The sequence below is a fragment of the Carettochelys insculpta genome, chromosome 3 (assembly GCF_033958435.1).
Source record: "Carettochelys insculpta isolate YL-2023 chromosome 3, ASM3395843v1, whole genome shotgun sequence".
Classification (NCBI taxonomy): Eukaryota; Metazoa; Chordata; order Testudines; family Carettochelyidae; genus Carettochelys; species Carettochelys insculpta.
Genome location: NC_134139.1, coordinates 92,957,217 through 93,029,305, shown reverse-complemented (window position 1 = coordinate 93,029,305; position 72,089 = coordinate 92,957,217). Strand labels below are relative to the sequence as shown.

Sequence of the window (72,089 nt, the reverse complement as noted above, 5' to 3'; positions counted from 1 at the left end):
AATGTAATCAGCAGAACACAGTAGCAAGAGCCAGAAATGCCTGAGTTTTAATCCTAGCTCGGAACTGATTTGCAACCATTTGCCTTCATTTGTGAAATTGAAATACAAAGTGATTGTGAAGATTACCTAGCTAATGTTTATTTCAAGTACATTACAAATCATATCATGTTGTTTATTACTATTAAATCGTACTAGGCCAATTAAAGAATGTACCAGAAGAAGTCAATGTACTGACAGAAGGGCTAGGAAATACAATGCAGAACACACAGTTCTGTGGGAGATAGGACTTAATACGCCTGTGTGTCCTTCCAGTTCTGGGTGGCCAAAATGTCATTGTAACCTAACAATTACAATGCTGTAGTCTGACCCTCGCTTTGTGGTATGTGCCAAGTTTTTGACCCATAGTGAATTTTCACAGAAACATTATAACTTCCTGGCATTATGGGCTGACAACGAAAATAGTAGTCTATGACTAAATACTAATCTTGTCCCTTGCTTACAGAGTACTGTGGGAGGACTCCAGCAATCTTTCCTCCAGTCCCTTGTGTGTGCTGTCCAAGGGCAGAGACAGTGGCTGCCCAATGCGCACGTGTCATGAGTAATGCAAGCTGCCTCAAAAGGAGCACGATGGCTGGGAATAGGCTTGTGGCTGACACAAAATACTAGCCAGCTACAGAGGAGTGCACATACTGTGCCAACCCAAAGGAATGTGCAACATGAACAGCAACCCTGCTATTCCAAGAATCTGTGTGACAGGGCCAGAATCCCCACCAGAGCTCCCCGAGCATGGTACGTGGGCCAGGTCAGAGCCACCAGCCAGGGAAGGAAACTCGGAGTTCTAATTACAGATCTCCTTCCTCAGAGCTCCTTTACTTCCACCACCAAAGCCCCCCAAAATGACAGGAAAAAATAACTTGTTCTGCTGAGCAATACTTAGCTGAGGCCTTACCAACTTTCAGCCAACTGGAAACAGAGCAGACATGGTCTTTCCCTCCTTTGCAGCAGCTTTCCATTTCCTTTATTAACCTCTTCCAGATAAAGCCAGGTCTTCAATGTCAAATGCCTTTACAACTTGTCACAGTGTGGCTCCATACTGGTCCCACCAAAGACCAGGAATTAAGCACTGCAATTTGGCCTATACCAGGGTTATGCAACCTGCAGCTCCAGAGCCACATGTGGCTCTTAAGGACTCCTTTGTGTCTCCTGATACTCTCATTGCAAAGTAAATAAAACCCTCCTGATTATTTTTGATAAACCGTGAACACCTAAAAGCCCCCAAATGATCAATTCATATGTAAGTAGCAAACTGTACGTGATCTCAAAACATTGGATAACTCCCCCTAGGAGGGGAATCAACATGTAGAAAGGCACCATTCCAGACAAGGTCATGCTTCTATTTATAAAGGCGCCGTCAAAGGTACAGCATTTATTAGCCACAGGTGGGAACTGGCTAGGGAACTGAAGCAGAGGGATCAATTATTGCTAGTGACAGTGACAGCAAACCAGCAAAAATATCAGGCAATCGGGCATCACAGATGCGCCAACCCTAACAAAATGAAATGTGCAATAAAAGGCCAGAAATTCCCAGAATTGCTCCTGGACAGTAGTCGATCCTTCCAATCTCTCTGCACAGCAACTGTCTTGCTGCCTTTACTCCTACAGCCACCCTCGGGAGCTGCTAGTGTGAGGGAAGAGCTAGAGGAACACATGTTCTTGTCTCTCTTCCCCAGCTTTCTGTTGAGGAGAGGATGGTTAAAGCCTTTGCTGAATAATCCCCAGAATCTGAGAGGGATGCCTGAAGTACCGCAGCTGGTTTCAACATTTAGACAACAGTCAGCTCTGAGTCATCACTCACATTGATTATTTGCATTACGTCTTTAATGTGATACCACAGGGTGAGTTATCAGCAGTGGGGAGTTAACCTAGGACTTTTACATTTTAATGCCTGAGCCTCTACTGCCTGAAGATAACCCCCTGTTCTTTCAGCCAAAGCTGTAGCAGGTTTGTCACCAGTGGGAGACAGACTTCCGTCTATGTATTGTTTTTGACCTAAATTCAGAGTTTGATTTTGAATGATGGCAAGTCATATTGTATAAGCAGGTGCAAGTGTTCCCTTTCCTGAGATCTTTTCAATGAGGCCAACCAGGCAATTACTACTGAGTGAATTTGCTCCACAAGACTGGAACTTTTTAGAATTTTCCATGGAAGGGAAAGAGCCATCTGACTGTTGGTAGTCTTACAGAGGGCATTATATACTATCATACTGTAAAATCATTGTACCATGTAGGCAGATATAGCCACTCAAACTTTACTGGTGGTGAAATAAACATGTGACACTCATAACTAAACATGCCTGTTAGAAAGAATTTCCAGGGGTGACTAATAATGCTTAATAATCATGTCTTCAGTTTTGGATGCCTGACCAGAGACACCTTAAAAGGTCTGAACAAAAAAGCAGTCAAGTAGCACTTTAAAGACTAACAAAATAATTTATTAGGTGAGCTTTCGTGGGACAGACCCACTTCTTCAGACCATAGCCAGACCAGAACAGACTCAATATTTAAGGCACCAAGAACCAAAAACAGTAATCAAGGTGGACAAATCAGAAAAAAATGATCAAGGTGAGCAAATCAGAAAGTAGAGGGGTGGGGAGGGTAGGTCAAGAATTAGATTAATCCAAGTATGCAAATGAGCCCCTATAGTGACCCAGAAAATTCCCATTCCTTAAAACGTCTGATTTTTGATAGGGGGCACTCAGCATTTTCAGAAAATACCTGAGACACCTTGGTACGTGTATCAAGCTTGGCCCCCAAATCTGAGCCATCCAAAATCACTAGTCACTTGTAAAAATGTGGACCACGTGCAAATATTTAATTATACTCTAGAGACAGCTGTATGGACAATGATATAGCTCTGTCACGGAGCCAGGCCATCTTCCCCTGCTAGCTACTCACCAGATAGCTATGCAGGGATCCAAACCCTGAATCTCCTATGTGCTCTGAGCAACCCAGGACTTTAGCAGGCTGCACCTGTCTTTCCTCTGTTGGCCTCTCTGCCACATTTCCTGGACGCCACCTCTGAAATGGAGCTCCTCAACCCACCTGCCTTTGGTCCCCAGGACCAGAACTGACCTATAAGATAACCCACAAGACTTCTTGTTCTTGAAGCTACAGACCAACATGGCTACCTCTCCGATACTTGTCGCTAGCTTAATTTGCGCCTCGCCTCAAAACTAAGTAATTCATCTAGTTTTAAGTTGGACAGTCTGTTTTTAAATTGTTTTTTTCCCCTGTCATATTCTGAGACAAAACTGTATGTGATTTTGTCTCATATCACGGATAAGGGAATGCCATTTTAAAGAGTGTATCACTCTGCCACCCCACGCATGACCTTGTGTGTGCACCTGTGTGAGGTCCTCCTAGCCAAGGCACTCTTCAAAATTACACCCTCTGTGTGGTCTGACCATGCACAGCGTGTGTAAAATCATGTTATTGAGGGCGAGGTAATGCAGTCAGGGCTGGAGCCACGCCATCCTTGGAAATACCAGAATGTCTGGTATTTTGGGGATGTCAGAGTAAACACTCAGCACAGAACTCTGCCCAAAGGTATGAGCTGTCTGGTTTCCACTTCAAGGGTCCATACAGAAAACGTAATGGCTGTGTCTACATATGCCACTTCTTCCAGAAGCGGCATGGTAATGAACCATCCGGAAGATGCTGATGAGGTGTGGATGCAAATTTCCTGCACCTCATTAGCATATGGGCACATGGTTCGGAATCAGGAAGAAGCTCTTCCAGACTCCAAAATACATGTGCAGACTCGCGGCCCACAGGGATCTTCCGGAAGGAGGGTTTCCAGTCTCCAAACCATGTGCTATTATTCTAATGAGGCATGGGAAATTTACATCTGTGCCTCATTAGCGTCTTCGGGACAGCTCATTACCATGCAGCTTCCAGAAGAAGTGGCACATGTAGACACAACCAATATGTAACACACAGGCATTTTGAACAGAAGTTTAATACATTATTGTTCTTTACCACTCAAGATCACACAGATCTGTACAAAAATAATAAACCCACCACACATTTCCCTGTCTCAGTTTCCTTGCTACACTTTGGACTGGGAGCATAGTCTTTTGGGCCAATCCAGAGTCTTTCTGTTTGAGTGCATGGCTTGTGTTCTGAAACATTGAGCTTTCTCCACCTTGGCAATCCTCTTTCCCTGCCCCCACCTCCTGGCACATCTCCTTCACCAGTCCATACATTTTCTTCCTCTTCTCCAGACTTCCTGAGTGTCTCCTTGTCTTTTTGTGGACTCTGCTTTGTCACCTGGTTTCTTTGTCCTGTGTCTGAAAATTTCCACTCTCCCTCTGGCCCCTGCAGATGGAGAGGATAAAAATGGCTTTCCTGGGTTAAGCTCACCTATTATTCCAAGGTGTTTTCACCTGCATAGGTGGCCCATGCATTCTAACCACCCTCCACTGTATCTGGTCCAGAGGATGTGACACAGACCAGCACAGCCACGGTAGAATTTACATACACATGAGAAGTTCAAAAGTATAGTGATTTCATAGCAACTTCCCATTATCAACTAGAATTCATAAGATGTAAAATTCACCATACAGTATTATTAGCTGTTCAATGTTTTGAAGAAAAAAATGGTCTTTTGAGACACTACCAATCCTGTAAGAATTATTACAAAGGTATTCTCATTGTGTTCATTTGCAGCTCTGATAACAATTCTTTGCTGAATTATTCAAAGAGATACTGCCCTGGAATATTATACAGAATATTATACATGCTCCTTTGCATTTCTCTTCTGCCTGAAAAAGCCTGTCACTTTCAATATTTTTTTCCACACTTCAGCTTCACCAATTAATCTCAGCATTTGGTATTTTGCCAAGCAAAGGTATTAAATCAACAGGATCATCATCATATTTAAATACATTTTGATTCAGCTACAAATCCAGTGTGTGGGTAACACTACGATGGGCTAAACTTGAAATGACTGTCCAGTGCTTGAATCAGTAGTAGAGACTCACTATATTCTAAACCAAAAAGAGTCTGGGAAAAGAGTCTAGTAAAGTATGCCCCTGATTTACACGAATTTGACTTGTGCATTTCTTGTGTTAACACAAGTCAGATCCATTTCTGGGAGTTGGCCTGGCACACTGCTCCGCAGCTCCAGCCCCAGGGAATTGCTGGCCAGGGGAATTCCTGGAAGCAAAGGGGTTGTGCTTGGCTGGTTCTCAGCCCCTTTGCCGACAGGGATTCCCCCAGCCCAGCCTCAACAATTCCCTGGGGACTGGAGCCAGCACGCCTGGCTTCCCCCAGCTGGGACAGGCTGGACCATGCAGTGGTGCGGCTGCCACCCAGCTTCTCCCAGCTGGGGGTAATGGGGGGGTAGTGGACAGGCGCAGTGGTGCAGCTGCTCCCCAGCTTCCCCTGGAACTTGTGGTGGATCATTGCACCTCCCGGCCAGCTCACAGCCCCAGCAGCTCCCTGTGGCTGGAGCTGGCGGAGCACTGCACTTTGACCAGCTCCCAGCCCTTTTGCTGGTGCAGTTCCTCGGCTCCAAGAGCCCCCTGGGAGTGGAGCTGGCAACCCCCCCCCTCGATTTGTATGAAATTCGAACTACGCCTGGTTCCCCAGGAACGTAATTCATGCGCAAGTTGAGGTCTATTGTATCTAGATCTTCTCCTTGCACACACATCATGTGATGCCATTGCCTTAAGTGGGGTAACTCCAAATTGACACTGGCATAAGTGAGAGGAGAATCCGGCCCATATAGCTTAGTAATATAACAGAAATCACCTATACTCCGATTGGATTGGATTCTGGTGCAATTCAGGCAGCTATTCCAATTTATACCAGGCTGAGACTATGACCCACCACATGTAAGCCACACCTGAGAGAGAAATCCTTTACATTTAAGCCTCAGCTACCTGAGAAAAAATCTCTCTCTCTCTCTCTCTCGCTCGCTCTCTCTCTCTCTTTCTGTATAGTCCTATAGCAGAAGGGATCAAATGAATACATTCTCACCTTCAGTCCCTACATTTGAACATGTGGGTATTGCTGGAAGGACATTTTCTCCACAGTTGGCTAAAACGTTTTGATGGAAGAAGGTCCCATGCTAAAAATGGCGTTTCATCAGCAACTATGTTTTTAATTTTCAGTTGCAAATTGCACAAACAAAAGCCAAATCTCATTGTATACTGGGCCCTCACAGGTGCAGATGCGACATGAGGGAGATCAGTCTGGACACAGAATAAGAACGGGACAGACTAAGGTCAGCTGAGGGGTAGGACAGGTTGTTTTCATAGCATGCATATCCTGCCAAAGTTCTAGGTGCTCTGGACAGGAGAGCAGTCTGTAGGCAACCCTCATAAAAAGGCTGTAAATCAGAATACTCATGCCAAGGACCGTTTCAGTCCCTGAAGCACCCCAGCGGTCCTTCCCATTCCCCCAGATGTGTGCTAACTTCCTGGTTCACCTCTGACTGTCAGACCCCTGGAGTTTAGAACTGGACACTCAAAATTATAAGCAGCTTTTGAAAACATTGTAAGGGACTTGCCTGTACTCAGACAAGCAGCCAATGGCAGAGCTGGGAATATAACCTTGTGCCGGAGATCTTGTCCTTTGCTGTAAGTCAGATGGCTCCATTAACCCACAATAGACCCATTGCTAAACAAATTCTAAAATACTGCTGTGAACATGACTTCTATGTCTAGAGTCTTTGACAATTTAAGAATGTGTATAATTGTCATGAAAGAACAATCATAAACTGAAAAACTGTATTATACTAGTTGTTTGGGTGCAACATGTTTACCAGAGAGATTAGCATAAGGAACACACTTCTTCTTCCATTTGTGACTATATGAGCAGATTACTTAACATCTCTGGCAACTGCAACAATTATTTACAGTGAACAGTAATATAAGGGAAGTGTTGAATGTGTTTTTAACTTACTATAATGCTATTTAGCAACTGTAAACAAGGACAGGAAAGCTGCACCCTATGAGCAGCTAGTCATGGGATGTACTGTTCACTTCAGTTTGGGAATTTATATATTATAATATTGAAGTCCAAGACTACATCTACACTAGAGAGTTTTGTCAACAAAACCCCAGTTATGTCAACAAAACTCATGGAGCATCTGCACTAAAAATGTCAACAGTAATTTGATGGAAAACGCCACATCTGTCAACAGACTTCTGCCTCTCCCCCAGGAGGCAGAATGCCTTTCTCAACAGAATCTGTTGACAAAAAGGCCATGTAGATGCTCCAGAAGGGTCCTCTGTTGACTGACATGGCTTCTGGGTCACTGGGCAGCCCTGTCTGCTGTGCTTCTGGTTGGCCATTCTGTCAAGAGAGCTGCCAGGCAATCTGGCCACTCTCTGTCACTGCTCTCTGTCAACAGAGCAGATCAACAAAGTGATCCACTTTCATGTGTGGCCGTGATCTGTCAACAGAAATTTTGTCGGAAGATATCTTCTGAAAGTTACTTCTGTCGACAGATCACTCTGGTGTAGATGTAACCCAAACGATTGCTTTTAGCTTTCCAACCTTGGCTACACAACAGAATGTTCTTCACATTCACCTGATGCATTGTTTCGTTACCTAAATTGAATTAAGACTGCAGGTCACATTGGAAAATTGGCCTCTTAAACCTAGTCTCTATGATCCATGCTATGAAAAACCACTAGCATAATTCAACTATCAGAATTATCATTGTTCTTTCATGACAATCATAGTCAACGTTCCCATTATGACATCAACAGTGCTACAACAATTTACATCAGCTGGTGATCTGGCTGTGTAAGTACAGTCCGAAACAAAGTGTTTCTTTTTCAGATGGGTGAGTATGTGTGTGAGAGTCTGCAATCAGTATTAAGGCAACATTATCAAGGACAAGCACTTCAGTATCTCAAGCCACTCTCAAACTCTAGACTAATCCAGAGCTGTGGGACGAGAGGTCATTGCAGAATTGAGTATTTAAGATTAAGTGAAAGACTCCCTAATTTGGAATCCAGCCTGATGAGACCTGGGAGACTATTCTCAGCAATAACTTTAAATTCTTATTAAAATAGAAGTGAAACTAAAAGGACACTCTCTATTAACTTCAACATAATTCTATTTAAAACTAAACAATGATAAAAATACACAGAAACAACCAAAACATCATTCTCAGAAATGTACATCTTTCTTTAAAAAAAAACAAAAAACCTCTTTTGTTAATGTAACCAGACAAGCATTTAAATTCTGCTAAATTTTCTTATCTTGAGCTCTGCTGTCTTTCTCAAATGAGTTTTGGAAATGAATAATTATCGCTGACACAGAAGCTCTGTGCTGGAATGCAGCCCAACATGGAAACCGAATGATAATCTTTTTTGTTAAATTTCTGATGTAGCTGACATACAGTAGAAGTTCCTGTTTCTTGTTTTATTTAATAAAGACTTTTTTCCGCTCACTGCACCTTCAGCCTTGTGCTCAGGGGCACATTTGATTTGTGTGTACATCAGATTATTGACGTCTTTATTTTCTTTCCCACTCCCCGCCAAGTTGCCATGATTATTAAGATTAGGCCTGATTCACTAGCGCTCTACACACTCTGGAGTCATTTTTGTCACCTGTACAAACTGAGGGCCATGTTGGTGACTTTGGTAGTTTTTTACATCTATTTTGCACGAATGCAAAGGATGCCAGAGGGTGAACTGTAACCATGCCTTGAGGCCATGTGGTAAATGATTCTGCAAGCTCAAGTTTACATAAGGAGTTCTTACTGATTTAAGGGACCCCATTGGTTTCAGTGCAACCAGTCATAAAGGACAGACCACCATTAGTTAGCATTTGCAGAATTGAGGAAAACAATAAGCTTGTAACACTGATGGCCAAGTACTGCAATTTGGGTTTTTTTAAAGTAACTTTTATGCATTGAAGTGCAGTGCTTTTGCCCACCCGAGACAAAGGGTCTTTGAGAACCAGGAGGACATCTGTCCTAAGACGAAGCTCCTTGTATACTGGGCAGTGGTTGTTCCAGTGCTACTATACACATGTGAAACCTGGACAACATACAAGTATCAGCTGAAAGCACTTGAACAATATCATCAACTCTGCCTCAGAAGAATCCTAAATATCTTCTAGGAGCATAGGCACATGAACACTAGCATCCTGGAAGAGTCCAGCATTGAAGCCATTATCATGCACCAACAACTTCATTGGACTGGTCACATGGTTCGGATCAGTGCCTCTCGAAACAGATTCTGTTTTCCAAATTGGAGGAAGGTCAGAGAAGAGTTGGAGGCCAGTGGCAGCATTGTAAGGCCATGCTGAAGACACATAAAAAAGTGCAGAATTGGTGTCGACACTTGGGAGAACCTTGCCCGATACAGTCACCAGCGGAGAATGGTAATCTGTGAGGGTATGGCGCAATCAGAGATCCCACTGCAGTGCAGATGAGCAGAGGAAGAGAAGAAGAAAAGAGAATGAAAAACTGCCCCACGCCCCTCCAACAGCTGCCAACACCTGCCCCTTCTGCGATAAGATCTGCAGCTCCAGAATCAGGCTGATCAGCCATCCACAAACTCACGGAGAGGAGGGTGACATGACGACATCCTACTTGTTATCAAGTGACCACCAAGAGCTATTGTTTGTTACAATGGCCCTGAGGGCCATTTGCAGCTTCTGTAAGACAGAGGAGCCTTCATGCTGCTCTCACTTGCCCTGGGATATTAGTCTGGTGCAGAATGGCCAGCAGCAGGGGAATGCAAAGATATTTTGCATTTTCTTTTTATCCTCCCCCACACAATGCTCAGAACGCTCCTCAGCCAGAGCTGCATATCAGACTCTGCATATCCTAGCCATCTTTGATCTCTGTGTAAACTTCCAATAAGAGACCAGGGTCTTTGTTGCCTTGTACTTTGTGTGGTCATCTACCCCAGAGCAAAGTGGGTGTGAAATGCCACCAGATCAGAATGGTAGCCCTTCATATTCACACTGCCCAGGTGAAAATGGCTCTGCAAGCTGTAGAACCCATCTATATCAGCAACATTCTCCCTGGTGTAAGTACCTGGAGGCACTTACATTAGTGCAACCCCCTAAGACAGTGTTTCCCAAACCTAAAACATTCATGTACCCCCCACTCCCATTGCCATTCCAGTGCTGATCTCCTGATTTTTAGTGATTTATTTTCTGCCGTGCACCTCTTGAAAGCCTTTTATGTACCACCAGCGTTATGCGTACCACTCTTCAGGAAACACTGCCTTAAGGTAGGGGTGCTAGGCTAGTTCAAATGGGGACTTAAAATTGGGGAGCTTAATTCAGCAACTGTTCAGTCTTCACTTTTACAGTCCTTGTTTTCTATTCTTTTCCTTAATCCTGGAAGCACTAATCCATGTTCATTGTTTTTACTCATAGCTGCAAATTGGACAATGGGGCAACTTTAGTCAGAAATGACTATCTATGTGAATAATGGACTGCAGGACCTGCCTTTGGACAGTGACACTGTCTTGATGAGGACATAACAACTTACACTTAGACTGATTATAAGCAGTGCTCCCTGCAGGCTGAGTGTTTGGACAGCCGCCCAGGAGAGATTCAGGTGCCATTCATCTGATTTGCAGAGGCCCACAGCCGGCAGCCTGTGTTTTTCTAGTAGTGGTGCACATCCACATATGCCTTGTTTCACTTAATTTTTTCTACCCATAGATGAAAGATATTAGAGAAAATACTGGTTATAAGGCCCATTTTGTACCAGTTTATCATGTCTACATTAGCATTTTGCACTGGTGTAACTCCACTGACATATATACGCCAGTGTGAATTTTATTAATGTTGACAAACCCAGTGTTTTTTAACCAAACAAAAATATTATAGTCACATTTCTCACCTATCATATATATATATTTAATATCACTCGGAACAATGAAATGCTATCTGTTCTGTAGCTCATACATACACTTTTTTTAAAAACTCAAAGTCAGTCCTTAGAATTTAACCTGCAGGCTAAGATTATACACTAAATCGAATGAAGGCAGTATAGGTCTAATGGATACAGCATCGGTTCTAGTCTTAGTTCTGCCACTAATCTTGGGTTTGCAGAGATCTGGAAAAAAATTCCCAGCTCTCTGCTTCCTCTCCCACATTAAATCTATCTAGATCCTAAACTCTGTGGGGCAGGGAAAGTCCCTTGCTATACATATATACAGGGGCCTTAACTTTGGGGCTCATAAGTGGTCCCATATGTAAATAATAATCTAGACAAGGACAGTCCCAGGATAGACATACAAAGACACAAGCAAATAATGAACTAAACAAATGAAATTTATCCTGAGATCTCCATATACCTAGACTTAGCAACACCAAATGAACAGGTGTTTTATTAACTCTTCAGGTGCTGTGACTGACAACAAACTGCCCAGGTCGATCTTTTAGTTCTGCTTCATTCTCAGATTCTAAAGGAGTGAGAAACATGGAGCGTAGGAAGGTTCAGTAAACTCTTTTTCTAAAGTAGTCTGATTCTTTGTACTTGGTCTCCAGTGGCCACTGACTAAGAAGACCTTTTCAGAGGTCAAGTCTGCTGATTCAGAGAGTCTTAACTTGAAAGCTCATGGAAGGCCCTTCAAAGGGTTTAAAATTGCCATATTGGCACCATGATGGGAATAAAATTATGGGGATCAGGGATTAAAATGCAAACTGTTGCATTAAAGTTATACAAAGCCCTAAAATGACATCAAAATTTAAGTTTTTATACAGTTCACAACAAAGCAGAGCAAATTAGATAACATCATCCTCTATCAAGTCTTCCTTCTCTTAGCTAAACATCCAAATACGTCCATTCACATTTACTGTGAAAAATTTTTATGATCCTTTTTCTATTAGTTCAATTTAATCTTAAGCAAAAGTCCCTTTTTTACTTTGAATTCTGAATTAATTGATGCCATGTAAGGTGTAATGTGAAATGAAAGTGCTGCTTTCCTCTCACCCAGGCTGTGTCTACACAACAACCTAAGCACTAAATAGACACTTCAATTTGTGCTATGCATATTGTGTAGCTTATTTTGAGACGATTTTGAAATAGGATATTTTGGAATGTGGTGCTATCTAAACGGCACCAAATGCCAAAATAAAGTGCTATTTCAAGGCGTCCTTATACTCCTCCCAGGAAGTGCACAGGGATGCTGGAAGAGCATACCTATTATCTGAAAAACTGTTTTGAGACAATGGGAGCATTTCTTAGATGTGGGCAGCTATTCTGGGATACGGCCATATCACAAGATAATGCCCACCATGGAGACTGGTCTCAGAGAGCCAGTAATCACCAAATGGAAACAAGTGACTATCATGAAGAGGGTCTAAATAATGTGAATGCTAGAATCTGAGACTATGTCTACGCTGACAACTGATGACCAAACTTTTGTTGTTCATGGGTGCTTAAACACCTCTCCTACCTTTGCTTTGTCAGCTGGAACACTCTAATGCATCTGATGAAGTGGGCTCCTGTCCATTAAAGCTTATTCCCAAATAAATTGGTTGACCTTTAAGGTACCGCAGGACTCCTCATTTTTGCTGAAACAGACTAACATAGCTACCCTTCTGAAACTTAGTCCCTGGTATGGTGCTTGCTACCTGGAAATAATGAGATTTTTGATGTATGATAAGGAAATATCATGCTTTTAATTAAGCATACTTTTTGGTGATGCATATTTTTATCTGGAATGTGACATGCTGTATTTAGCACTTCTCTGATTATTCCATGAATTTCTGAAGAATATAAAGTGCAGTACTTACATTGCATCTATCATCTGTCTAATCACATTGTCTGTAGCAAATAGGCTTTCATTTTAACTGTATGATAATTTTACCTGAATTCAGACTTAGAAGTTCAAAGATGAAAGAAAGATCAAAGCTCTTTTGTCAAAAATGAATCCTGTTGCTCAAACTTGTCAATGTAATAGTAATTTTCTATTTGTTTAAATATTTTCTATGATTTTAAGCGACTATTTTACAATTATGTACATCAAAATCATGTTGTTTTGGCAAAAATGAAAACAACCTTGATAAAAATGAAGATGAAATATATGGGAAGTGTCACAAAATATGGCAAATGGATTCAGATTGAACACTGAAAAACAGAAAAAAACCTGCAAAATTTCAAAAAGAGTCTGCAAAGTATTTTCCACACATTTTGACTAGTTCTAATCATAACTTCCAGTGAAGGATTGTGACCAATTTAAAGTATGCATTAGCCCCAAGTTAGTGATCTTCAAAGGAACAAGAACAGTGGCAGATGTCTATATGGAAACTTCTGGAAAAGAACAAGTCTTTAAGCTGAAGTAATAAGTTGACTTGGCTGCACTATTTTTTAAAAAAGAGTGAAAATTTAATGAAAATTGAAAAGACAATGTCAAAACTGTCTTGCAAATTTTCTTTTCCTTGTTATGACCAGCTTTCTATGCAACTTTATTTCTCTGAAGTTTTTTGTCCTTCCATATGCCTGATTAATCTAAACAGTATGATAAATTTGAAATAGAAATCTGTTGAAGATGACTCTAGTTGTTTCTTAAATGGAAGATGAGAAAGGTCTTCCATACATTTGGAATTGAGACATTAATTCCCCAGGATTACACATGATAGTAACATGCACAGTAAAACACCTGCTATTCTTTTCCACCTATCTGAGGACTGATTCAAAGCTTTCTGTAGTCTAAATTAGTCCAGGTTTTCACACAAATAAAATAAGGTTATTTTAAAATGCTTTCTGTGGATAGGTTTCACAGCTTTCTGTGGTCTAGCTAAGCCTAGCAACGAGCACTCACTGAGCCTATGGTCCTCATAATCTCCCACAACAGCAAAAGACACAGACTTATTTTAAATTAGTCCTCCTATAATCTTCAAACTATTATCTGCACAGGATGAAGCTGTAATTTAAAGTGCTATCTCTACTACCAAACAATTTAATAGTACCAGAGTCTGTCATCATTTCAGTTAGCACTTCAGTACTTTTCACTGCTATTAATTAATATACAACAGCTGCTTGCTCCTTAAATGTTTTCTATGTTTGTCTGCAATAATAACTTAAAAATATGTTCCAAACTTATCTTTTATTTTAGTTACCTAGGTTTCTGGGTAGGGGCAAATAAATTAATTGCTAAAGTATTCTACTTTGCATCACACTCATGTACTGCTCCAAAGCACCTTAAAGTCAGCCTTGACCAAGTCTGATATATAAACATAAGCATGTTGACCTACCATAGATTAGAAGAATTGTGTGGAATCTGATTTTTTTGAAGGCAAAGTTCACTAGATACCCTGCAGTCTACACTCATTGCAAGTGGAGCAAACCGTTTATCAGTTGCTGTTTGCAAACACAAAAGGGGACTCTATACATCCAAAACAGAACATAAGGACAGCCTCACAGCAGCCAAACCTTTCAGTGTTTTTAATTCTAGAGGTATGATGGCACTCTGTCATTGGCAGCATTCTATATCCCCTTGATACCTGTTGCCATATCTGCACCATGAGCACTCATAGCTATCTGATACCTGTAATATGACTTTGTTAGCTTCACTGAGCACTGGGAAGTCTAGACAGATATTCACACCGATTCTTCGACGGATCAGATCCCCTCTATGCTGTATGAGGAAAACCTAAAATATAAGGTTTCCCACCCCCTCAACTCTGGTTTTTGCCTTAAAATGTCCTATATGTCAAGCCTGGTTTAGCTGCCACTCTCCAGTGTCTCACATCATGAATGATAGTAGACAGAGCACTGGACTGGGATTCAGGAAACCTGCATTCTAGCACTGAATTTGCAGCTGTGTGACTTAGGGCAAAGTAGACCTATCTCACAGAACTGGAAGAAACCTTCAGAGGTCCTCAAGTCCAGTCCCCTGCACTCACAGCAGGACTAAGTTCCATCCCTGACAGGCTTCTTTTTTTTGGTATTGTTTTGTTTTTTAAATAATCTATTTGCCTCAGATCCCTAAATGGCCCCCTCAAAGATTGAACTCACAACTCTGGGCTTATCAGGCCTGTCAATGCTCAGAATGTCAGTTCTCCTATCTACAAAATGGGAATAAAGGCATGGAGCAACTTTCTAGTGCTTGGAGATCCATTACCTGATTTCTCCTCCTTTAAATTTTCCTTTCTGTCTTATAAGAGTCCATTTGAGCAAGCCAAGATTGCATATTGTGCAGTGTTGCTCTAAGCCTAAGAGGAACAAATAACAGCAATGTCCTAAACAGCCAGATGCTAGTCCTCATGTGCTAAGTTTCAGAGTGGCTGATAAGACTGTGCCTTACCCATGTTTTGCCGACTGTGAGGTTGCCAGTGAAAGTCAACACCAGAGATAGAAAATTCAAATTCTACCTTTTCTCTCCTTTTAATTCCTCTTTGGTATGTATTTGTTTTATCTTCCTAGGCAATAGTGATGATAGGCCCAGCCCACCTCACCTGACTTCTTTTTTAACCCTCACAGAGGACACTTATTACCATCTAAGATTGTCAAACATTTTTTTCCTCCTAAACTCTCTCTCCAGCTAAAGGAAAAGGGATGTTATTTCAATGCTTGAGTACTTTGTATTTCAAATGCTGTAACTGATTGACCTTTATCTTGACCTGTAATAAAAAGTTAAAAGAAGATCCTCATTTGCCAACACCCAGAATGATGAACAGTGACTGGGCTATGTTACCACCTTTAGTCTCTATAGTCACTCTCTGACAGGGCACACCCTCATTTTGGTGTAGAGGAGACTCATGAGGGCTCCTGGTTACTAACGAAGCACACTTGTAAAGGGAGAAAGAGAGTGTATGGGGGAAGGAGCTAAAAGGGGGAAACTCTGCCATAGGAAGGCAGAAGTAAATAGGAAGATTATTGCTATACCATACAGACTGATTCCCTAAGAGGGAGATGACTGTAGACAACATTGCCCCTGAAAGTGCAGGGATCAGCTGTTAAGCAGAGTGCCCAAGAGGAGGGTCTGAAGGTATACCTATTTAAGGACAGTAGGCCAGCTGATAAACCAAGCTCCAAAAGGCTGGTCTGAGAAAGACTCCCTACAGAACAGCTGAGATGAGCTTTTAATATCTTTTACTCAAATTCCTGCCCACCCCTCACACACACACCAGAGAAAGAGATCTTTCTTTAGCTTGTTGCAGTACAGCCATTGGGGAAGAACCTTTTTAAATAACTTGAACTGGGCACTGGTGTGGCCTATAAGACACCCTCCCCCACATCATCTAAATTCACAGAACAATAGGAAAAGCATAAAGGAATAGGAAAAGAAAAATATTCTCAATAAAAGGAAATGCCATTTCTTGTAAAAGGAAACAAGGTAATAACCCAAGCTGTTACCATCAGCTGCCTGTTCAGTGATCTCAGAGAGCTAGGCTGGGAGGTCTCAGTACAGGTCTCCATGCAGTGGCTACTACCCAAAAGTCACTATCACAGCTGTTGACAGACTGAGCAGAAAAGCCAGTCCTGAAATGGTCTTTGGAATAATAATAATACTGACCACTAAGGGAGCACCTTTCAGCTGTAGCTTTCAAAGTACTTTATAACGGAGAGCGGTATAATTATCCCAGTTTTACAGGTCAGGGAACAGGGGCAGATAGCAAGAGAGTGACCTCAAGTTCTCTTAGCACACCAATGGCAGAGTCAAGAATAGAACTCAAGTTTCCTGGTTCAGTGTGCTAATGAACAGATCACACTCTTCCTGTGAGGTAATACACACTTCTTTCATGGAGCAGTAGCTCAATACTGAGGTGCACAAGCATGAAATCTTGTATGGCTGTTGCCCCTGCTGCAACTATATTAAGAGTGGACGTCAGACTCCAGGTCTGTAAATCAGGCAGCTGTTCCCTGCATTAAATTCACATTCACCAAATTAAAGTGAATGAAAAGCATTACCATAAATAATAAGGGGAGACTAGAATCATTAGCAATCAGCGGCTGTTCCAAATCGCTATCTAGAATCCATGCTATGACACAGGACACTTTGCTCTATTTTCATTGCTTTATTCTCCTTCAGCACATGTTAACAGCTCCACCAGCCATCAGATTGTTTCTCCCCTTCAGAGTGAGGTTTTTTTGCTATAATTTATGTAACGACCCATTACACAGTCATTAAGTGCAATAAGGAATGACAGAGATATCTGAGCCATAGGGGGACTTTCTCATTTTCATGTCAGCACCTGGGCAACCAAGTAAATATAGCACAGGGAGCTAATGCTACATTATTCCACGTCTTGATGTAAATATGTTTTGGTTTGGGCAATGCAAAACATTCTAATTTGAAATAATGTGTATGGACTTTTTCAGACAGCTAGTGTTTAAAATCTATTGGTAATCAAATTGCAACTGACATCTTCCCTAGTAATTTGGTGTCACGGGACAAGCTTGAAAAATGAGTTCTAAATAGAAATGAGGAAAAACTATAGTTTAATGCAGTTAGCTAAACCGAGGTAGATTTTCATAAACTTACATGAAATGTACAAGGTGTCTCTCACAGGCCTTGTACCACACTGTTTGCAGTATGATTCATGCACTAGTAAGCTGCAGAAAAGTTCCTTGAATGAGTTTATTACTCCTGTAAATTGTTGAAAAGGTGTTACGACGACCTCTAGTGGTAAGAAAAGAAACAACCACAAAAATCCAGACTTCCAACAGGTTATGATCATTATCAATTTTAGTATTTATATGTAACAGCAACGAAGGGTCCTGTGGCACCTTATAGACTAACAGGAAAGTTTTGAGTATGAGCTTTTGTGAGCACAGACTCACTTCATCAGATGCTAGTCTTGGAAATCTGCAGGGCCAGGTATAAATAAGCCAGAGCAAAGGTGGGGATAACAAGGTTAGCTCAGTCAGCAAGGGTGAGGCTTTATATGGAATGTTACAACATTCATTACTTTTACCATCCAATAATCTATTAACTAAAAACAACCTAAAGTAAAAGATAATGCTCAAATATTTGTCAATCCATGGAGCTGAGCACTTTTGTGATACTTAGTACAAAGGTAGATAGAAAATACAAATTACAATCTAAAATTGGTTAAGTGAATGCTATATCAATGTTTTGGGGGAAATTAGAAAATGACACAAAGGCAGTAAGTTAACTTCAGATGCTTACTTTTAGCATCTTTCTTAGTCCTGTTAAAAGGCAATTGTTTGTTCTTATACTCCAGTTGATGACTGAAATATGAGAAAATATGCAAAATTAACCCTAGTTAATAGTGTATGCTCACATAAAAATGATTAAGCTCTCAAAAATGGATTCTTTATTGCTTTTGTTGCAGGGGTGGGTGGTGGAGCCTTACAGAGTTTACAGGCCTGCAAACATCATACAGGGGACACCTCCTTAACATCAGCAAACATGACTGTCATGTCACTATCTGGTCATTCATAAAGCTGCTTTTCAAAGCCTCCCTGTTCTCTTTATTGCTCTGGTGTCTGGCTGCTCATAATCAGTGGCCAGATGATCTGCCTCAGCCTTTCAGACTGACACGAAATTTTCCCCCAGACTCTCACATGAGTTAGCATGAGGAGACTGTTGCTTTCACTGAGGTCCAACAGAGTCAGGAGCCTCCTGAACTTGCCTTTTAAACAGCCAAATACATAGTCTACTACCATTCTGCACTTGCTCACCCTGTAGTTGAACTGCTCCATACTGTGGTCCAGACTGCTAGCCAAGGGAACAAGGGGTAACATGGATCTCCCAGGATCACTATTGGTATCTCCAAGTCTCCAATGATAATTTTTAGATCTGTGAAGAAAGTGCCACTCAGCAGCTTTCTGAACAGACCAGAGTTCCTAAAGATGGGTATGTCACGCACCTTTCCTAACCACCCCACACCAATGTCAGTGAAACAGCCCTTGTGATCCACCAATGCCTCCAACACCATAGAGAAGTACCCCCTGCAGTTTATGTAATCTGTGGCAAGATGGTCTGGTGCCATGCTAGGAATGTGCATTCCATCTATTGCCTTGCCATGCTTATGGAACCATCCACTGTGCCTTGCACATTTCCCAGATTCATAGCAGAAGGGTATTGATTGCTTTAGCTACCAGGATGACAGCAACTGTTGATTTGCCCACTCCAAATTGGTAGCCCAATGACTAGTAGCTCTCTGGCATTGCAAGGTTCCACACAGCTATTGCCACTTACTTCTGAACTCTCAAAGCAGGTTTCATTCGGTGTCATTGTGCTTCAGGGCAGGGGAAAGGAATTTGCAAAGTGGCTTTACACGTACAAAAGTTTGCAGCCACTGCTGATCATCCCCTACCTGCAGAACAACGTAGTCTCACCAGTCTGAGCTTGTTTCATGGCACCAGAATGGACACTCCACTAGGTACAAAGCATCAAGTGTAGCCAGAATCACCCCATTCCTCCTCTCAAGCATTTACATTTGTGTATGTGTGTGTCCTCCTCAAAGTCTTCATCACTTTGAAGGCTTCGTATGCTGTGCACATACCACAGTACAATGCATAAGGTGTTCACAATACTTGCCATAACAATTTGAAGTTGTACAGGGTCCATGCTACCCAGTGAAAAAAGGGTGCAAAAGCACTTTTTGCCATTGCTTTCCAAAGGGAGGGGGAGGAGATAAGTGCACGGTGGGAGCCTGATGACACACGCACCCAGAACCACCCTTGGCATTTTTTTGTCCCCTCAGACACTGGGAACTTAACCCACCATGCAAAGGGGCGGCAGTAATGGAGAGAGAGGTACACACAGTGCGTTGCTGGCAAAGTCAAAGCTGCACACCCCAATGGGGGACACATTCAGGCAAACTTGATGTGCCAGTGTGAACATGCACCTTTGACGCTACAAAATGGTGTTCTAAAAAATTGACCTTAACAAATTCGACCTAATCGCCCAGTGTAGATTTACCCCAGGAGAGGCAAAAGTTCAACTCCTCCTCCCCTTCCATCAACTGCCCACCCTTAAAATGCCCCCACCTCACCCATTTTTAAATGCCTTGTGGGGGGCAAGGGAGAGCTTTGCATCATATCCTGAAGACCATTTGATTCACTATGGGTAGAGACTGATTTCCAAAACGGGGCATATCACAGAATATGTGCAATCCACAGCATCTTCTTGAATGTATCATTTGGTGTGTGATGGGAGCTTCGATTCAGGTGCCTCTTGTGATTTCCGCCACATCAGTGTGGTGCAATGAGAGAGGAATTCTCTCAGATAGATTAGGTCAGAGACAGCCAACCCTTGGCTCTTTGAGCCATTAAATGTGGCTCCTCCTCAGAGCTGCATGCTGGGAGCTCTGTCTGCTGCTCTGAGCACATGCCCCAGTGCTTGGTAGCAGAAGTGTGTGGCAGCAGTGATGACAGCTCCACTGAGTCACTGGAATTGTGTGTGTGTGGCTCTGTGGGGGGAGAAGGAGGGCACTGAGAGGTGTAGGGGCCTGACTCTGGGGGATTGGTGGGAGGCTGGTTCTGGAGCATGGGAGGGGGACTGTATTACAGTGGGAGGCTGAGCGTGCATGGTTCTGGGGAAGTGGAGGGCATTGAGCCACATATTATATATTTATTTTTAGCTATTTATACATAGATAAAAATAAATAATATGTGGCTTTTTGCACTCTATCCACATAGTTCTCTGCATTCTGTGGCTCTTAGTCCCTAACTGGTTAGCCATCCCAGATTAGGTCCTCCTGAGCCATTTGGAGCTTTTTAGGTCTAAACCAATACTTCCAATGTCACTCAAACAGTGAGTGTTCCATGTAATTATATACAGGTTACATGAATATCAAATGAGCAAAAACCTAGTAAGATAGAATATTCAGTTAGATCCCCTGCCTGGCCAAGCTGCACTTGCTTCAGGCCCTGAAATAGGAGGCAGGAAGGAGCCAATTTGGCATGTGCCACAATTTACAGAAGCCTAATGACCATTCCCTCTGCTGTTCCCAGAACACCCACTGCGCAAAAGATGGTACACACATCTGGGTGTTTTAGCCAGAATATGATCAAGCACAAATGCTAGAAAAACTGAAATGTTTCACATTGACATTTCCAGATGAAACATTATAATTTTTCTTTCCAAAATGGATTTTTATTTTTAAATTTGTCAGAATTATTTTAGGGATGTTTTAAAACCCTCAAAAGCAAAATGAGACGTTTCATTATGGGCTGCCCCCCACAATTTTTTTTTAATTTTTGGTTTACTGCAAAATCAGTTGTTTGCACAACTCTAGCTTGGACTCAGAGTCAGGCAAATTATTTATTAGCCCCACAACCTCGCAGCTTTTTTTTTAACCCCTTTATGTCCTCAGAATGATGCAAAAGGCAGGAGCTGGGGTCCAAGCTCTGGCCCATAACATTTGCTAACTTTCATGGTAACAATGAAGTCTCTCAAGAAATGTTATTTATTGAGTAAAGCAAGTCACTGCTTGAACAAGCTGCATGCAATGCCATAGGCCTTGTAAGTAGGTTCCCTGCACTTGATCAAGTAGAAATAAGAAAACAAAATTGCCTCTGCTGTGTACAGTTGAAAGTGAGCACTACTTTTGAAACCAAAGATTAAACTCAAGTTTGTTTGTTGTAGCTCTAGATGTGAACTAATACTCTGAACACTTTAATATTTTTGACTGCAAAATCCATAGCAAATTAATGATCAGTTTCAATTTGCATGCCCGGGAAATGGCTGAAGAAATTCCTGATGTCAAAAAAAGGAATTTATTGAAACTGATCTTGTGCAATGTTTCAAGAGCACCATCTTGTGGTTTTCCCTTTGCATAGCACATTTTAGTTTTAAGAACTTTAATCTACTATGCAGAGAGTTTGTCTGTTTATTACAGGACTCCTAAATGGTAAGAGCCAGGGCCACTCAACTTGGTACAGTAGAACCCTGAGATACATGCACACAAGTGGCACAAATCTTGGGTTTAGCGACTGAGTGGTGGGGAGCTGACATCTGACTTGGGCTGCCTGCCACTCAGAGGAGCCAGGAAACCAACCAAAGCAGCAGTACTCATCAGTTTCCCAACTCCTGTGAGTGGGGGGCAGCTGGGAGCCAGGAACCAGCTCCCCACCACTCACAGGAGCAGGGAAACCCACCAGAGCTGACCAGTTTTCCTGCTCCTGTCAGCAGTGGCAGCTGAGAGCCTTACTCTTGCCTGCTGCCACGGACAGGAGAGGCTGCTGCCACTGATGGGAGTGGGGAAACTGATCAGCGGAGAAACTGATGGGAGCAGGGAAATCGCTCCTGTCAGGAAAGGTAGCCTGACTCTCGCTGTCCCTTTCAGGAGTGGTTTCCCCACTCCTGTCAGGGCAGCAAGTCAGGCTGCCTCTCCTGTCAGGGGTGGCAGCTTGATTCTTGGCTGCTGCCACTGACAGGAGCTGGGAAATCAAACAGCACAGCAGCTCCTGCTGTGTTTCCGGCTCATAGCAGTGAGGAAACTGACCAGTGGTGCTGCGCTGGTCAGTTTCCCAGCTCCTGTCAGTGGCAGCAGCCAAGAGTCAAGCTGTCGCCCCTGACAGGAGTGGGGAAACCACTCCTGTCAGGGAGGGCAAGAGTCAGGCTGCTGCTCCTCACAGGAACGGTTTCTCTGCTCCCATCAGTTTCCCTAGGGTTGTCCAGGAATGCAACCTCCGCTTATATCAGGGGTCTACTGTATACAGCTTCCACATACAATCTACAGCAAGTCAAGGGTTTACTTGTGCTGGGAGGGGAGGAGGCTGAAAATCTCCCATTCCAGACTCATTGTTTTCTGTTCCTCTTCCTGACCATCAGGGAGCAAGGGAAAAGTGCATCATGTACTGTTCGGGATCTTCTTCGCACTCCTCCTGAAGCATGCCTTTGGATCTTCAACAGAGGGCATCTTGCTGCACACAAGATCTGATGGGAAACTGTTTAATCTTGCAAGGCTGAAAGCTAAGTCTAAGGTGCGGGAAGTCCTCATCAGAGACATGCTGTTTGCAGACGATGCTGCTGTAGTGTCTCACACAGAAGATCAGCTTCAAAAACTGCTGGATCAGTTCTCCAAAGCATGGAAGGACTTTGGGCTTACCATCAGCCTAAAGAAAACAAACGTACTCGGTCAGGATGTTGCTGAATCCCCATCAATCAGCATTGACAACTATACGTTAGAGGTCATCCACAAGTTCGTTTACCTCAGGTCCACCATCACTGACACCCTGTTGTTGGACACTGAGCTAAATAGGAGGATCGGAAAAGCAGCCACAACTCTGCCCAGACTCAGCAAGAGAGTGTGGAATAACAACAAGCTGTACACTCACACCAAAATGCAAGTCTACAGAGCCTGCATCCTCAGCACCCTCCTTTATGGCAGCGAGACTTGGACCCTGTATGCCCGCCAGGAAAAGAGGCTGAACATCTTCCACTTGCGCTGCCTCCGGCACATCCTTGGAATATCATGGAAGGAAAGAGTGACCAACACCACCACCCTCGAGCAAGCTGGAATCCCAACCATGCACACCCTCCTCAGGCAGCGTCGGCTCCGCTGGCTTGGCCACGTCCACAGGATGAATGATGGAAGGATTCCAAAAGACATCCTGTATGGTGAGCTAGCCTCTGGCAAAAGACCTCCCAGATGCCCCCAGTTGCACTACAAAGATGTCTGCAAGAGAGACCTCAGAGAGGTAGACATCGAGCTGGACAACCGGGAAGAACTAGCAGACAACCGCAGCAGATGGAGGCAGGGGTTACACAAGGGTCTTCAGAAGGGCGAGATGAGGATCAGACAGCTAGCAGAGGAGAAGCAAGTGCACAGAAAGCACACTAAGGACTTGCCAGACACCCACCACATCTGCAAGAGATGCAGCAAGGACTGTCACTCTCGTGTGGGTCTTCATAGTCACAGTAGACGCTGTAAATGAAGTCCTAAATTGAAACCATAAAGGGCGCAATCCATAGTCTATGCAGACTGAAGGATGCCTACTACTACTACTACTGTGTTCTTCACTCTGCCTGGGGAGGCAGGGGGTAGATGAGCTGTGAACTTTGCTTTCTCTCTCTCTGAGGGACAGGAAAGGAAATAGTAAGTGGCTGGGGTGAGAAGTGGCTCAGGGCAGGGGGTGAGTAGGTGTATAGGAGGAAGGAGTCAGGGTTGCAGGTGTAATGAGAAGCTCATGGCAGGGTGGAGGGATAGCTCAGTGGTTTGAGCATTGCCCTGCTAGACCTAGGCTGTGTCTACATTACCACCTTCCTTCGAAGGAAGGATGGTAATGAGGCTGTCTGGAGTTTACTAGTGAAGTGCTATCATGCATAAGCAGCACTTTATTAAGCAAATCCCCCCCCCCACCCCAGCAACTCCAAAGTTTTAAAGCGGCACAGGTCTAGCCGCGGCGCACCTGCCGCTACTTTGTGGTGCTGGGGCATCTTCGAAGTCCCCTTACTCCTCAGAATTTTGAGGAGTAAGGGGACTTCAAAGATGCCCCAGCACCTTGAAGCACCAGCGTGTGTGCCGCAGCTAGACATGTGCCCCTACTTCTAAGTTTAAAACTTCAGAGCTGCCATGGTCAGGAGTGCGGGGGGAGGAATTTGCTTAATGAAGTGCTGCCTATCCATGGCAGCACTTCATTAGTAAACTCCAAACAGCCTCATTATCATCCTTCCTTTGAAGGAAGATGGTAATGTAGACACAGCCCTAGGGTTGTAAGCTCAATCCTTGAGGGGGCCATTTAGGAATCTGGGGCAAATAGGTTTGTAAACAGTGTGCCCTTGTAGACAAGGACGCTAACAGCATACTAGGTTGCATTAGGAAGAGCATTTTGAGCAGATCTAGAAAGGTAGTTATTCTCCTCTATCCGGCACTGGTGAGGCCACGTCTTGAATAGTGTCCAATTTTGGGCCCCCCAGTATAAAAAGGATGTGGATTTGCTGGAGCAAGTTCAGCAGAGGGCAACAAAAATGATTAAGGGTCTGGAGCACAAGACCTATGAGGATAGGCTGAGGGATTTGGGCTTGTTTAGTTTACAGAAGAGAAGACTTAGGGGTGATTTAATAGCAGCCTTCAGCTTCCTGAAGGGGAGCTCTAGAGAGGAGGGTGAGAAACTGTTCTCAGTGGTGTCAGATGGCAGAACAAGGAGTAATGGTCAGAAGTCAAAGAGGGAAAGGTGTAGGTTAGATATTAGGAAAAATTACCTCACCAGGCGGGTGGTGAAGCATTGGAATGCGTTGCCTAGACAGGTGGTGGATTCTCCATCCCTTGAGGTTTTTAAATCCCAGCTGGACAAAGTCCTGGCTGGAATGACTTAGTGGGGGTTGATCTTGCTTGAAGCAGGTGGCTGGACTAGATGACCTCCCAAGGTCCCTTCCAGCCCTATGATTCTGTGATTCTGGGTGCTGATTTTGAAAAATGCAAGCTTGTAAGTAAAGCATGTACATTTTCCTTTTATTTGAAAAAAAAAAACAAAAACCCAACCTCACATTATTATTGAATTAAGGAGCTGAACAACACCAGGTACATTTGCTACCTTCTATTTTGCTCAGCTTCCACTATATATTTTAGAGTTTGTCTGTCTGTTCACAAACTCCTCCTAAAAAGTAAGAGCTAGGGCCACTAAATTTGGCATACCGCTTCTTATCATAACTTGAAGCAACATAAGGGTTTGGTTGTGCCAGGAAAATGGGATGCACCTGAAATGGGATTGCTTCTCATAAAGCCATACAGAAAAGAGAATCACCAGGCAGGTGAAAGGGGCTGCGCTGGGCACATTCCTCCCTCCATCCAGGACTGACCCCAGCCCCAAGCCTCCCACCCCCAAGGTGCACTTTAAGGAGTGTGGGAGGGGGCTGAAGCTCCCCCCACAGGTTTGTACGGGGACTTTGCCGGCCTCCCTTCATCACTTTCAGGGAGTGGGGGCAAAGTGCACAAATTTAATGGAGTGACGGACCTGAGCAACATGGACTGGAGCACACAGCCTTTGAACCTTTCCCAGAATGATCATTTCCAAAGCTATGAAAGTATTTTTTTATTAACCAAAATATTTCAGCATGTAAAACGTAAGCCATTTATAACTGAGTCTTCAGTTACTGCCCACAAATCTGAAATATATCTTAATTCTGAAATTTTTTAGAAATACTCTACCAAGTGATGATCAGAATAGATTGTGGAACATTGAAGGGTCAAAAATCAAACTGAGCAGGTAATATTTTCCCTGGTGTTTCCTTCATGTCAATGTGGAGTGGGAACTGTCCAGCAGAAAAGGACATTGTTCACATGTAGATTACGTTGATGGCTTAGATTTTGAGGGAGCATGCTCTTCTTTGGAGTTTTGTCATCCTTCACCACCTCAGGTTGCTGAGGTTGGGATCTTTAATATAACTATCTTCTTTGACTATCTGAAAATTCACAGGAGTATCTTCTTCTTCAACCTCACCAAGACAGTTCCCTCTTCTTTTCTTACTCTTCTTAGACTTGTCTCTCAAAACTAGACCTGTGAAAAAGTGCTTGTACCCCTGCTGGGGGACAAAGCAATGCCTCTCCTCACCTTTTGCTGTTGGAGGAAGGGAGGCTGATGTTTGCCACAATACTCTGACAGTGGATTGATTAATCTTCACGTGGTGTAATGCCACCTTGGATTGGTCCTCAGGAGAAAAAAGTCTCCTCTATAACATCAGCATCTTCCACTACCTCCTCCGTGGGGAAACTGATGCTGCAGACCACTCGCTGTAGAAAGTCCTGGTCTACGCTCATACCGGGGCAGGGAGGGAGGAAGACATGCATGCAACAGCCTTGTCAGGGCAGGAGCATTCCCTGGAATTACATTCCTCCTGATATTCAGGCTTCCTTGTAGCCCCAGAGAACTGGGATGAGACAGTAGTGGTTTAGCAGGGGTTGACAGATATTGAAAGGGCCCTTGCTCAAGAACAGGCTCAAGCTCCTTGGGGTGATCAGGAGCCATGGCAGTGGCCAAAGGTGCCTGGTGGGGTGAGGTCACTGAAGCTGCATGTGACACTGGGACCTGATCCTCATAGTAGGCACAATGTGTCCAAAATGGTTGCTATGTTGACTCCTGCCATTGTGGGGGCCAGGATGTCTGCGATGCCAGAGAAGCTTCCCAAAGGCAATGGCAGGAGCAGAAGTGGTACTGGCTGCTGCAAGATATCAAGGACTACCTCCAACATGTGTTTGGAGCTTGAACACGAAGGCACAGTACCCACTGGCATCGGGGAATGGCTCCAAGTGGACGGGAAGAGCCACTGCAGTGAAATCAGCTCGCCCTAATGCTGCACTGGAGCCAGTGTTGGCATGAACGTCAATGACGTTGTTGCTTGAGCTGACTGCCACACCATGGGTGGTGCTGGTGGAGAGGCATCAAATGGCACCCCACTGCCAGTGCCAGTGCCAGCATCGGAGCTAGTGCCACATATGCCATTATACAGATCAGTTCCTTTACAATCTCTAAAGTTACCAGTGTGGAGGAGAAGTTAAGGTCTTCTTACAGGACTTCGCATCCCAGGAGTCCAACAGCAGCAGACTCCAGAGCCCCCCCATCAGGGCTGGAGTCAACAGAACCAAGGGTGCTGCACTGTATTTAAGGTGCCCTGCTGAGGGCTGCATCAAGGAATGGTGGCTGCTGGCCTTCTCAGACAGAGACAGAGAACAGTGTCAGACAGAGGTGCTCCTTCAGGCCTTCTTTACGAGGCATCAACGTGTCCCTCACCAAACCTGGAGCACTCTGCCCTGAGAGCAGCACATTGCATACCAAAGAAGATGGTGCATGAAGTGCCAGGTCCATAAGCAGATATTTCAAGCACTGATCTTGCTCTTTGTCATAGGCTTGAAACTCCTGAATATCAGCTGTCCATCACCTAAGCACTTGAGACAGGCTGTATGCAGGTCCCCTCTGAGAATGGGCTTGTCATAAGTGATGCAGTTCTTAAACCCCTGATGCATGTCCCAGGGGGATACTTGAACAAGGCGACAAAAAAGAATGGAACTAAAAACTTACTGTAGATGAACTCACACAGGTAAGGAGTTGCATAGGAACAGCAGAGGAAACCAAGGCATAGCAGGTGCAGGGTGTCTAGCTGCAGTCATGAATCCAGGGCAGTGAGCTGATTGTATGACCCCCCCTTGTCAGCTTGCTCTCTTTTTAGTGTAGTATTCAGGGGCAGTCAGAACCATCTATTCTGGAGGGGAGGTGGGAAGGGAAGCCAGAGCCAGGGGCTTCCTACTACCTTGCCAGCCAGCCAAGACTAACTCCTGTAGTCGTGATGGCAAGACAAAATCCCTATAGCTTTGCACCATTTTTGCGTTTCAGTCCATAGCACTTGTCCTGTCCCACTGCCCCAGGACCTTGTATTACCACAAGTCATCTGCTAACAGCAGATGGGACCTCTTTCTCTTTCTTGGGTGGGTCATTTGCAAGGCTCAACTTTTATTCTCTGACCATCAAGTTACTGTTGGCAGGTGGCCATACAGACAGGCTGACTTGGGGAACTGATTCTATTGCACTCACACCCACATTCACACTTTCCTCATTCACACAAAGTAAAGCTCACTTCAGAGAAAGCAATTTCTTTTACAAAGGAACAGCCAGGATTTCTTACAGATGTGGGGTATCTATAAAGAATTTCTTACTAACTTACGATACTTAACATATTTAGCTTACTTAGGTGCAATACTTCAGCAGCTTTTACAAAACAAAGTTTACAGAAAGTTGTAGGACTTACATCTGCATTGTACTGGAGCGAGTAGAGGCTTTATACAGCAAGCACAAATCAGGCAATTCACACACTGAAAATGTCAGAATCACAGGGCTGGAAGGGACCTCAGGAGGTCACCTAGTCCAGCCACGTGCTTCAAGCAGGATCAACCCCATCTAAGTCATCCCAGCCAGGACCTTGTCCAGCCAGGACTTAAAAACCTCAAGGGATGGAGAATCCACCATCTCTCTAGGCAACGCATTCCAATGTGTCATCACCTGCCTGGTGAAGTAGTTTTTCCTCATATCCAACCTACATCTCTCCCTCTTCAACTTCAGACCATTACTCCATTGTTCTGCCATCTGACACCATTGAGAACAGTTTCTCACCCTCCTCTTTACAGCTCCCCTTCAGGAAGCTGAAGGCTGCTATTAAATCACCACTAAGTCTTCACTTCTGTAAACTAAACAAGCCTAAATCCCTCAGTCTATCCTCATAGGTCTTGTGCTCCAGACCTTTAATCATTTTTGTTGTCCTCTGCCGAACTTGCTCCAGCAAATCCACATGCTTTTTATACCGGGGGGCCCAAAACTGGACACAATATTCCAGATGTGGCCTCACCAGTGCCGAATAAAGAGGAATAATTACTTCTCTAGATCTGCTCAAACTGCTCCTCCTAATGCACCCTAGAATACCGTTAACCTTCTTGGCTACGAGGGCACACTGTTTACTCATATCCAGCCTTTCATCCACCATAACCCCTAGGTCCCTTTCCATCGTACTGCTGCTGAGCCAGTTGGTCCCCAGCCTGTAACAATGCTTGGGATTCTTCCGCCCCAGGTGCAGGACTCTACACATTTCCTTATTGAACCGCATCAGATTTCTTTTGGCCCATTCCTCCAATTTATCCAGGTCCCTCTGGATTCTCTCTCTACCCTCCAACGAATCTACCTCCCCCTAATTTTGTGTCATCTGCAAACTTGCTGAGGGTGCAATCCAGTCCCTCATCCAGGTCATTAATAAAGATGGTGAATAACACAGGCCCCAGAACCGAGCCTTGCGGCACTCTGCTTGAAACAGACCGCCATCCAGATATTGAGCCATTGACCACTACCCGTTGGGCCCGACCATCAAGCCAGCTTTCTATCCATCTTATAATCCAAGGATCCAATCCATATTTCCTTAACTTATGGACAAGAATGTTGTGGGAGACCGTATCAAAAGCCTTGCTGAATTCAAGGTATATCACATCCACTGACTTCCCCATATCCACAGAGCTTGTTACCTCGTCATAGAAGCTAATCAGATTAGTCAGGCAGGACTTGCCCCGGTGAATCCATGTTGGCTACTTTTGATCACTTTTCTCTCTTCCAAGTCCTCCAAAATAGATTCCTTGAGGATTCCTCCATTATTTTCCCAGGGATTGAGGTAAGGCTGACGGGTCTATAGTTCCCTGGATTGTCCTTCTTTCCTTTTTTAAAGATGGGCACTACGTTTGCCTTCTTCCAGTCATCTGGTACCTCCCCTGATCTCCAAGTCTTCAAGGATAATGGCCAAAGGCTCAGCAATGACCTCTGCCAATTCCCTCAGTACCCTGGGGTGCATCAAATCCAGACCCATGGACTTGTGCACATCTAGTTTTTCTAGATAGCTCAGAACTTGTGCCTTCCCCACAGATGGCTGCCCTCCACCTTCCCATACTGCATTGTCTAGGACCATCATGGGGAAGTTGACTTTGTCCGTGAAGACTGAGGCAAAAAAGCATTGAGTACTTCAGCTTTTCCTGCATCATCTGTCACTAGGTTACCTCCCTCATCCAGTAATGGCCCCACACCTTCTCTGATAACCTGTTCATTGTTCACATGCCTGTAGAAACCCTTCTTGTTACTCTTCACATCCCTTGCCAGCTGCAGTTCCAATTGTGCTTTCGCTTTCCTGATTACTGCCCAGCATTCTCCAGCCATATGTTTATACTCCTCCTTAGTCAATTGTCCACGTTTCCATTTCTTGCATGCATTCTTTTCGAATTTAAGCTAAGGATTTCCCTGTTAAGCCAAGCTGGTTGCCTACCATGTTTGCATTTCTTACTACGCAGCGGGATTGGTTGTTCCTGTGCCTTCAGTAAAACTTCTTTAAAATACTGACAGTTCTCCTGAACTCTTTTCCCCATTCACCTTCATTTCCCAAGGGATCCTGCTCATCCGGTCTCTCATGGAGTCAAAGTCTGCTCTTCTGAAATCAAGGGTCTGTATGTTACTGCTCACCTTTCTTACTTTTGTCCGGATCCTGAAATCTACAATCTCATGGTCGCTGAAGCCCAGGTTCCCTCCCACTTCTATTTCTTCTACTAGTTCTTCCCTGTTTGTGAGCAAGGAGGAAGAGGAAGGAGGAAATATGGGGATTTGCTGTCCCAATGCACAAGAGGCACATGGAACAGCCAAGGGGTCTACATACTAAAAGTGGAGCACTAGTGTTTGTGGCCAATGCCCACCACTGCTGTAAGCATCTGCTGTGGTTGCCAAAAATTGGGTATTTACATTTGGCAGCACAATTTGTCTGCTCTTCTGTTTCAGATTCTGCCTTTAAACACCACAGAAAAGCAGTGACAAGTTATCTGTGATCTGGAAAATTAGGACCATAAACTGTTCAGTCAACAGTAGATCTTCCACTGAGAAGGGCTTCTTGAAGTCATGAGCATTCACCTCCCAGTATCTTTCAGGGTTCAGAAATCCCCACAAATGTTAGACTTGAACTTATGTTACATATGATATCATGATGCAGCAGAAACAAGAACATCAGCATTAATTCTACTGAAAACTTTTTAATTTATTTTGACATTTCCAGTACAAAAAGGATACAGACAAATATTTAAAGTACTATTTACAATATATACAAAAGACCTAAACTTTAACATACAATTTAGAGAAAAGTGACAAATCATTTCTTTAGCTACTTTACCTTTTTTTCCCCCTTTTTGGAATGTCATCAGTATGGCAAGAGTCCTAGGTCAATTTGTAGCTCCTCAATCTTCCGAGCAAGGGGGATGGAAAAAAAACACCAGTCGAATCCAAGATTAGTTTCAGAAAAATCATCAGATCTGCTAGCGTTTTGAAAATTAAACCAAATTCAAGTTCCAATTTTAGATGGATGAGGAAAAAACCTATGTACCTGAAAAACAAGAGACCTGAAACTTTTCATAAACAAAAGGCCCTCATTAATATACAGATGCCAATTCAAATTTTTACTATAAAATCACGTGAAAGACTTGTTTTGAGCAACAATATCAAACGTTACTTAATTAAAACAAAATTCAATCCTTACTTTTTTTCCTGACCATCCCCCACCCATTAAAAAATGCCAGTTCCAGACACATGGGACTACATGCCAAAAATGACAGTTAACCTTGCTCTCTTTTTAAGTTAATAGTTAAGAACATTTTTAAAAATAAACTATAGAATTCATATTCAAAATTCTCTTTTAAATTTATAAATCAATAAACCTGTTTAGGAATGGACAACTTTTTAAAAATTTTCAAGAGTTTATAAAAAATTGTCCAGAACTTTAAAAAAAAATGGATCTAGGATATATTCAACTTATTTTCTTATTTTAAAAACAGAATATTTGCTGTTAACTTTCACATTCATTTTCCTTCTGGTCAACTTCCAGCTTTGAATTAACCTCTGTGATATAACAGCTGTTCCCAGCACAACAGATCACAATCTCCGCAAATTCTGTTTGCTTTTTTTGGTACCAGGAAGAAGTCCCAGCTTAGAGCTTGATTTCACAGGCTTGTCACTTGCACAGTCTCTGGAATTGTGGTAACAGCACAGGCACTTGGTGCAAAAGTCAAAGCTGCAACTTTCACGGCTGCACGTCGCCCTCTGTAGATAGGAGTCATATTTTGCAGGTGAGCTGCAGCGACTGCAAACCTTAAGGCTCTCAGTGTTTTTCAAGGTCTTGGCAGCCTATTGGGAAAATTAAAATTGTTATTAAAATAATCTCTGGATTAAGTCAAAACACAAACACCAAATCTTCCCCTTGTTCTGTAAGAACCCAAGTTTGTTAGTCTTGAGAGCATGTAGCAAGACCCACGTTCCTTCCTTCTCCCTAGGGCTCAGTGAAAAAGCTGGAGTGCAAAGTTCCCTCTAGGCTGCCCAGCTGCCTAATAAGCCTCTTGCAGGGGCTCAGGGCTACCATGCAGAGCTGCCACAGCCGTGGGAAAGGCACCTTCTCAAAGCTTTGCACTCACCATCCCCAGCAGCACAGACTTGTTGTAGCTGGGAGGTGCCCCTCCCCCACTCAAACCCAGCCTCACCAGATCTACCACTGGTGGCAGAGACATGTTGTTGCTCGCCTTACCCAGGGCTGCTGAGATGAGAGAGAAAGGGGGTGGGTGGGTGGGTGTCTCTCTCTCTCTCCCTCCCTTTCAGGTGAGCCTGTACCTAAAATCACACATCCACATTCACAGCCCCATCCCGGATCCCACATCTCCAGCCTTCACCACTGCACCTCAATCCTCTGCCCTGGCCCTGAGCCCCCTCACCCCAAGCCCCGCCACAGCCACTGTCCTCATCTCTCCCCTCCCACCCTCTCTGCTCCACCCATGCCAGATTATCCATGGGCAGAATTATTTCGATATGTTCACCAATATGGAGATGATGTGTCATACATCTCCATATTGATGCACATCACAAAATTCATTCTGCACATGGAGATAAAAAATTAGAGTGAATATTGGTGGAAAGTGGTGTGCAAGTCTGAGAGCTTACTCAACTTAAGTATATTGTTAATGAGCTACTGGGTACATATGACTTTAAAGAAACAGATCTGAGATACTTTAAAAACATTTGTCAAGGGTAACCAGAATGTTGGACTAAGAGACTCTTTGCATAATAATAATAATAACAACAATAATAATAATAACAACAACAACAACAACATGCATAAATACAAATAATGGCTGGATCACTTAGGTACATTTGTTTTCATAAGAGACAACATCCAATTACATTCAGCTTAAAACATTGTAAGTAGGACTAATTTTCAGAAGTGGTGAGCACCCATCCTGTGATAATCAGTGCCCACTTTGACGCACCTTGGAAGGGGCCTCAAAAATGGAGGTGGTCAAAAATCACTAATTGATCTTCAAATATTTCAGGTTTAGTCTTATGGATTTCACGGACAAAATTAGACTAACGTGAAATGGAGCAGTCAAATGACAACAACATGGGAAGTTATGATTTTATTGTACAGGAACTTTATACTTGTTTGTCTTGGTGAAATCAGTGTCTGAATGTATTCTCAGATCAAGTATCGTATCAGCCTAACCTGAATATTTTGCTGTAGACATCAGTATTTGTAACTTATTCCCATTACAAAATACTTGGCTAACCTCAAACTCTTCTCTAAACATGTAAAAGGCTGAACTGCAGCTGTTATTAGCCAAGCAACAATCCCAGCTAAAATGAAGTCAGAAACTACCCTGATTTGAAAGACAGCAGGCAAATGAACTAAACTGAAAGATCTGGAGGTTAGTAAGTTGTTGAATAGCAAAAGTCACTGATCCTAAAGTACAGATTCAGCATATCAAGGACAAGAGTCCTGTAGTCCAAGTGGGAAAAACTATAAAGGCAAAAGAAGAAATACAATTTACCTCAAACCACAAAAATCTGTGCTGAATATTCCATAAAACCTCATAAGTGGAGGGACATTAAGCATATGTACTTGCACTTCAGCTTTAACGTGTGCAACACTTCTTAATATAAGCCTCATGACAGACAAACAATAAGCTGCAAACACAGAGCAATTAGAATTCTTTTTACCACTTATGCTCACTGGCAGACCGACTGATCTGTTTAATCAGTTTCACCATCTGGTTGTCAATGATGTGGTGTTCATGGAAACATAGATTCAGCATAGTAGAGGCATAGCCACGATCCCTTCTATACCATATAAACTGTGTTATGACAAGCTTCTTCAATGAAGGCAGTAGAGTAGGTGAGGTCTTACACTTGGGCAAGGAAAGACAATAAGAATGTGACAGGAAGCTTCAGAGTCTCATTCTGAGGCACACTAGTATGCATGAGCAAGACTAGGAAAACGAGCTTTATTTTTTTATTTCTATAGAACTCAAAGTAAGACGATTTCTTCCCACAGTTGTGCTGATATTCTGCAATAGTCATGTTATATTACAAACTGAGTCCATTCTTTGAGGTCAGGGAGGTCATAGAAGGCAACTGGGGGGAAGCCACAAATTACTTTTCACTTGCGGCCTGAGCTAAGATTTACACTCAAATATTCTTCTGATAACTTGATACAATGAAGAACAGCCTATTGTATTATATAACTCCCCACAGAGTTTTATACGTTCAGCAAAAATAGGTTTCATAATCTAAAATTGACAGTTATACTTGGAAAGCATTACAAGTGTTTAGATTTGTGGCGTTCATTTTAGAAATATGAAGTTACAAGCTGTTCATGTGCTTTTCCTGACAGCACACCAGCAGTTGAGACAGAATAAAAATATGAGCATTACCTCGGAAAACTCCGCATGTCGGCTGTAAGAACCATTCTGAGTGCTCTGGATGGAAGGTTTGGATCTGGATGCTTTTTTGGATGAGCTTTTTGGTAGGGCTGCTGTCTGAACAGAAGCTAAAGCTGCTCGGTACAGTACATATTCCCTGGTTATGGTATGTTCTGAGGGCTGTGCACTAGCATCCTGTTAAGAGATAAAATGCATTAAGATTTAAAAGAAGGCTTCTCCAAGTATTTTTCCATAGAAAAATTTACCTTTGATGTAAAATAACTTTGCGTTTGTCTTTAAGTATTGGATGTTTGCTTGGTAAACTTTTCTCTGGCTAACAAATTTATAGTAACTTTTTCAAACCTTGCTAGAAAAATAAGTGGCCATCATTTTACCTTAGTTTGTCATGTATGTAGCTTCCCTCATTCTTTTAAGTAAGGGCTGTCAAATGATCTTAATGACTTTAAAAAATCAGTTGTGATTATTTGCACTATTAAACAGTGATAGAATACCAATAGTTTCAAATCTACTCATTTCAATTGCAATGTGGAAGAAAAAGTGTAGAATTCTCACTTAATTTTTAATTACAAATATTTGCACTGGAAAATACATTATATCCCATAAATATAAACTTGTCTTAGCAATTGGGTAAACAGGAAGTAGGATTGTGTGGACTTGTAGGCTCTAGTATTACTTTGTTTTGTTTTTGAGTGCAGTTGCATAAAACTAATTCTATATTTGTAAACTGCACTTTCACAATAAAGAGATTGCATTATAGAGTTTGTATCAAGTGAAAAAACCTGAAAAATACTGATTTTTTTTTTTTTTTTACAGTGCCAAGTATTTGTATTAAAAAATAATAATATAAAGTGAGCATTCTTTACTTTGTATTCTGTGTTGTAATGGAAACTAAAATGTTTGAAAAAGCAGAAAAATCAAACTAATAATTAAATTATTTTATTATTAACGGTGCAATTAAAACAAATTAATTTTATCAAATTAATTTGTTTTGTATTAATCACTTGAGTTAACTGAGATTAATTAACTGCCCTATTTTGAATACTGAGGAGTCTGCAAGTGGACTTTTGGTTCAGATTTTCCAGGATTTCACATCAGAATAAAATGCCAACCTTAACAGAATATATGTAGAATATGTATTTAAATCAGTAGTGTCCCACCTTTCTAGCCTGTGAGCTAGAGTTAAAAAAGAAAAAAGGCCACAGTCTGTACTTGTGGGACAGATTCTCTGCCCTACTTCACTTGAGGTGGCACAAAGGGAGTAGAAATTCCTATAAGTCTCTTGACACAGTCTCTTCCATAAGCTGTCTCTATACTATGCAACATCTGCAGCAGACAGCACCTGGTCAAAACAGTTCTCACCATAGGGCAGAGGTGGAGAACCTATGGCCTGCAGTTTGCCTTGATCCAGCCTGCAAGGCTCAGGACCAGTGTTCTCTGTAAACTGAGTGCTTGGACAGCTACCTAAGAGAAATTCAGGTGCCACCCTGCTGATTAGCAGAGCGCCCACAAACCCCTACAATGGGCAGCAGGTGTTTCTATTGGTGGTGCACATCCACACATCTTGGTACACAACAAAATTTATTCTGTCCATGGATGGAAAAAATTAGAGGGAACACTGCTCAGGGTTCCCTACACCTTCCGCAGTGGGGAGCCAGCATTGGCACATGCCAGTTCCCTGCTGCAGCGGGACCACTGAGCAATGCAGGTCGAATTGAGCCTAGTCACAGACCAGCTTCAATGCACAGGCTCTGCATGGCAGGGGACAAGAAAGCATCTCTGTGTACAGCAGGAAAGTGACCCCTGCAGGCACCATCCCCCTATTGCTCCCACTGGCTGAAAATCACAGCCAATGGCAGCAATAGATGAGGGGGCAGTGCCTGAAGGGAATGCCTCCAACCTCCTCACAGAGCCAAGCAAGATACCTTCCCCACCACTCCTGACAGCTGTGTCAAGTAGGCACTCCAATCCTCTGCCTCTTTCTGCCCAGCACCCACATCCTTAGCCCACTCCTGCACCTCCCTCTCACTCAGACCATGCACTCCCCCAACTCCATCATCTGACCAGACTCCACACCCCCTCCCCACATGTGCACCCTCTTCTCTTCAAGCCTGCTCCTGAGCCTACCTCCAGCTCAGGCCTCACACCTTTATCCTCAGCCTACTTCCTGGCAGAAGCCTCCTACATACTGAACTCACTTTTGTCCCCATCTCAGAGCCTAGGGGACCCTCACAAAATCTACTAGAACCAGGATCCCTAAAGAGTTAATCCAACCCTGGGGTAAACTCTAATCCCTCCATGCCTCATCTATCCCCCAGGGGTCTGGATCCTGAGGGGAGCATTTCCTCTCTGGCTTCTCAGCTGCGGACCAAATCTGAGGGGGCTTTCCTCCTTCCCACTTGGGGGTCAGGTCACCGAGGGGTTGGATTTTGGGGATTTTTTGCATCTTATGTGGCCCTCAACTAATTTCTTTTGGGGCGGGGGCGGGGTGGCGCAAGGGCACTGACAAAAAATGTTCCCCAACCCTGCTCTAAGACTACAGGTAAAACAATGGGTCGCAGCAGGGAATATTTAAATATCTCAGTTTAAATATTACAGGTCACAGATGAGAGAAAACATTTTCAATATAAATCAATTTCTTTAAGGTCTTCACCCTCAAGAGCCACAGCCAGTCCTCAGACAACAAACTGGAGATCACCGATTCAGATTTAAAAAGTTGACAAATGCAGGAACTTACGGAAAGGCTTTTCACTGCTCTGCTGTACACTTGGAAAGCCCATTTGTCTTCTTTCAGAATTTTCTTCCATGTTTTGCTCACTTTTGCCACACTGCAGTGAAATCATAAAACACCTTAACAACTTATGAAGGTAAAAATAAACTTGTTGCTCAAATGAGTAGACCACATCTTGGACATAATGTTAAGTGTCCTCAAGAGACTGAGTCCACCCCTCCCCATTTCAAGAGGCAGGCTACTCAGACACCTCTATTAGTTATATTTGATAATACTCAAAATATGCTAGACTTCTGCAAAGATAAAATATAACAGGGTGCCTGTCCCAATGAGGTTATCAAATAGATAATTTTTTTTTTAAATTTTAACATGCAAATTAAACAGTTATAGTAAGGGCAGAAAAGCAAGTTCTGATGCATATTCATGGTGATTTGTAGACTTGGAGTATAATAAATTTTCTATCAATTATGTACATCATTCCTATACAGGAAAACGCATTATGTTGAGAACAATGCAACTTTTAGGATGTCTTTCTAATATTTTCCTAAGTATATTAAACAGCATGCACACATCAAGCTCATATGCACAGAGCAGCAGCATCTCTTCTGGCGCCAATTAGCAATAATATTTTTTCCAGTAAGAAACTCCCAGAAGATTAGTAAACTTACTTTATTAAGTCCATCTCATTGAGATGTCTTAAGATGTTTGCCAACAGATGTCTGAGATCCCTTTGGAAGAGTTCATAGAGAATGTCGATTCCATCTAATCCCATTTTCCTGCCAATTAGATTCTGCAGTCCAAAGTTTCCCTGGGAAACAATTCTGTCCACAATGGCCCATGATTTCAGATTTCTTTTACCACTTTTTTTCAAAGTTGAGCAAACTACTTCTTCCAAATGGCTAACTGGTAGCAATGTTTTCTTGGAAAGCTGTGCTTGGCTTTGGTTCTTCATGAGACAGTGGTTTGGTGTGCCATATATATTTCCTGCGATTAATATACTGTCCTCATGTTCTGCTGGATCATTGTAGTGGTTGCTCAACATAGAGGAGTAACCACTATCCTCATTAAATTTACTGTTTTCTAATGTCTCCATTTCACAGGCACCTTCACCAAACTTGCACAATATTTGCTGATTTTCTTTGTTATGTACAAGCCTTCTTTCAGCTTTGGTATTAATATTTATGGGGGTTGCATGTTGCAGTTCACTATGCAATAGCTTCTGATATTCTTTAGCACAGTCTTTACAAGACCCTTCCCCATAATTTGAGGTAGAAGATTCTTCTAGTTTTGTCTTCATTGCATCAGTCTTTGGGAGCCCAGAACAGACATGGTTACAATTAAAATCACACTTCATTTTCGTGCAGTTGTTAAGGTTTGCTTTCATTATTTTCTGGTTTGTACTCTGCAACAAAACAACAAAGTATTAACAAAAAGAGAATTAGCCAGTGCAAGTCAGTTGCAGTTAATCCATTTTCTATGGCAAATAAGTAATGTGAGTGACGGATTGCCTGTGACAACCAATGGTTCTTCTCCATGAACCAGTAGGTCCATTCCAGTCATAAGTCCTAATCCTTATGCTAAAAACACACAAAATCAAGAAAATAATACATACAAAGATAACTGGCTAAACATGTGAGATTCGGTAAAAAACATGCATATGAATGTTTCACCATGCATCTCACACTTATGGACAATCTAGATAAACTTCCAGTTTCCAAAGAATACATGCAGTCTTCCATACCTTCTGGCTACGTCTACACTAGCACACTACGTCGAAGTAGCCTATTTCAAAGTAAGAACATCGAAATAGGCTACTTCGATGCGTATCGTCTACACATCTTCAGGGGCTGGTGCCATCGACGTTCAACGTTGAAGTAGTGATGGGGAACATCGAAAGGAGCCACCCCAGAAGGAAATGCAGAGCATCCACACACACAAGTGCTCCCCGTCGAAGTAAGGGGCCAGCAAAGCCTGTAGATGAGCTCACAGGCTGGACTAGCCCTTCTGGGGCAACAGCAAGCCGCTCCCTTAAAGGGCCCCTCCCAGAAACACTTGGCCTGCACAGCACGAGGTCCGCAGAGCCGACAACCAGTTGCAGACCCTGTGCACACAGCATGGACCCCCAGCTGCAGCAGCAGCAGCAGCCACAAGCCCTGGGCTCAGGGCTGCTGCACACTGCAACCACAGAGCCCTGCAGGGCTGGGCATACTGTCTCTCAACCCCTCAGCTGATGGCCACCATGGAGGACCCCGCTATTTCGATGTATCAGGATGCGGATCATCTACACATGCACTACTTTGACGTTGAACGTCAAAGTAGGGCGCTAGTCCCATCCTTGGATAGGAATAGTGATTTCGACGTCTGCCGCCTAACGTTGATTTTGACATCGAAAGAGCACATGGCACACGTAGACACGATGTGTGCTATTTCAACGTCGTGCCAGCTACTTCGAAGTAGCTGGCTAGTGTAGACGCACCCTCTAAGATGTGTAAGATGGAAAGTTCTGTCTTCGCACTGGCTGCTATATAGTGTGGGTGGGAAAGGGGAGCTTTCCCCACCACCCTTACAAATGAACCCAGCACTACGAACAGGGAGAGATATCCAGGAGCTCCTTTTAAATTCTTCTGATGGTTGGGAAGCTCCATTTTATAGTTTCTGTTTCTTTCCTGCAAACATGAAGCACTAGGATCTCTTGGGCCATTTGATATGTGCCTATTCAGTCAGCAACCCTTGTTTGATTAAGTGAGCATGTGTCCTATGTTGAAGATCTACTTACACCATCTAATTTTAGTCACAGCCACTGCAGTTCTATCCAAGAGCAATTAGGGTTCTTGCCTTTTCTGAGAATAAGACCAAGATCTTTCAGTGGGGCTCCACAAAGACCCCCAAAGTCCATAAGGGGACTGCAGTTTATCATTTACAAAGGGATATTCATGGAGCGTTTTCACATCTTTTCCACTTAACTGCAGTCTACTTGGAATGATATGCAAAAGCTGCTTTAGACCAATTCTACTATATATTTTTCAGAGGGAAATTAAACTTTCTCCAGCTGAATATGCAGGATGGTAGGTTAGGTGGGCAAAACACAATTGTTCAGTTGTAATTTGGATAAAAGCAACTCTTGCAAGTGCCACATGATCTATTCCCCAGTATGGAGTTAAGCCATTGTACTGCTTGAATGCATACCCTTCTGGTCCCAAACACCAGTGATTAAAATCCCAGCAGGACCTTTTTGCAAGAATAGGACATTACCCTGGATACCATTATGACAAAAAAAGTTCTCTCAATTTTTCCTTCTGCTTTTTAGGATGGATATAATGGCACTTGCACTTTTAAATCTTACAAGTATAATCAATGCACAGCTGAACCCCTTAAATCCAGTACTCTCTTTTTTGGAAACATCTGGGGTGTGGCAGGACTATGGATGTTGCAGGACCAGAGAGTCCCAGGGCTGGTGCAGACCCACATCAGTGTGACAGGAACTGAGTGCAGAACAGTGGCTGGTGCTCCCTGCAGTTTGGAGCTATGGTAGGAACCACTGCCTGATGGAGTCCCATGGCAGCCCCAGGATGCCTGGAGTCCCCCAGGAACTGCCTGGGGCTGCCTAGTGCACTAGTCCTGGACCTTCCCTGGAACAGAAAATTAAGCTGTTTGGCATATATCAGGCCCTGAACATGCCAGACCAGCAAGATACAGCCTGTATTTCCAAGTGGTCTCTAGAAAGAACAGTACGCATGACAGTGTTCCATGACCTAAGTACAGTTGGAAGACAGCCAGAGGCCATGCCAGCAACCATTGAACTAGACATCCTGCTTCTGGGGTGTTAGCTGGCCACCAGGCAGAACCATGAAAGGAGCTCTGGCACACAAGGTCAGGCCAGAGTACACTTCAGAGGCTGGGTGAAGGTGCCCTAACCTTCACAGTAAGGGGAAAAAGATGGTGGCTGAAAGAGAGGAGACACCCTCCTGAGGCACAGATTTGTTGACTGGAGGGCAGGACATGTAAATGGGAAAATAAATAGTCTCTATTATCCTTAAGAGATATCCTTTCACATGTTAATGGTTGGACAGGAGGGTACCTCTTATATACTGCAGTGAGGGATTCTCTCTCATGTGCGCATAGTGAGGGGAAAATAAATGATCTCTCATACACGGAGAATAGCCAAGAAGTCTCTATTCATGTGATCACCGTATAAAGGCAAAATATAAGGGGCTGCAGTCAAAAGCATTTCTAGGAGTTTTGGGGGAAGAGTTTTCCACAAGTGTGAGGAGGGCGGTAGAACTAGCTCCTGTAAAACTAGAGTAAAGAAAGTCCTCATCGGGTGTAAGGTAAAAATTATTCATTCCCTCTGCCCTGAAAATGAGGCAAAGACGCGGTTCCCGCTTAGCTCAGTAGTGACGGTGGCCCCCTCCCGCTCTCCGAGCTGTGGTTTGAGACTGTGCCTCCAGTGGCCTTGCTCGCGCAGAAATAAGCTCCTTGCCGCCTTCTGAGGTCACTACGCTGCACCAGCTTCCCAGCGTGGCGAGCACAACCCGGGGCCTGGGAGCTGTCAGGATAGTTCCATGCTCATCCCCCAGCGCCGAGCAGAAGGGCCCGGCTCTGCCATGCTCACACCACCGCGGGCCCGGCCTCCCCGAGCCCTCGCTTCTCCAGTCCTTCCCCCCAGCGCGGCACGGTTTGGACGGGCGGGAGACTGGGTTGCGCAGCGCCTCCTTAGCCTTTCTCCCGCCCGCCCGCCTAGAGGCTCGGGCCTGGCCATCCCCCGCTCGGGGGAGCAGCGCGGGTCCCACCTTCCCGCCGCGGGGACGACCGGAGCAGAGCGGCTGCAAGGCCGGGGGGTGGGGCGGGAATCAAGAGGGGCAGGAGACTGCGGGGGACCCCCAGGCTGCCGGCCGGGTCTGTGCCACTCGGCGGCTGCCCCGCGGAAGCCCCTCCAGTGCCCAGCGCACGAAACAAGGCGCGCAACAAGCGCCGCTCCCCCATCCGCCCCCCGGAGCCCGTGACGGGCGCCACAGCCCACCCGAGGTGCCAGGGTGCCGAGCCCGCCTTGACCCGGGATGCGGCACAGCCCCTCGCCTCTGGGACGGGGACAAGTCAAACCTCCCGCCGCAGCGGCGGCGACTCCTTAGCCCCGCACCGTCCCCGGCCCAGTACCTGGAGGCGCCGCTCTCCGCGCCGACCGCGGCTTCTAACTCCGGGCTGTAGTGCCGCGCTCGCCGGGTACTTTTAAAAACTTTGAATTTGGTATCCAAAATCCCGCCGGCCAATCAGATACCGTCGCACGAGCCTGGACGCCCAATGGCGGGCAGGCTGAAAACGGCGGCCAATCCCGGGCCTCGCGAGGAGCCATCCTCACCTTGTCCCTCCTCTGACTGAGCCCGGCCAGCACGAGCCTGCGCCTGCGCTCTGGGGGCGTGTGTAAGGCAAGGAGCGAGGCTGCGCGCGCGCTCTCCGGGAAGACACGTGGAGCGCGGGAGAGAATTCGGCGCCGGCAGCAGCAGCCGCGGGTTCACCGCCCAACCCATTGTCCGCGCAGCTCCCAGCGCGCGGGCGGTTACTCCCGCCTAGCTTCTCTACCCTGGCCGTGCCAAGCGGCGCGCATCCCTTCCAGGGAAAAGCGGTATTGCACAGGAGTGGGAAATAAACTATCGAGATTTATTGTAAGTCGTTCTCTGACCATCAGTAATTCACCTCCCCCTCGCCCTACGTTTATGCCTCAGTTTCCCCAGTGGCGGTACGTACCCTGCTAATACCTAATGTGTAAACTCCTTGCAAACATCCCACAGAAGGCTGGAAATGCAGGTCATTCCAAGGTGTCACACAAGTGGAGCAGGTGTATGTTAATAATAAACTGCTGTATGGTCTAATTCAACTGGATTTCTGGGTAAGGCAGAATTCATATCGTTTGCAGAATTTTATTTTTTCCTGCAGCATTTGATTTCCCCAGCCCTCGCACTCCCATGCATGGTTAACACGGCCCCTGGGGTTCCCAGGCAGACAGCACAAGCCCTAGCCTACAGGCTGTCAGCAGCAGATCCAGTTGCCCTCTGAAGCATGATTATATTGTGTTTACTGTGACATGTATGATATGCCCCATTTTAAAATACTGTGTGCAGACTTTTTAAGTGGAAGATGCAAAATTCACCAAGGATTAATAGCCACTGTAAGTAATATTTGCTCCCCCTTTATATATTATCCCATTTAATTATTCCTTTCAATGACAGAAGCTGCACTTTAACTTACCTGCTGCTGTGGTCTGCTTTATGTCATGTTGTCAGGGTCCAATATTCTCCCTCACCCCTAGTGGTTAGCTGACCAAGTTCTTCAGTACCCCCAAATATTCAGTGTCACCTAGACAATAGTGGAACAGAGTTTAGCAGGCAGAATCCTATCTCAGGACTGGCTTGTCTCACACTTCTAAGCTGTGCAAAATATTTTTAATAAGGTAGGGTCCTCCATGTGACTAATGTGGGATTTACCTTATTTGGAGGAAGAAGAGGATAGAACAGGTTGCCTGGCTCCTCTAGTACAACTGCTCACTATAGACTTTGCTTGCCTGGCTACAAAATACATTTTCAAGGCAATTGGAGAACAATGACAATGCTTGTTACTTAGAGACAAGTACTTAAAGATGCTCAGTTGCAGTGGAGAAACAATTCAGGGTTAAATTTACCATCTGTGTAAGACAAGAGTCCACCAAAGTCAAGAAATAGGCAAGAACAAAGAATACTAGCCGTGGACAAAGATCTAGGTGATGGTACAGGACATACTATCCATTTAGGCAACGACTGGATTTAAATAAACCCTTCTATTTCCAGTACTCATTTTTCCCTAAATTTTGGCCTCCATTCTTTAGAGTAGTTATGTGTGCGCTTTAGTTTACCCATTAAATAAGTTCCACAGAAGTTGAGAACACTAATATTCAAAGTTAGGTACACATCACTTTTTGCAAGAGTGGAGCCTTTAGAGGATGTGATACTTTCTGATTTTGCAGATAGATGGTATGTGTCTGATAGTTTGGGAGCACAATACATTCATCTCACATCTCAGTGGAGCTGTATCCCACACTGGAGTAGTGTCAGTGAAGTCACAGAGTTGTACGAGAGTGACCTCTCCATCAAAATGAACATGTGACGGCAGGTAGGTGATTTTAAGAACGCAAAAACTTGAAAGGAGTGGGGTTTACTGTGCATCTGTAAGTGCATTGCCTTATACTTCTGCCTTTGCCTATAAATATACCAAAATTGTCAAGCAGCAGTGCCCAATAGGAATTCAAAGATTGCCACACTTGTGGTTGTCCTCTTTCCCTATTCATCACACTCCTGCACCCCCAATAATTCTCTCCCCTAGATCCAGGCACCTCCAGTCCCGATGTTCTAATTCAATGGAGCCATGGGGGCCACCACTGCTGCCATCAGGCACTTCTCCCACCAAGCAGTGGGGCATGGAGCAGGCAGACAGCACTCCCCATCTGCAGCTCTCATGAGGAGCTGTATTTAAAAGGCTCAGAGTTGCATGTGGCTTGAGAGCCACATTCACCACAACATGGTGTCCTATTTGCCATGTGGCAAGTTGGACGTATTGGACACCTCCATTGTAGAGATTCAGACTCCAATCTTGCAGAGAGTGGTGCAAATACTTTGCGTGCAGGAACAGAACTGACTTCAAAGCCACTACTTTCATGGGTAAAGTTAAGCTTGTTCATCAGTGCTTTACAGAATATGGCATGGTACTAAGGACAGCCTAGAAGGTCTCTAGAAAACCTTGGGGAAATCAGGTTTAAATGAACCCTTAATTTTATACAAAAATTTGTATATTTACAAGTTTTGGAGGGTTACCCATATTAGTCTATCTGCAAAAACAAGGAGTCCTGTGGCACCTTGAAGGCTAAACAGATTTATTTGGGCAAAAGCTTTTGTGGATAAAACCAACTTTGTCAAATACACTGGGTATTTATATTTATTACAAGTTGCACCCCCCAAATCCAGTATTTTCCTCATCCAGCAACATCTGTGGACTGGCAGGAACATGGACATTCCAGGACTAGAGAGTCCCATGGCTGGGCCACCATCTGGCAGCCCTAACAGGGTCAGGGCCAGGGCCCAGGGGGCCCAGAGGCTGGGTGTCTGCACAGCAAGAGCTGGGGCCAGAGCAGTGGCTAGAGTCGATGGTGGCCTATGGCAACTCTGCTGGGCCAAACCCTAGCAGCAGCTGGGCCAGGACTAATATATGGGTCAGCAGCTCAGTTACAGGGAGAGGCCAGTTGGACTGGAAGGAGGTGGTGGTCTGGGAAGTTGGAAGCAGGGGACCTCTCATGGTCCAGCAAATTCCCTGATAGGGATTGTTCAGGTCCCAAGGATGCCTGACCAGGGAGGTCCAATCCGTAGCTCCAACTAGAGAAGGAAGTAAATATAAGATAATGGAATGTAGATATACATTCGCTGACATTTAGTTTTGTAATTACATTCCTTAATTATTTAGAATATTAGGTTACATTTATTTGTACTTTACTGAAATTTTAGTTTTTATGAACAAACTCCTGTAAAGATTGTTGCACATGCTAACTTGGTTTTAATCTTTCATGTTGGCTTTGTTAAATAAAGTAAATGTTTTTTAACTAAAACAATTTCCCCCTCATTTTATGAATCATTTGTTGCCCTACAGATTGTTATAATATGCAGTACCTTCTGGTATGGTATAAAATTGTGCTTATCACTGTTTGTGTGGGCAGTCACAATTGCTTTCAATCTTTTCCATATCCAAATATAAATTTGATGTTGCTTATTTATTCTATGTTTTAATAACAAAAAATACCAGTAGATCAGAAAGACAGACTTTTCCTTTATATAAATACTGTTGTTTTGTTCCTATCACATCCTATTCATTCAGATGTTTTATAATTCTTTAAATTCTCATTTCAAGCAGTTCATCTGGTACTTAAATAAATAAATTACTGGCCTGTAATTTCCAGAATTACTTATACCAACTTTTCAAAGACAGATGCAAATATAATTGCTACTCTCTGGTATAATAAATGATTTTAAGGAGAGAATAAGTATATTATCACGTAAGATACTTTATATTTGCTTTGCCGTACTCTTGCAAGTATTGCTATTTTAATGACACTGACAGGACAATTTACACTACTATCCCCAGGCTAGACTTCAGATCACCAGGGCTGCTAATACAACTCTTACTGCCCTACCAGGAGCAATACCCACCCCAGGCAACAGGACTTTAGCAATGATTATTCAGTGCAACAATGTATATAGACCCGGGGTAGGCAAAATATGGCCTGTGGATAGACTAGCCTGCCAATTATCCTGCAGCTTGGCACAACCCTCTGGGCTGCTAAACGTTCTGCAGTGCAGAAGGGTGCTGTGGCTGACTGCCTACCTGCTGTGACTCTGGCCCTGCTACTCCCGGAAGTGACTGACTGCCACTAGCAAGCATGTCTCTCTTTGCCCCTTGGGAGAAGGACAGAATCCCACAACCCCCATCTTCACAGATCCTATTGACAGGAGACTATCCAGTAGGAGCTATGAGGGCAGTACTTGTGGGCACAGGCAGCACACAGAGACAAGCTGTCCTCCCTCTGCTAGAAGTGCACAGAGATATGCCTGCTAGCAGCCCCAGCCACTTTGAGTGTCATGGAACCACCGCGGCATGTAGGCAGCCAGCCTGCCTGCCTGAATTCTCCACTGCCAGCTGTGAGACACCTATATAAGCGGCAGCAGGGCCAGAAACTGCAACTCCCATCCCCTTTAGCATCTCATCTCGAGGTGAGAATCCGCTCCTCTATTCTAACTCTCTGGTAGACCCTGCATGCCCCTCAAATAATACAGTAAAGGGCAGCTCATGACCATGACCACTTACAAAAATTCTTGGATCAGTCCCTCTGCAAAAGATTGCTCACCCTGATACAGACATTGAAAAACTCAACAAACAAGGTTAACATTTTGTTGAGTGTTACAGAAAACAATCTCATCACCATTAGTTTTCTAATATCATATAACCTTGCTATAACTGATAAAAAGAGTACAGCAAGAAATACAAGACCTGAAGCTCAGGCTTCCAGACAGTACATCTTGAATCCAAAAAGGAATTGGCTATTGCAACACTGAGCCTAGCTTTCAGATGGCTTGTAAAAATCACTGGAATTCACAAAGGCTATGTCTAGATTACAGTGATTTGTCAACAGAATTTTTTCTTGGAAGGATATCTTCCCACAAAACTTCTGTCAACTGATCACAGCCGTACTGCAAAGTGGCTCTCGAGCGATCTGCTCTGTCGACAGAAAGTGACCAGACATCAAAATGGCCAGCTGGAAGCACAGCAGAGAGGGCTGCCTGCTGTCCTGGAAGCCGTCTGTCTGTCTGTCAACAGAGGGCCCCCTGGAACATCCAGACTGGCTTTCTGACGACAGAGGTCTTCTTCCTCGTGGGGAGTGGGATACAGTGGTCGACAAAAGTGCTGCGTTCTGTTGATTTACTGTTGACAGAATGACTTGGGAATCCGGATGCTCCCCAAGTTTTGTTGACAAATGCCAGTTTTGTTGACAAAGCCCTCTAGTGTAGACATAGCCAAAGTGTACGTAAGGTGCCTAGGTTCCCTGTAAAATGCATGGCAAGAGACAGCATGAGAAAATGGAATCCACAAAAGTCAGCAAGGCGTGCAGCTGCCTACGCTAGCAGATAGGGGATATCGATGAGAAAGGTATGTCCTAAGCCTTGGTCATCTCAAGTGCCTTTTAGAGTTCAGTTCCTGAATGTAGTCTGCAGGAAGGTACCTATTTTTGCTTTTTAATCTACAATCAGGAACCCCTCTCTGGGTCAGGTGATTTAGGTGCTAAGCCAGTTTCACAAGAAACAGCTTAGGTGCCTGTCTCACTGCACACAAAATGGCTGTGAGGTAGAGGGATTTTCCTTGTAATCTTTAGCTCAGTGGTTGGGCTAATTAGCTGAGATACGAGAGACCCTAATTTAATTCCCTCTTCTGCCTGACGAGAAGAGATTTTAACAGACATCTCCCACCTCTCAGGTGAATACTTTAGCCACTGGACTGTGCAATAGTCTGATGTAGGTCACTCAATTTCAACAAGATAATTAAATATTAACTGGACCAGAGACAGAAACAGACTCATCGTGTAGTCACGTGGCTAAGATCAATCACCTAAGATGTAAGAATAGCCTACCTTACTTTTGAGCATCCTAACCACTAGCCTAAAGGTTATAAAAAAAAGGTGCCCTACATCCTTGGATTCGTACCATATGGAAAAGATATTTAATGCTTAGCTGAAGCCTAGAACTAAAAGCATTTCAGGTTTTCTGCATACCTTTCGAGAGTGGAGCAGCAGTGTCCTCAGGTGAGAAAGTAAAGACTGCCATCACTTCAAACTCAATCATATTTACTTTAGATTTTCTATACTGTAGCAACAATGTCTCATAGAAAGGTCTACAGTCTTCTACTTCAGCAAATAGAAAAAACTGTTCAGAGGTCACAAGGTGATACATTCATCCTTTATGATGGTCTAAAATGCAGTTTAAACCTCCTTGTGATGCTCCAGCAAACTGTCATGCAGCTAATTTTTGCCAGGGATCCATACCTGTCATTACATGGTTTGGCAAAGAACAAAGTTCAGGTCAGATTTGTTTTTTCATTTTCTGAAATAATTTCCATTAAAATTTCATAATCAGCATAGTCCCTCAAGGATTTTATCATTTCATCAAGAAGTTCTTTTCCTAACATATATTTTTGAATATGATGAACTGTTCTGTTTATCCTGTGGTCAGTCACACGATCTTGTGGAAAGTTGTACGTTCTGATCTTCTCAGATCTTCCTTTGGTCCCAATCTACCATATAAGAAGAACTGGTTAATTACCATAGTAGTATTATTATTATTTATTATTAACAACAGTAACAACAACAGCTACAAGAGATTTGTTAAGGATTTGAACATCAATTCTTTTTTTTCTACTTCTACTGGAAATATACAAATACGCATTACAGAGATTTAACAACAGGACTAACTCACAGACCTGTTCACTATACCTCTGGCTAAGAATAACAAGTTTGTAGAATTCTTAGATATATTAAGAACCACAGTGTTCTTACCATTGCTACAAGCCTATATGAAGTAACAGAGTAGCCATCAATGAATAAGAAAGGTACAGGTTGAACCTCTCTGGTTAGGCAACATCAGGAGCACAGGTGTTGCTGGATGAGAGCACCCCAGCTCTGTGGGCTGGTGTGGCTGGCGGGCCAGGTGCTTTTGCCAGTGGGCTGGTGGCAGGAAGCCCCACTGGGAATGGGAAGCCGGGCTGGCAGCCCCTTGGTAACGAGGAGCCTGATTAGTGAGCCGGGAATAGAGCCACTCCTCCTCCCAACAACTGGGGGGGGAATGCCCCCCACCCCTGGTTACCTGGATCCATGGAGTGGGTCAGCAGCCAGGAGAGGAGCCTAGCCAGTGAGCAGGCTTCACCTCCCCTGGTCCAGCAAAGTCCTTTGTTCGGGACTACTCAGGTCCCCAGGGTGTCTGACTAGGGAAGTACAACCTGTATATGCGAATTTAAAACCAGTAATGTCTCTTGTATTGTGGTTACTTATGCTCAGATTTGGTTTCATTTCACCTGTCTCATCAGGGCTGTAGATCCTGTATAGTACTGTGGATCAAGTATAGCAAAAATAAAAATATGGTGCCTGTCATTTCACAGTGAAATGTCAAATATTTAATAAGTTATCAGATTTAGAAACTTGTACTTTCTACTGCTGGAAAGGCATAAGTCTTTTCTTCCTATTGGCACGTAGTTTCTAACTGCAATGGGTTATTAGATATCAGGCCCTTACCCTGTCACTGAACCAAAAATGAATATTTTTCAAGTATGTTAATTTAACAAACAAAATCAGCAGTTTGAAATCTATTTAGAGGCTTAATGCACCATACTTTGATGGCACCAAATGAGTAGTAAAACGTGCAGAACATGTGATCCTACTGCTCTTGTCAATCTCTGTATGTGAGAGCTAGCTCAGTGTGTAAGTTTACAAGACAGTGTGAAAAATATTTATGCCACCAAACCCTGTGTAATCTCTATGTGCAGCAATTTCATGGAATAAGACATTTGTGCACTGCATTTAAAGATTTCCCTACTCCTGTCTCCTACTCATACTTCAGCCCAGCAGTCCCATGCACACAGAGATATTCATTTGCAAAGTGAATCCTACCTGAATCTTTCTGGCATTGTATCTCTTTCTTGTCTCTTCCTCTACTTTGATGCTGTAGAGTTTAGCTCGAAGCATTTGCATAGCTTTCTCTTTATTTCTGATTTGAGATCTCTCTTGTTGACATTCAGACACTATACCTGAGTACAGCAAAAATATAATCCGATTTCACCTTTCATAGGAGTAATTACAAAATATTGTGATTGCATCTGCAGTGATTATTTTTATGATAAAAGTGAAAACAAGCTTCTACCGTCTTCATCATGTTGAGGGGGCAATAAAATAAAATCCAAAATCTATAATAATTAAGGAAGTGATTTTACCATGGAGGCCACAGATTCTAAGACTAAGGGTATGGTTACACAGCAAAGTTACTTTGAAATAAGCTATTCCAGAACAGGGAACTGTTCGGTGAGTCTCAAGATGTCTCCTGAAGATCTGTCTGCTACCGCCTCTGATCTGTTTTTCACTTGCTAAATTGCATTAAAAACTGAAAAAAAAACAAATTTTCCATATCAGTAATTCCTGCACCTGTCTCAAGGATGTTAGTGTGAATAAGAAGGGAGAAACTTTTCTTTGAACTGGTGTGTTAAAAGGAGGTGGTCTGCAAAACTGAGCAGGGGGAAGATGTGATCAACAATACATTTTATATCATCAAGCTATGAAAACATTTGAGAATGGTCTATTACCTTCAAGGTTTCAGAATAAGCTAGAGTTGTATCAAAAGCAACAGAAATTGAGTTGTGTGATAAAATTATCATTGCTAACTAAGAAGAGACAACTCCAAGTAGAGAGTACTTCCACACAAGTACTTCTACCGTCAGAGAGAAATTACTGGACTAGAATGCACAGCGGGTCTGATCTAGTATGGAAATTCTTGGGTGGGAGGGATAGCTCAGTGGTTCGAGCATTACCCTGATAAACTTAGGGTTGTGAGCTCAATCCTTGAGGGGGTCATTTAAGGATGAGGGGAAAATAAATAGATTAGATTTTTTTTTTTTTTTAAAAAGGGGGGGGGTTGACCTGATGACCTCCTGAGGTCCCTCCCAGTTCGATGTGATATGACCACTCTCGAGCAAACTGTTGTCCTAGTAGTCTGACCTGCTTTTAAAGCACTACTTCTCTTTGTATGTATATCAAGCATGAAAAGTGATAAGCTGTAAGTCAAGAGGCTTCTCTCCTCCTCCCTCCAAAAAAAGATATTTATCCCAATGCACTCAAGTCTTTGGTTCCAATGCTCTAATAACTTAGTACTGGACCCATGAAAGAAAAACCACCCGGTATGCCAAGAAAAGTAGTGGTTCTGTGATGTGGAGTAATGTTCCAAATCGAGATCTCAGGGATGTAATTTTATACAATTTGCAGAAATAAATGGTTATTTTATTAACCTTTCTGAAATCCTTACCCCATAATGATTTTACATTATTAAGTTACATGACTTTGTCTCCTAATACTGAAAACTGCTCTTACAAAGAGACTGAAAAAATAGGAAGGGAACATAGGTAGAATTATTCAGCTTTTTTACCTTTCAGCCTGAGAAGGTATCTGTATTTTAGTTACAACAATAGTTTTATGCTGTATATCCTTTATAAAGAGTAACTTGTAGTACCTGTTGGAATATGAACTATCCGTACAGCGCTGTCAGTGGTGTTTACATGCTGGCCCCCAGCTCCACTAGCTCTCTTAGTTTCAATTTGTAAATCTTTAGGATTAATTATCAGATTGATCTGTGATAGGCAAGACAGAACAAATAAATACCTCACACGCCTCTTTGTTTTCCCCTTTCTAGACAAATGACAGTTATTTTTAATATAAACACTTTAAAAAAAAAACAGTATATTTCAGTAGGAAATCACAACCATTTCAAGTTGATGAGGAGTACAGTGTCACAACCAGTTACAGAAAGCACCAGACAGTCCTGGTGATCAAACTGCAGTGCAAACTTCTGTGAGGAAAAGATCAAGACAAACAGTTTTAATTTTCAGTTACAGGTTGCACCTCCCTAAACTAGGACCTTCTGGTCCAGCAACATCCATGGTCCTACCGGACCACAGATGTTTCTGGGTTAGAGAGCCCTGGTAGCCAGGACTCAGTCAAAAGGAAGCCAGCATCTTGGGGCTGTAGCAGGACTGGGAGCCAATGTCTGGCTCAGTTGGCTGCCACACTGCCCACCACTGGGGGGCCCCCAGCCCTGGCTCCCCTACTGCTGCAGCTGGTACAGCCACAGCTCCATCTGCCCTGCAGCAGCTTCTGTGGCTGTGACTCCCAGCCCTGCAGCAGCAGCCACGGAAGGGAAGCTGGAGCTTCCTCAGGATTGTCCAGCAAGGGTTCTGAGGCCAGAATTAAGAGGTAGCAGCAGGTTGTGGGGCAAGTAGTAGGGGACCTTCCCAGTCTGGCAAATTTTCTTGTTTTGGACTGGTCAAGTCCCGAGGGTGTTGGAACAGGGAGGTCCAACCTGTACTTTATGGGTTTTGCTGAGCTAACAGCCTTATGTAAACAAAAATTCTCAGCAAACCATTTTAAGAAGGAGCAAAAAATATGGAACATAAGAACGGCCATACCCGGTCAAACCAAAGGTTCATCTAGCCCAGTATCCTGTCTACCAACAGTGGCCAATGCCAGATGCCACAGTGATAGTGAATGGAAAAGGTAATCATCCACATTTTCAGCTTCTGACCAACAGAGGCTAAGGACGCCATTCTACCTATCCTAGCTAATACATATTGGTAGACCTACCTTCTATGAGTCTATGTTCTTTTTTGAACCTTGATAAAGTCCTGATCTTCATGACATCCTTTGAAAAGAAGTTCCACCAGCTGTTTGTGCACTATGTGAAGATAAACTTCCTTTTGCTTGTTGTAATCCTGCTACCTATTCAATTTCACTTTGTGATGCCTAGGGTCCTACATTATGGTAGCAAGTAAATATATTTTCCTTATTCACTTTCTGCATGCCTGTTATGATTTTATAGACCTCTGTTACAGCTCCCTTAGTCTCTTTTCCAAGATGAAAAGTCCCAGTCTTTTTAATCTCTTTTCATATGGCACCTGTTCCAAGCTCCTAATCATTTTCATTTCTTTTTTCTGATTTTTTTTCCAAAGCCAAATTATCTTTTTTTATATGAGGTGACCATATCTGTACACATTTATTCAAGATGTACGTTTACCATGGATTTACACACAGGCAATAAGATATTCCTTGTCTTATTCTCTATCCCTTTTTAAATTATTCCTAACATTGTTTGCTTTTGTGACTCCTACAGCACATTGAGTGGATGTTTTCAGAGAACTATCCACAGTGAATAGAAAACAATCCACTATCCAAGATCTCTCAAGTGGTTATGGCTAAATTAGTCTCCATCATTTTGTATGTATAGTTGGGATTATTTTTCCCCAACGTGCATTATTTTGCATTTAACAACATTAAAACATTTGCCACTTTGGTGCCTAGTCACCTAGTTTTGTGAGATCCTTTTGACGTTCTTCACAAAGCTCTACTTTGTTCTTAACTATCTTGAACAGTTTAGTATCATCTGCAAATTTTGCCACCTCAGTGTTTACCCCTTCCTCTAAATCATTTATCAATATGTTCAATAGGATGGGTCCCAGAACTGATAGGGGGACACCACTAGTTACCACTCTCCATTCTGAAGACTGACTATTTATTAGTATCCATTGTTTCCTGTCTTTTAATGAGTTACCAACCCGGTAAAGGAGTTCCCTCTTTTTCTGACAGCTTACTTTACTTAAGAGCTTGTGGTGAGGGACCTTGTCAAAGGCTTTCTGGAAATCTAAGTACCATACGTCCACTGGATTCCCCCTTGTCCGCATGCTTGTTGACCCCCTCAAATAACACTAGCAGATTACTAAAGCATAATTTTCCTTTATAGAAACCATGTTCACTTATGTGTCTGACAATTCTATTCCTTACTATAGTTTCAACTAATTTGCCCGTTACCAACCTGTGATTGCCAGAATCATTCATCTCTAGAACCCTTTTTAAATACTGGTGTCACATTAGCTATCTTGCATTCATTAAGTATATAAGATAATTTGAAGGATAGGTTACAAACCACAGTTAATAGCTCTACAATGAGAATTTCTATTTATAAACCTACCCCTAAGAGATGTTTGTCTGATACATGTGATCCTCCACTCCTGTCGGCTTTCCCCCAAGACAGGTAGAAGATACATAAGTAAAATCAAATATCTAAGTTTCACATAGACTAATCCCAGCTTTTCTGCTCCTCTGTCAAGAATGCAAGGCTATCTTTGACATGCCTTTGCTTAAGTCCAAATAGGAAGAACCAATATTTGGGTGAGGGATTCCTGCGGCATTATCCTTCCCTTCGGAATGATCTGTATTTCCACTTCCTGTATATAAAGCATTCTTCTGGAATTGTAATAGACTTAGGTTCTAAAACACTGGTTTTGAGAAGAGCATTTTTCATGCTTAGCAAAAATTTAGGTTTGTGGATTTGAACCTCTCTAGTCCAGAACTCTTGTCCAGCAACATCCAGAATGTGGCATGACATTTTACTTAGCCAGATGACCACTTATCACAGTTGTGGCCAAGTTTCCTATGGTCCCATAAAGTTTGTTTATATCTACCAGTTCAGGCTCTCAGTGTTCTGTGCTGTTATTTAGGTGTAATTTACTTCTAAATGTCCTTTAAGAGCCAAATAAGCAGTGGAAGTGTTGGTGGTGCTGCTAGACAATATTGCCCTCCCATGGGTGGGAAAATTCTCTCAGCTGGCATCAGTCAGGTCCTGAGAATGCCAGATTAGAGAGGTTCCAACTGTTTAAATAAGATGTAGAAACTAAAGAAATCTTACTCTCTGCAAAGTAATTTTCCACAAGCTATGTAAGAGAAAATTCTGTTGAACTCCCAGCAGTTTTTGGGGGGAAAAGAGTAAGAGGTGGGATTGTGCAGAAATCCATAAGCGCTCTGATGTGTGCTACTGCTCTCTAGCCTCTCCAGACAGAAATATGTTCATTAGATGCAACGTGACTTGGGATATTACATCAAAATTACACTTAAAAGTGAGGGACAGGTCAAAAGATTCAAAAAGGAAAGATTTCACATGTCTTCAATATGTCAAGCAATGGGGCCTGTATTTAAATAAATCTTACCTCTATGGGTTGGGGTAATACTGCAATGGTCATTGTACTGGTGTGAATACGGCCTTTATTTTCTGTCTTGGGCACTCGCTGAACACGGTGCACTCCTCCCTCAAACTTCATATTCTTGTATGCTTCAAGACCTGCTATACTGGCAGCTGCATGTCTCAGGCCCCCTTAAAGACAAAAACAAAATAGTGCTAATACAACTATCATATTACAATTACTATTAAAACATTTCATTTAGATGACATCAACACTTGTTGCTTGGAAAACATTAGCAATGATTTATCAAGTGACTTATCTGTGTGTAGTCTGAATCAGACTTTAATTATAAAGCGCCTCCTCATCAGCCAACCTTGCACATGCTAAATACATCACACAACCTGGGTGCGTCTACACTAGGAGCCAACTTCAAAGTTAGGCACTACATCAAAGTAGCCAGCAGAGCGTCTACGCACATTTTCCCTTACTTCAAGTTAACTTCCAAGTAGGGAGCCCAACTTTGAAGTCTTTACTCCACTCCCAGGAATGGTGTAGTGCCCTACTTCGAAGTTTAACTTCAAAATAGGGTGTATGTAGATGCTCTACTTCCAAGTTATTTTTTTTAGTGTAAACACAACCCGTGTTCAATTCTTCAGCATTCTGCAGCACTCTTGCTTTTTCTATATGTTGTCTCATATAGCTTTCAGTCTTGGGGAAAATTAAGGTCGCTGATTACACAGTGAGAAGGCAGGTAATGTCCTGTCTTGGCTGAGAATTCCAACAGAATATTTCAATGGGAATTATCTTTTTAAAACAAAAACAAAACAAAACAAGCAGTGAACAAAGAAAGACATTTTAACCAATATCTTCAGTCAGGTTTATACTCAAAGATGCACAAAACTCCAAGAATAAATTTTTCCTGCCAGTTATTTGTTAAACGAAGATGTGTCAAAATCATTCTGTGGAGGAGCCAAAAGCAATTTTAAATTAAGTTTATAGGCCATGATACATGTTCACAAACTACGTATCTCCCTCCATGGGGCTTCCACTGATGTCAGTGCATCAATATATATACACACATTAGGCTCTCTCTCTCTGAGGGCTAGATAGAAGCTTTTTTGAAATGAAAGCCAAAACAGAGCAAAATCTGACTATGCTGTCTAGGACACGAAAGATTCATTTAGCAGGCCAGATCCATCCTGTGGGACTGCTGTTTGACAACTGTAATTAAGGATTTTGCAAATAATGCTGTTATCCAAAGACACTTAATATTCTTTTACAAAAAATAAGTAAGACATGATTCCATTAAGTCAGTCTGTAGGGATCAAAACAAAAAAAGAAGTCTATGTGCCAACTTTACCATTTCCTGCCCTACTCCATCACAAAGCCTTCTGACCTATGTTGGTGAATTTAAAAATAAAACACAATTGCTCATATTTGCCAATAAAATATGGCATTATATGAACTTGTAAATGTATCACTTTATGTCCTCAATGCATAATTAAACAAACCTTATTACAGTTTAAGTGACTTCTCAGCATGTATCAGTTTATCATGTTAATGTTGTACATTAAATGCACCATTTAACACTAATAGTCATCCAACTTCTTGCTCAACTACACAGAATTTAGGTTTATTTTAATATTAAGTAACATTTATACTAATTAAGAAGCTAAATATTTCTTTTGTGTAGCTGGCTGAAGAGGAAGTTGGCAGATGATCCAAATATTTTGAAAGCACACAGTGCTATGGTATTAGCGATTATTAAGCCAGTGATTCAGCTTCTCTCCTATCTTGCCCATGCCTTGTCAAAAAGGGTTTTGTTTCCAAAAAAGATTTATGTTAAAGTTATAAAGGTCAAACATCTTATTGGTTTACCATTTGGTGAACCTACTTTCATGTCTTTTTTTAAATGTTTTAGAGCAGAAGTATTCAAAGTGTAGTCCGTGTACCAATGGTCTGCAAGCTCCGTTCAGGTGGTCTGTGGATAGTTCCGTCTAAGGTGTGCACCTGAGAGAATTAAGGGCCACCCACCTAATTAGCTGAGCTGTGCAGGTGTGGGCTCCACTAATTAGGTGCCTGGACCTTGCAAAAGACACACAGGTAAGGTGAAATGGTGATCTTGGAGGGAGTAGGGGGAGGTGGAAAAGGACAGTGGGGTGGGGTGAGGTGAAGAAATAGCAGGTGGGTGGGGGGGCATTTGGAATATGCATGGCTGCAGCAGCTAGAGAAAGAGGTGACTTCCCCCAGCTTCAGGGCTTCAGCTGCCAGGGGGAGCCAGCCCTTCTTCTCAGTCCCAGCTGAGCAGCTTCCAGGAATGGAGAGAACCCCCTCCATCCCTGCCCCAACTCACTAGCTGCTGAGACATGGGGCAGTGGGGAAAGGACCCCCTTCTTGTTCCCAGCCCAGCTCAGTGGTTAGCACAGCAGGAGAGAGACAACTCACCCTGCCTCTCAGCGGTTACTGCAGAGAAGCAGAGACAACTTGCCCCAAACTACTGTCCAGGTAAGTAATTGCCATTGTGTTTGGGGAGGGGTATGTTAAGGGATATGTCATTAAGTCCTGATCTTTGCTACCTGGTACAACTGAACCTCTCTCATCCGGCACCCTTGGGACCTAACCCACGCCGGATGAGATAATTTCCCAGATGACAGGAGGTCAGTATTTTCTAGGACATTACCAACACTCCACCTGCTTACTGGGTTCTTTGAAGACATTTAGGAGTAACTTACAGCTAAATTACACCACAGAACACTCAGAGCCAGGACTGGTAGCTGTAAACAAACTTTATGGGACCATGGGAAACTTGGCCACACCCATGATGAGTGGTTGTCCTGCTAACTAAAATAGTGCCAGATTATGGAGTTTGCAGGAAAAGAGAGTTCCAGATTGAAAGCCAGAGCTATACAGTTGAACTTTTCCAGAGTACTCCCATTGATCCTTAGGTACCAAGCAGCACTAGTTTGGATGGGGTACTGCTAGGCTTTTTTTTTTTTTTGTCAGATAAAGACCTTATTTGCAAGCTACCCTCCTACATTATATAAAACTGTCCTAGTTGGTTGCAGTTTTCAGCTGTGTATATATGGTTTTCAACTGATGCAGTTTAACTGAACTATTTGTACTGGATTTATTGTCCATCACCGTCACATGTAAAGTACTGAATAAAACAGTTATTTTTTTTTTTTATATCTAAAACATTTATCCAAAGTGCTTTACAGCAAATAGGTAATGATACAAACAACATTTGGGAAGATCTTTAATGGTTCCATCAAGACCTCAGCCATTTTCAAGTCGGAGAGCCACATCTTTATTTAAGCCACTGTGTATTTAATCAGAAGCTACCAAAGTAGGCAGGAAAAAAAATAGGATGGACGTTCATCAATTTGATAAAAAGCACTCACACCTAGAACACACCTGCAGGAATGTTTAATACCAACTTGTACTGTAATCTGGAAAGCAAAGTTACTAGCAAACTAGGTATCTTTGTCCACGATAAGTTTACTTGTGATAGACAGAATCTATCTGTTGGATGACACTGAACTATAAATTCTGTTATGATTAAGAATTAACACAAGGATTAATGCAGTTAACAACAAGATTACTAGAAGGAGATTCTGAAATAGAATACTTAAGCTCATCACACTTAGCAACTAACAGTCCACACTGTTCAGCTGACAGTGAGAAAAGAACTGAAAAAGATGGTAGCAAAGACTAGTTTTACAAATTTGAAAGTATAAGGGCAAGGTCTTGCACACTATTTAAGCTTTTATTCTAAGAGTTATATGGTTAAATAGAGATCACCAGGTGTATGTAATGGCTCAACCTTTACAATTAAGTTACAATTGAGCATGTGTGATATGGAATATGTGCATTTTTGGTGCAGATTAATGAGGATGCATTGTATTTTTTTTTTTTTTAAATGAACCAAATTTTGAATTGGATGAGAAAATATATGGCAGCAAACTACACTTCAGGTAAATTCAAGATATTTCATCTTATTCACTAAGGCCGTGTCTACAGTAGCCCAAAACTTCAAAATGGCCATTTTGAAGATTACTAACGAAGCACTGAAATACATATTCAATGCCTCATTAGCATGCAGGCGGCTGCGGCACTTCGAAATTGCCATGGCTCATCTTCAAAAGAACTCTGGCAACTTCGAAATCCCCTTATTCCTATCAGCAGATAATAACATCACTAGAAGGAGCATAGACCTATCAGCAGATAGGAATAAGGGGATTTCGAAGTTGCCAGGGTCCTTCTGAAAAGGAGCCCCATCTGGATGAGCCGCAGCAATTTCGAAGTGCTGCAGCCGTCTGCATGATAAGGAGGCACTGAATATGTATTTCAGCACTTTAAGTAATCTTTGAAATGGCCATTTTGAAGTTTTGGGCTAGTGTAGACATAGCCTAAGTGTGATTTAAATTAAAGATCGCCCCTCTTTGTGCCAAATTACCCAGAACAATTAACAAGCATTCAGAATACAACAGATTGTAGGTAGTATACAAACAAGAATATTAAATAGCTAAATAGAACAACTGTGTCCAAATCAATAAAAAAAAAAAAAAAAAATAACCGAGTATATGTAAGTATCTTCACCCAAACATTTAACTTGAATTCCTCAAGCTATGTCAATTACACTGTATGAAGCTATAGACTTGATGTCAACCTTTGTGAAACATCAGGCATTCTCATAATAAAAACTGAGTATAGTAAAACTTTGATTGTACAGACTCCAATTTAGTGGATTTTGGGAACAATGGACAACCCTGTTGTTCCTGAAGTCTGCTGGGGTCCATAAAATCTTAACACTCCCTCCTCCCCCTCCGCAAGAAAAAATAAGAGATTTACAGCTGCTGTGGCCCGGAGGAGCCATCATGCGCTCCTTTCATCAGGGCTGGGGCACGTATGCAGACAGTTGGCACTGGCATACGTGCCCCACGTGCAGTGGGAGGAATGTGTGCTGCTAAGAGGAGGCTTCTGCAGCCATGTGTGGCAGGGCGCCTCCAGCTCCAGTGACTGGTGAGTCAATGGCTTGCTTTTTTTTGTTTTGTTTGTGTGTTTTTTTTTTTTTTTGGGGGGGGGGGGGGGCGGGAGGGCAGTAAACCCTCATTTAATGGACTTTCAGGAATAACTAACACCCCTCACCCCATCTGTCTGTTAAATCAAGGGTTTACTGTAACATCTTCTTTGTATGTTAAGAGCTCTACTGATTCAGTTTACTTAAATTTGGAAGCGAAGTACTTGTAGGCAAGTGAGGAAACACTCATGTAAAATTGTTTTCAAGCATACACCTTTTCAATTCAAGCTATTAGAGCATTAATGACCAACCTATTTCACTTGGAAAATATTCCAGTATTTCAAATCTCCATTTTTTATATGCAGCATATTGTTGATACATATCAAATATCTCTGCTGTGAATAGCATGGCTTCCTGTCCACCAACTCCAGCAGTTACTTCCAAGACCAAATCACTGTTGTCTGTTTCCTCTGAAGGAATCAAATTCAATACTATCTGTAAATACAAAATTACACACCTCTTTACCTAAGATTTTCTTCGCCCGCACTTCAATTTATACTTGAAATATTTCAATGATAGTATGAAAATGTCATACAAGCTGCCAATCATTTTATTTTGCAGTCTGTACAGCTCCTTGACATTTTTCAACTAGACAGTTTTCTTAATGCTTTTTTCTCCACACCCAGTGCTGAAGCTCAACCAACTTTTTGTTTGTACTAGTTTCCCCAAGGTAACTCCCATTAACACGTGCATATCTAGTATTTACTAGCATTTACTTGAAGAGTTCAAGGACAGTAAATATTATCCTAATTTTATAGGTCAAAAACTGAGGCATGGGTGAAATTACCTGCTCAAAGTCACACAGTAGGTCAACTGGACAGCCCAGGGGTAGAACCCAAATCTCCTAATTTTCAGTTTAATGTCTTTTCTGATACTACATTACCTCCAAAAAGGCTAATGGAGTCAAATATGCTTTTGTAGAGAGGTCGGAGCTTGTTGTGTTTGTCCCCGATTGTGGAAGGCTCCTTTCAAGAAGGCCAACAAAATCTTGTACTGATTTCTATTAGCCATAAGAGGCCTCTGCTTTTGAAGACTAGAGATATCACTGACCAATATCCAGAATTTTTTTTTTTTTTAAAAGTGAGATCTTTAAACTCAGTACTATCTTATCAACTAAGTAGCTTGCTCACTGATGAAGTTTGGAAGTATATTATGGAATTGTTGGATTTATTTCATTTAGTTAAATAAGGGGAGATGTGAATTTGTATTGAATCACAAAAATTAAAGATGTACTGATATCAAAACATGAAAATACCTCTAACGGCCTTTATAAAACAACTTTACGTGTTGAACCAAGCTCAAACTTTAAACATTTGCCTGTGAAGTCCCCCCCCTTACTTGTTCTGAATGAAGTTTCTCTATATATCTTTGTTCTATCTGCTCATCCAGTAAATCAATATTTGCATTACTGTACACATTCCAAAGGGAACAATTGTGATAAATTACTCTGCAGCTGTCTATACAGACTATCAAATAGGAACTAGCTACAGTTAAAAAATGTCCTCTGTAAAAGCAATAGCCTGCTCTCGCACTAATACTACGTGTATTTGCCTTTATCAGCCGATAAAAGCCTTTAGCACATATATATGCAATAAACCTAATTAACTTTTTCTCCTACAGCCAGAGAAAGCAGGAAGCCTATTAAGCATTTATAGTTTGAAATTCTTGGGAAGTGATCAAATGATACAAATGAATGCTTTTTGGGGGCGGTCAAGAGCAGGGGTCTCTAATTCCAGAGCACTTGCACAATCTGGCCCAGAAATACTGCAGGGGCAGCAGATGGGGCAGGAGGTGTCTGTTCTCACTGCCCAAACATTGCCACCACCCTGCCCTTTTCCCACCATGGCACCCTGTCCCTCGAGGGTTGCAGCCTTGAGGATTACGGATTATGGGGTGGGGGGGCTTGATACAGGATATCAGCAGTGGTTGATTTCTCCCTCACACTCCCTGTGGTGGCAGGAAAGTGGAGCGAGCATGCCCACAGAGTGCACTCTGCTTCCCTGCAGCTCCTGCTGCCACAGGGAGTATAAGGGGCCCAATAACTGCTGCTGCCCTGCACCAGCTCCACCTCCACGGGAGGTTGGGGACAAGGGCAGGGTGGTGTCAGGAAAGGGCAGAACCTGGGCAATGAGAATGGACAGGCTTCCCCCTTCCCCTGGTACTCCCAGGCTGGACTGCACAATTGCTCCATCCAGGTATGGCCTGCCAGCCAGGAGTTTGAGACCCCAAATCTACAGGAATTTGCTCCATAGGGGGATGTACTCAATCACCTTTCAGTGTCCCTTCCAGCCCTACATTTCCATGATTCCCTAACATGCCAGCTTTGCAGTTCACTACCAACTATAAAAACGAAAAACTAATTTGAATGAAATTGGAGAATTGTAAATGAGGACAGGATTTGTTTCTTGCTCATTTAGTGTTAGCTAGCAAAACTATGTATGATGTTACCTTACAAGGGTTATACCTGGTGCTTCAAGTCAGTTATCTCTTCCTGACAGGAAACTATTTCCTCTTCTGCAAGCTTCTGCAAATCTTCATTCTCATCTGCAATATTAGAGCATGTTAATCATCAATAGCTACGATTTACACAATCTCATTAACCATCCCCTCACAATAGCTGTATAAGCCACACTTCTTACTGAAAACATACTTTGCATGTCATTAAAGTGGAAGAATGATCTGTGATAGAGATGAATAATTATTTTACTACTATTTTCAGGAATTGCCTATATTAGATATGGGGAGACCCACCCTATTCAATATCTCTATTATATCCAGAAAGACATGTGAAAACTAACAAGGAGCTAATCTTAAAGTTCTGTTTACTTAAGTGTTGGCGATAGCATAACATCCCCATCACTCTGCACAGATGACATTTCTTAAATATTGCGGGCTAGTCTTAAAATAAATTAAACTTGCCCAGAGAGACATTCAAACATCCTGCAATGACCACTTCTAGCAATGCAGACAGTGTTTTATTTGTTACGCCCATTCAATTATTGATTGTTCTTCTGCAATTATCAATAGTAGCAATGTAGCAGTAGTTTTTGTTAAACTTATACCAGTCCACTGGACATTAAACTAAAAATACTGTATTTATGTAGCACATAACTCAAACTGTCATCATACTGCAGGAATGCTTGGTGGGTCACTTTGGACCTTGACTGGATTGTGAACAATGACCGAGAGGTTAACGGCCTTATATCCCATTATATGTCATCACCACAAAAATGTTTTCAAAGCAAACAATCTGAATTTAGCTTCTTTTCAATGTAAAAACAAACATTTTAAAGTATAATAGCTGGAAAAAATACATTTAATGTTGAAAGTTGATTGTGTACCTATCATTAGAAATTTCATCCGACTAATGTTTCGCTGTAAAGTTCCTGACCATACTTGATTTAGATACTGACATCATTTGTACTCAAACATACCTGGGCTACAATTACACCTCTGTCGGTATACCCTCAAGTGTCTACTGTTTGAACACAGTGGCTACATGTACACTACAGTGATCTCCTGACAGAAGATACTGTCACAAGACATTTTCCAACAAAACTTAAGTCGACAAATTGCAGCCACACACGAAAGCAGATCACTCTGGCAATCCAGTCTGTCGACAGAAAGCAGCCAGACTACCCAACCACTCTCTCGACAAAACAACCAACCAGAATCACAGCAGACAGAACTACCCAGTGACCCCGAAGCCCTATCTGTTGACAAAGGGTCCCCTACAGCATCCACATGTCCTTTTTGTGGACAGATTCTGTCAAAAAAGTGTTCTACCTCATGAGGGAAAGGCAGAAAGAAGGCAGTCAACAAGAGTGCCAAGTTTTGTTGACAGAACATTTTTTTTTTTTTGGTGTGGAAGCTCTGCGCATTTTGTTGACAAAACTCTCTAGACATAGCCAGTGAGGAATAAAGAAACAGTATCAGTACCGACTAAACAGGTGTATGCTTGCACAAATATCCCTCTTTCCTCCCAGGTAAGTTAGTATATCTAGAGCGACTCTTTGAATGAGTCTGCTCCCTGCTCTGCACCACTTGGGCTGCAGTTACTCTCTGTTGACAGGCTTTGACTATCCCACTATTTCTGTTGGCTTCCAAGTTTGTTTGAATTCAACTTTTTGCAGCAACAAGCCTAGTATAATATAGAAAAAGGTTCTCAGTAACATTGCTGGACTCAGGAAAACAAACATATGCTCTGAGGGAACACTGGTAAAGAGTGTATAGGTGGTAAGGGCCTATTTGCTAGATGTGTTAATGCAGGTTGGAAGCGTAAATGATTATGCACATTTAACAGATCAAGTGATGCTCTAAATAAGGATGTATAGACTCAATAGCCATTTACAATACATGCTTTTTTATTATGATTGAAAAAGTAGCCATATCTTTCTTCTTCTATTTAGGAGAAAATTGCTACACATTGTCCAGTTGCTGGTGCTGCATTATCTCCTATAAATGCTCAATTCTAAATTGACCTGCGGAGTATGTTTAAAGGATGGATCATTAAATCAATCTGGTCCTCTACAATTATAGAAAGGATTTCAATACCATGTAAGCTTTATGTTAAAGGTTTAAGTAGTGTGTAAGGCCTTGACCTACCACCCTTCACTAACCTGAATATTATCAGTCACCTGTCACATAGTTGTTAGTCTCAGGATATTAGAGACCTGGTGGGTAATGTAATAGATTTCTAATAACCATTGTGAATTATAAAGCCATGTTACTTGGCAAAAAGGTGAAGTTTTAAATTAGGTTAGGTGAGCCAAGTTAGATTAACACAACCAAAAGCCCTAGGCCTACTGTTCCAAGAAAGAAGGTATACTTTTAACAAATTAATATAAAGTCTTAAAGTCCTGGTGTAGTCAATTTCTAATGTTCATTTTAACATGTTAGCTGGTCAAGTAAATTGAAAGCTCCCCACTACAGGTTAGTTCAATTGCTTGCATACATTAGAATTCGAACACGTAAAAATACATCTCATACCTAGTGAAAATGAGGTTTAAGGCTACCTCTTCTCTGACAAAGAAAGTGGGGAATATTTTTGCAGTGAAATAATTAATGCAACCAAAATAATCTGAGAACTACAACAGCAATCTAGGCTTTCCTGAGCTACCGTAAAATTTATGTATACATAAATGCAGAGCTCTGGGCTCTGAAAAATCCACACAACAGAGCGCTGCAGCTACACCAAACTAATCCCCAGTTTAGGCACAGCTAGGCTGCTGGATGACTATTTCTTTCCATTTAGTTACTGTACTGTTACTTAAGAAGGATGCGTTCTTGCAGTAGCTGAAAGCCCTGTGTCTACGTTATAAGGATTATGCTAGCATAGCTACTGTGCTCCAATATTCCCTGTAGTTTAGCTGTAGCCTATGATTAAAAAACCAAATGATTGCCCCGTGGTGGTGGTTGAACTATATGGATTTAAATCTTGTCATCTGTAATTGTTCACTGAAGAGCATACACAAACACATTTTAGCTCACCATCTATTCCCACACTTACTCTTCCCATGCGAAAAGAGACTATATCATGTTTAAAAATATTAATTTTGGGCCTACCACTAGTAGGGTGAGAGAAATGTTTTTAAATGCATTTGCTAGCACTTTTTAAACACAAATATTCAATAGTGCCAACATGCAAACATTCAAAAAATCATGAATCAGGCCCCTTCACATCATGAGCTTTTCTGGTTATGACACTTTCAGGGTTCACATTTGCAATTTTTCCCCTGCACCCCTGAAGCCTAGAAACTGCTTTCCGGAAATCACCACTTTGACAAAAATCATTGCAGGAACTAGCCTAGAGCCCAGCTCCACAAAGGGATTTAAATCCTAGCCTAGCAGGTCAGTCGGACACAAGCCTATTCAACACTCCTTGATACAGGGGAATTTATTTCCGATGAAAGTCAGGTGTGGATGCAAAGCAGAACCCCGATTGCACTTCCTGTCTGCACGCTGTTACTCTGCGCCAGGCGTGCCTTAATCTGACCTGGGTTACGCGAATATACACCGTAAAATACTCTCTGACTTTCCCAGTGCCCCAGGAACTAGCCCCCACCCCCCATGCAGCACAGCCAGGCGTAGAGGCGCATGCAAGAGGCTTGGTCCCAGCCCCTGCGGTTTGCGGGTGAGCGCCGGCGGCGCCAGAGCCCGGCGCGTTCTGCCGTTGCGGGGGGTTGGGGTCTCACCGGCCCGGGCCAACTCCTGGGTTTCCCGCAGCTCCTGCTCCTTCGCTCGCAGCCGCTGGATCCGCGCGGCCAGCTCGTGGCCCTCTTCGCTTGCCGCCCGCTCCTCCAGGAACCGGCGCAACCCGGGCGCGGCGAACAGCACGTCCAGGCCAGGCCGAGAGCTCAGCGGCTGCTGCGGGACGCGTCCCCCCCCGGGGCCGCCCTGAGTGGCGGTCTCGCGGCAGCTCCCGGCGGGGCACGCGACCGCGGCCGCGGAGAGCCCTCGCGCCGCTCGGAGGAGGGGCCGCGCGAGCAGTCGCATGTCCCGGGCAAGGGCGCTCGGCTTGTCTTCGGCACGAGCGACAATGGCCGGCAACGTTCGGGTGTCTCCTCCCCCCGCCTTGCCGGAAAGTGTCGAATGCGATCGGCTCCCGGCGAGCTTCGGGATTCCCGTAGCAGGGGTCTGATTGGACGGCCTGGGCTGAGAGGCGGGCCAGGCTCCGGCAGACGCTGCCGGGTGTGCTTGCGCCCCCGGGTCCTAGCGCCTCCGAATTTATAGCCTGAACTTTCGCAACGGGTTGTGACGTTCGTCCCCCCGGTCCTCTTGCAGCCTTCCGTGGTCTGCAGTCCCTGTGCTCCTCCCAGCACACAGCTCAGCAGTCCCAGATCGCTCCTTTCTATGCCTTTGCTACAGCCCCTAGGCTCCACCTATCTGTAGATTGGTACAGGACCTGTGCAGCGTCTGTGTATACATTGGCTGTACACTGCCTCCCCTACCTTGCCATAGCCCCAGTTCTCACTGGAGCCCCGAGACCCCTTTATGTATAAGTGCAACGCTTGTGTGCTTCCCTGCTCTACAGCCCTGGTACACGCCCCCGCCCCCGATCACTCACAACCATGTGTGACCCTGGATGCCTCCCTATAGCCTCTCATCCATAACATGGCAAAAAATACCCTGTATGGCTCCATTCAGTCCCAATACACCTCCATTCTTTACATGATTACAACTACTGTGTACCTCCCTTCCTTCCCCATATCACTGTAGCCCTCATATGCCTCTCTACGCTGTATCAGTATGCACATTGTACATCTCAATACGCTCCTGGAGGGGAGGGTGGGGCACCAGCACCCAGCCACGCTCTGTCACAGGTCACAGGGACTCTGGCTCCCAGCCCCACAGGAGTCTCCTGGCCCCTGTGCTGCTGTGGGGTCAGCAGGGGCTGCAGCTCCCAGGTCTGATCTGCCAAATGGTTCAGGGGCTCCCGCACCTGTCCCCCCTCTGCCACAGGGCTAGGGGGGTTCTGCCTCCCAACCACATGGCAGCCTCATGGCCCTGGCACTGCTGTGGGGCTGGCAGGGGCTCCAGTTCCTGCCCTGTTATGACAAAAGGCAACAGTATGCCATAGCAGCATGTATCATCACAAAAAAAGCACTTCAATCCCACCCCCCGACACACACACACGCTCCTTCAGTTCTATATATTTTCTTTTGTTCATTGCTTCAGCTCTTGTACACCTCCATTGCTTCAGCACAATAAGTCTCCTTCCTGTACATCCTGTCAGTATCCTTGACATCTCCCTTACATGAATTGCATCGGGTCCTAACCATATCACTTCCATCCCTGCCTGGCGTGGAGGCTTTGCTCGCTTTATTTTCATGTTTCAGTCCAATGACTAAGGTTATTCATGGTGCAGTCTCAGCCCCGTGTCAGCCCCAAACATTTTATTAACTCAGCTTGAAAGCAAAATAGAAAACACATCTTTGTTTAACCAGATCTGCGGCACAAAGCTCACCTTGGCTTTATCAGAAGTTCACTAGCGCGCTTCCACAGTTAGTCATCATTGATGATACAACCTGTTCTCCACAAATTGTATTTAGCGGCAGTAGCAGTGCAAACTTTCACCCACTGCCCACCAGTATGTCTTACAGTCCTAACCTCGAGGCCCTTTATCAATGGCATAAGGACACTTCATTCTCCATTCCTTTTTTTTCTAGTGTCTTAAATGCTGATACAGAAAACAGGAGTACCAATTGGGGCAGTGACTTTGGCACTTGATGTTTACCCTCTGGGAGATAGCTTAAACCGTTTCTTTACTAGCAAGTACATCTTCGCACACAGACATGAGCTGGCAAATGTTATTTCAGTGGAGGTAATTGTGTCACCGTATTGTCACTGATGCTTAACCCTGCTGCACTCAATGGCAGTATGAAGGCTGCTAGAATTTTACAGCCCAGGCTTACCCTGCTGGTACATTTTAAGACCTGAAGGAATCATAGTGATAATCTAGCCCACAAAATAAATAAATAAATAAATAAATTATGGGTCACACACTCAAGGGAAAAACAACTTTATTTAGGGATTTTTTTTTTAAAGAGAGAAATAAAAACATTCTATTCGTTCACCTGGGGCGTGGTGGAGATTCAGGGCTTCTCCTCTGCTGCTGGTGAGCTGGCACTCACAACTCCAGCCCTGCAGGGGGATGCCAAGATATGCCATAGGACAGATGAAATTAAGCAATGGGGTGCATCTGGTCCACAGGCAGTAGGTTCTCTAGCCTAATCTCGCCTTACCTCCTGCATAACTCAGGCTGAAGAATTTTATTTAAAATGGCACCACACCACTGGAATACTGAGGGAAGGGCTACTGTCTGACTGCGCTTCTGTGAATAATGATGGCAAGCTTTTGTGCATATGCAGATATTGAGTCGGGGTAGCACCAGCTACATCTTCCTTGTAAAGACATGTCTTTCTACTCTGGGGACAAGTCCAGGGATCTAGCCCACATCCTTCCATTTGGTTGCTCATACTTATGGGTAACAGTAGGTAACGCCATTATTCCAACATGAAAGCAAAGGGAAACTGAGGGACAGGGATCTTACTTCCTCAAATTCCTGCATGAGTTAAATAGATGATAATGGACTCTGCAGATAAGCCCAAGTACAAAAGCTCATATCCTCCAATGTAGTTAGGCCCTGAATGCCCACTAATTTCAGGGAGTTAGGAACCTATGAAGATATCTTTAAAGGTCTGAGCCTAAGACCTGAACAACACTGTGGCTCCCATTCCAGGTCAGACCTGGGTCACTTCAACCCCATACTCATATCAGAGCAACCACCCTCAAAATAAGTGCTTGTCAGTATTGGAGAGTTTTAACAACCATGCCAATATAACTCTATATTTACACTTTTTCAGGTATAAGAATTGTGTTTCACTTACACAGCCTCCCTAAGCAATATAAACTAATGTGGAAAAGACATACTGGAATAAACATCAGCAACAATGTTTTGACTAGTATAAATACGTTTGTTTAAATTCATACCTTAAGTTATCTAAAATTGGATAAGTAAGGCTAAAGGCAGTTTAATGAGGTGGTAAGCATAGGTGCGAAGTGTTCATAATCCTACATAAAAGCTGTACCATGACTGGTCTCTCAATAAATATAAGTTCAGGCTCTTAGTCACACCTCCTAATATAAGTAGTCCTTAAAAATAGTGATGAAGGAAATTCCTTAAAATAATGTTGGCATCTTTGCATATGTATCCTGCAGTTATAACAAATGCAAAAATCGAACATTCAAAGCAAAATGTAGAGCTAACTTGTTTTGTAAGACAAGAGTTAAGAGCAATTTCCAGAAATTATTTAGGTCAAATCTTAGTGGACTAAATATGACCAATTTCTAAAACACATACATTTTAATGCACCATTGAACTGGAAATGCAAAAGGCACACAAGGTCATTTATTAGGCTGTGGTGTGATAACAGATTGAAAAGATTGGGGGATAACCTTATTTACTTTGTCTGATATTATTCATTCATACTTTCTGATATCACCTTTTGTGGAGTTTGCAATAAAATCACTTTCTTTCAGATGAAAGACTCTCAGCTAAACTCAAAACAAAAGTAGTTTAAAGAATATACTTTATTATGTTATAAAAAGGTGCAGTTATCTGTAAAATTGTTTTAAGCAATAACCTTATAGTACAGCCATTGGAAGGAATCAAATCAAAGTATTCTGTTCTTCCTCTCATAAATTAACAGAAGTAAATAAGCATACTTTACAACTAAATTAACACACATGGCAGAGTAACAGTAACTTCTCCCAAGCTTACATTAGTCAGTTGTCAATTTCAAAAGATTTATTAAAAAATGTTAATGCAATGCATATGCATGTAAAATTGCCACAGCAGTCAGAAATGAAAACTTGTAATCCAGATTCATTTTGGAAATCCACAGGAAATACATTCAACGTGAGATAATGATTTGTTGACTATATTAAAATAAATATAGGATTAAAAATGGTAATTCTGCAATGTTTAGAAAAAACATTTTAGCAAGTCTTCCACTGTATACAATTGGACTGACAAAATTCATTGTAACAACAATATTTTTTAAAGTAAGAAAATTACACTTAAAGGGTATGCAGTGAATGTACAGTCTCTGAAGTTAGTCTGGCATTAACAAATTGCCTAAAGCACTGCCTCTGAAATATTATTCATGCATGCAAATCTACTTTGTGATCCACTGGTACCTGTCAGTGGAGTTCACTGAATTATGATGGATAATTTAATACAGTAAGTATCATTGTCAAAGGGAGAAAAGAAAAAATGATG

At 43.0% G+C, this 72,089-nt stretch overlaps 2 protein-coding genes across 4 annotated transcripts; both read right to left on the bottom strand.

The window, feature by feature from the left end:
• Positions 1 to 31,460: 31,460 nt before the first annotated feature.
• Positions 31,461 to 49,347, bottom strand: FBXO5 (F-box protein 5). Its single transcript, XM_074990358.1, has 6 exons — positions 49,238 to 49,347; positions 44,146 to 44,253; positions 38,571 to 39,304; positions 37,909 to 37,999; positions 35,166 to 35,348; positions 31,461 to 32,595 (listed from the first exon to the last, which is right to left on the bottom strand). Exons 3-6 carry the CDS (start codon positions 39,284 to 39,286, stop codon positions 32,344 to 32,346), a joined length of 1,242 nt encoding a protein of 413 aa, XP_074846459.1. The 5' UTR covers positions 39,287 to 39,304; positions 44,146 to 44,253; positions 49,238 to 49,347; the 3' UTR covers positions 31,461 to 32,343.
• On the bottom strand, positions 46,318 to 67,863 carry MTRF1L (mitochondrial translation release factor 1 like). 3 transcript variants are annotated; one of them, XM_074990359.1, is made up of 7 exons: positions 67,501 to 67,863; positions 63,771 to 63,850; positions 61,558 to 61,741; positions 56,254 to 56,417; positions 52,731 to 52,848; positions 51,125 to 51,261; positions 46,318 to 49,755 (listed from the first exon to the last, which is right to left on the bottom strand). In XM_074990359.1, the coding sequence occupies exons 1-7, from the start codon at positions 67,799 to 67,801 to the stop codon at positions 49,540 to 49,542; spliced, it is 1,200 nt and encodes a 399-aa protein (XP_074846460.1). In that variant the 5' UTR covers positions 67,802 to 67,863; the 3' UTR covers positions 46,318 to 49,539. The 3 variants fall into 3 exon arrangements, with proteins under 3 accessions (XP_074846460.1, XP_074846461.1, XP_074846462.1); XM_074990360.1 differs by having other exon boundaries at positions 63,755 to 63,850; positions 67,501 to 67,527; XM_074990361.1 differs by lacking the exon at positions 67,501 to 67,863 and having other exon boundaries at positions 63,760 to 63,850.
• Between the last annotated feature and the right edge of the window lie 4,226 nt (positions 67,864 to 72,089).

Excerpts from the sequence above, each read along its gene's own strand:
- FBXO5 (XM_074990358.1), bottom strand. The coding sequence starts at position 39,286 with ATGAAAGCAAACCTTAACAACTGCACGAAAATGAAGTGTGATTTTAAT. Across the intron at positions 38,000-38,570 it reads AATGAGATGGACTTAATAAA|TGTGGCAAAAGTGAGCAAAA; the intron begins GTAAGTTTACTA and ends ATTTCACTGCAG. Across the intron at positions 32,596-35,165 it reads GACATGCGGAGTTTTCCGAG|GCTGCCAAGACCTTGAAAAA; the intron begins GTAATGCTCATA and ends TTTTCCCAATAG.
- MTRF1L (XM_074990359.1), bottom strand. The coding sequence starts at position 67,801 with ATGCGACTGCTCGCGCGGCCCCTCCTCCGAGCGGCGCGAGGGCTCTCC. Across the intron at positions 61,742-63,770 it reads TAACTGACTTGAAGCACCAG|ATAGTATTGAATTTGATTCC; the intron begins GTATAACCCTTG and ends TTGTATTTACAG. Across the intron at positions 49,756-51,124 it reads ACAATGCCAGAAAGATTCAG|ATTGGGACCAAAGGAAGATC; the intron begins GTAGGATTCACT and ends CTTATATGGTAG.